The sequence below is a fragment of the Erigeron canadensis genome, chromosome 2, assembly GCF_010389155.1.
Source record: "Erigeron canadensis isolate Cc75 chromosome 2, C_canadensis_v1, whole genome shotgun sequence".
In the NCBI taxonomy this organism is placed as follows: Eukaryota; Viridiplantae; Streptophyta; class Magnoliopsida; order Asterales; family Asteraceae; genus Erigeron; species Erigeron canadensis.
This window is the reverse complement of record NC_057762.1, coordinates 29,273,553-29,345,641: the sequence shown is the minus strand read 5'-3', so window position 1 is coordinate 29,345,641 and position 72,089 is coordinate 29,273,553. Positions and strand designations below refer to the sequence as shown.

At 33.4% G+C, this 72,089-nt stretch overlaps 5 protein-coding genes, 2 long non-coding RNA genes and 1 pseudogene across 10 annotated transcripts; 5 read left to right on the top strand and 3 right to left on the bottom strand.

The window, feature by feature from the left end:
* Nucleotides 1-2,858: 2,858 nt before the first annotated feature.
* Nucleotides 2,859-8,870, top strand: LOC122588045. Its single transcript, XM_043760189.1, is given in 5 exon segments — nt 2,859-2,910; nt 5,128-5,681; nt 5,754-6,177; nt 6,557-7,057; nt 7,353-8,870. Coding segments are annotated over 5 exon segments (2,985 nt in total). The 3' UTR covers nt 8,807-8,870.
* A 15,121-nt stretch (nt 8,871-23,991) lies between these two features.
* LOC122588044 (probable carboxylesterase 120) lies at nt 23,992-24,960 on the top strand. Its single transcript, XM_043760188.1, has one exon. It carries the CDS (start codon nt 23,992-23,994, stop codon nt 24,958-24,960), a length of 969 nt encoding a protein of 322 aa, XP_043616123.1.
* Nucleotides 24,961-29,406: 4,446 nt separating this feature from the next.
* Nucleotides 29,407-30,416, top strand: LOC122590131 (probable carboxylesterase 120). Its single transcript, XM_043762468.1, has one exon. It carries the CDS (start codon nt 29,447-29,449, stop codon nt 30,410-30,412), a length of 966 nt encoding a protein of 321 aa, XP_043618403.1. The 5' UTR covers nt 29,407-29,446; the 3' UTR covers nt 30,413-30,416.
* Nucleotides 30,417-45,949: 15,533 nt separating this feature from the next.
* Nucleotides 45,950-49,144, top strand: LOC122588894 (E3 ubiquitin ligase BIG BROTHER-related-like). Its single transcript, XM_043761115.1, has 8 exons — nt 45,950-46,123; nt 46,974-47,136; nt 47,248-47,479; nt 47,847-47,878; nt 47,960-48,022; nt 48,304-48,431; nt 48,656-48,764; nt 48,909-49,144. Exons 2-8 carry the CDS (start codon nt 47,008-47,010, stop codon nt 48,939-48,941), a joined length of 726 nt encoding a protein of 241 aa, XP_043617050.1. The 5' UTR covers nt 45,950-46,123; nt 46,974-47,007; the 3' UTR covers nt 48,942-49,144.
* Nucleotides 49,145-49,419: 275 nt separating this feature from the next.
* LOC122588043 lies at nt 49,420-52,657 on the bottom strand (annotated as a pseudogene).
* Nucleotides 52,658-58,940: 6,283 nt separating this feature from the next.
* Nucleotides 58,941-61,203, top strand: LOC122586562 (BAG family molecular chaperone regulator 1-like). Its single transcript, XM_043758545.1, has 4 exons — nt 58,941-59,514; nt 59,747-60,003; nt 60,624-60,770; nt 60,859-61,203. The coding sequence occupies exons 1-4, from the start codon at nt 59,277-59,279 to the stop codon at nt 61,099-61,101; spliced, it is 885 nt and encodes a 294-aa protein (XP_043614480.1). The 5' UTR covers nt 58,941-59,276; the 3' UTR covers nt 61,102-61,203.
* Nucleotides 61,204-61,478: 275 nt separating this feature from the next.
* Nucleotides 61,479-64,225, bottom strand: LOC122586563. 4 transcript variants are annotated; one of them, XR_006322037.1, is made up of 4 exons: nt 63,845-64,225; nt 63,125-63,245; nt 62,523-62,570; nt 61,479-62,291 (listed from the first exon to the last, which is right to left on the bottom strand). It is a non-coding gene; the product is annotated as an uncharacterized LOC122586563 (long non-coding RNA). The 4 variants fall into 4 exon arrangements; XR_006322035.1 differs by lacking the exon at nt 63,845-64,225 and having other exon boundaries at nt 61,479-62,186; nt 62,266-62,291; nt 63,125-63,838; XR_006322036.1 differs by lacking the exon at nt 63,845-64,225 and having other exon boundaries at nt 62,519-62,570; nt 63,125-63,838.
* A 6,461-nt stretch (nt 64,226-70,686) lies between these two features.
* LOC122586413 lies at nt 70,687-71,796 on the bottom strand. The gene is made up of 2 exons (XR_006321986.1): nt 71,374-71,796; nt 70,687-70,834 (listed from the first exon to the last, which is right to left on the bottom strand). It is a non-coding gene; the product is annotated as an uncharacterized LOC122586413 (long non-coding RNA).
* Between the last annotated feature and the right edge of the window lie 293 nt (nt 71,797-72,089).

Below are 72,089 nucleotides of genomic sequence, written 5' to 3'. Positions count from 1 at the left end.
ATACACTTACATATAGGAAAGTGATATTCGTACCATTTATTTTGATTGATATACCACAACTGTGTATTACCGGCTTGTACTATCAGCTATACAATATGTACACTGTGGTACATTAATCAAAGATAGTGGTACGAATATCATTTCCCTTACATATATAGTGTGGATAGGTATGTTAGACTATTGGAGAGTGAGACATCCTTACACGGGAGTGTATTACGTCATTATAATTAAAAAAACTAATTTAATTATATTGACGTTTTAGTTTAGTTTATTAAGGATGATTAAGTAAATTTTTTTCTTAACTTTCAATATATGGTGAAATTTTCTATAAGGCAGTAATGATTTTGACAAAAGAAAAAAAAGCAGCATTAATAAAGGAACAAAATAATATAAGTAGCAAAAGAAGAAAGGAAGTATAGAAGGAGGCAAAAGTGGGCACACCTAGGCTATATGTGTGTAAATATACTATACTATACTATGCCCCTATACATAATGGTGTAATGTTATGTAGATATGTATATGCATGTCTTTACATGTAAACATAAACTGATCCCGCCGACCTACTATAATACCTTCCCATAGTCTGTAGGTACATACGACAAGAACTGAGAAGATGCCATTTACTTGTCATTCAGTGTCTCCGTCACATAACGGTACAACTTTTTTTTATCTACATTACTATTGATTTTTGTTTATTTTTGTCTTTTAATAACACTTTAATTAATCCATTTCCACTATAAAATAATTAATCAACCTAACTTATATACTTAAAAATCAACTTAAAACCTTAATAGTTTGACATGTTGATTCCATTAATTATTTTTCTTAATCTTTCCCCTTAATTTTTTCAAATGTCACTATCTTATAATTAGGTTGATTATTAGGCATACAAAATAAGTTAATATATCTTTATCCATTTCCTTTAAGTGATTATATATATATATATATAATATTAATTCTCAAATAAAAAAGTTTGGATCTTTGAATATAAATCAATTTTTAATTAAAATTTTTAGATCAAAACGCTGATATCATATACTTTTTATAACTTTTTTAGATTTAATTTCTTTTAATAAATTTAAATCTCGTCATTAATTTTGGAAAATAATTTCTTACCTCTTATAATTATAAAAAGTAATTAATTAAATGAATCAATTATGAAAATTAATTCTTAAAATTTATATTATATTGTTAAAAACCCCAGCGGCATTCCGAAGTCCTGCAATAACGCTTGGATCCTGAAAGACCAGGGTTCGAGTCTGAGCAGGCGAGGTTTTACCTCCAATTTAACGTCGTACCTTATGTAGCGGTTAAATTGGAGGGTTTTCCCTCCCCTGTGGTACCTGACTTCGTGGATCGGTCGCTAGTGACTGCGTACCCGTATAGATGTAACGTCTAGCCGTCCCGTGACACGAACGTTAAAAAAAATAACTTTTTTGATTTTCTTTTAGTTGTCAAATTATAATTTTCTATTTGTTTTTATCATATAACGTAATTAATATTGGTTCTAGTTATAAGTATTTCTTTTACATCTTTAATATCTGTATATGATGTCTAAAATAATAATAAAATAAAAAAAATAAAAAATGATAACATCATCGATTTTAACATATTTTATTTATATTATTAAACTAATAATATGGTATAAATATAATATGTAGACTAAGGTCGCGTTTGTTTCACATAATTTGATGGAATCTGATGGAATTGGAATTGAATTTCATCCTTAGTACGTTTGATTGTTTAAAGAAGGAGGAATCTCATTCCGTAGGAATGTAAACATTCCATCATTTGATGGAATCTCCATTCCATGGGGATGGAGGAAGGAATTTCATTCCTCCCGTTACTTGAATTCTCAAAAAATCAAAAATATTCCGTCAAATTCCATTCCTTCAGATTCCAATTCCTTCGAAAGATTTCATTCCTCTAAAAACATTATGTGAACCAAAGGCACCCTAAGTATATGGATATTTGATCACTTGAATCTTTGTTTCCTTTTTTTTTATATTTACATCATGGTATTCATTTTTTATACATATATTTTAAATTTAACTCATCTAATTATATGTAATTAAATATAACATTATTGTTTTTCAATATGACAATACCTTTTATTTACAATTTATCAATATAAAATATCATGAAACATTATATTAGTGTTTTATTAATTATATGTTTATTCGTGTATTACACGAGATATAATCTAGTTAAACAATACTATACCATGATGGTGCAAAAATTTACTATTTGGTAAAAATTAGTACTACACATATCTCCCTACGAACTTAATGAACAAACTTTCTTAATAGATTATTCTACATTATATTGTGTTTTTTTTCTTTGAACGACAATATATTAAAATAAAAAGTCACTAGCAAAACGCTAGACGCCCAGAAAGTACAAGATTGAACCAATTAAGATAAAATTACACTGGAAAACTATGAATGAACTAAAAAAGAAGAGAACATAACAGTCAATCCAACCGCAAAAGAATTGTTTCTTTTTGCACCTACTTGAATATCACAAATATGACTGAACAATGATAAAATCCTTAAGAAGTTACATTATATTGTTATGATGATACTAGTATTAAATAGCGTTTTCTTACGTTATTTTAATGTGAGTCTGAACATGGGTGTTTAACCCAATTATTATATTAATAAATAATAAAATAAATACAAGTTAATTCAAGACTTTACAGTTGAAATGCTAAATATATTTTTAAAGTGCCACTTTATTAAAAGAAAAGCTATCAATAACAAACTTAACTAAGTTGCGATTTGATGCACTTGGAACTCATTGTGCACCAAACCGCGTAAGTCATATTAGGTCTTGAGAATCAAGAGGGGTTTAGGTTTATGGTTTGTTGGAGATCCCCCGAAGGTAAGGCAATACCTTTCTACGCCAAAGGTGAGCTTTTAGGGTTGTATTTAATCGGCCAATAATGTGATGATGTCGAATGGAGATTACCCGGCCCTCCTTATATAGTAGAGGGTTTTCTTGGATGAGGAGATTAGGGTTCAATCTTTTCTCCTTAGATTTAGTTACCATAATTATCTGATCTCTTCTTAAGATAAGGATCTTAATTAGAGTTCATGGGATATCTTATCTTTGAGAGAAATTATCTATGCTTTCGAGCTCCTGGCCTCCGTTATCATGCTTCGTATAGGTACACGAAGGGGTATATCATTACGAACGTTGGGAGAATCAGACTCACGAAGGCACGAAGCATATCTAATGTAGTGGTTAAGATTTAAGAGTAATAACTTGAACATTCTTTTATAGAGAGTCTTGATTGATCGGATACTTACTCGTTCAAATTTGGCAAACAAAAGCATCGACATCCCTTCATTATTATGCTCGCTTGTTCTACTCAAATCGAAACCACACACGCACCATTTATTCTCAGCATGCATGTACCACGGCGAACAATATATATATGTTGCTCCATCTCTAAATGGCTTAATGTTTTTACTTTAGTTTTGCCTTTGGATTCGCTATTGCAGTTTATTGATGGTTTAGCTGTAAATTAAAATCTACCAAGAAGATGTGCATTGAAGCGATTGTCTTTTGTTTGATTGGGCTATTTGGAAACTTCAAAATGAAGTAGTTTTCTCTACTACAAAGACTTGCTCTAACTCGCTGTTTGATGTCGTGGTGGCCTAGGCTCATGTTTGAGTGTCACAGATACAAGTAGAAAGTTTTGCATTTCGAAGGATGAATGATTCCAAAATCCCTTCCTCTATTTGTAACTTTCTTTTGTTCGTTCATTGAGACTTGATCAATTTCTCTCGTAATGTTGCATAATAGTTGGGAGTTTTTTTGACCCCTTTTGTCCTCGCAGTTCGAGTTCCCTGAAGGATCTAGGAATTTTTCGTTGTTGCATTTCTTGGATATGTAGTTGTAATTGTACTTTCAAATTTGGTTTTCAAGGATATTTCTTGAAGCTAGCCATTGTTATTAATTAATACTCGTATATTTTTAGCCTTTCAAGAAAAGAAAAACATATGTTAAAATCTATGAAATTAATCATTTTCATTATTTCGTTTTATAAATATATTCATTGAACCAATATAATATAATATAATGCATGTTATATATAGAGAACTCTTTGTGAGCGTGCCCTAATGTAGGCTTAACTCTAGTATATATAAAGAGAAAAAAAGTGGGTGTTTGGAGGACCAAAAAAAACAAGAAAGAGCCTCGAGAGAGTTTATGAGTCGCTGAGAGCAGAACCCATTGATTCGACCAGTCCCCATCATCTCCACTCTGCTCTCCAAACACACACACACACTCATACCAACCAGTGGCCACTCACTAATCACAATTTGTATTTATTCATCTGTTTTTTAACCAAAAAAATCGTATCTATAAACCCAATTTACATATAATAAAAAGTTCCAATAAACATACATACCCTACTACTATCTTTACTGACTGATTCAAAAAGGTGATCAAAAAAAAGAAACAAGATTTGATAGTGTCAATAAATAAATAAGGTGACATGTTAATGTACACAATGCATATAGAGACAAATAAATAAACAATGTGTAATATATGTGTTCATGTTTTTGTCATGCTTGAAGTTATTATATATATATATATGATATAGTTGAGTACATATAAAGTTTTAAAAACTACTCGTATTATTATATAATAAAAACTTGTTCTTATGAGCCAAGTTTCTGAATCCAACAATCATTACTTTTCTCTTTAGCTAATAAAAGTTGTTAACATCGTGTGATATGTTTAAGTGAGAGGTCTTAATCACAGCAGGTTCCACAATCTCACAACTTTTTTTTCCCCTCATATTTTTGCTCTTTTAGCTTTTGCTTTCAATGTTTTTTGCTTTTTATTTCCTCTCTTTCTTCACACACCCTCCAACTTTTCATAACAACCCTAACATAAAAACCATCTCAAATTCCAAAACATAGGTTTAAATTCATAAAGCAAAAACACCCACATATATACATATTCTATTCTATATAGCTTGTTAGGCTTAATTTCTTTGGCAAAGTTTTTTACATAAATTTTCTAACACTTTGACATGTGTCTTTGTTGTTTGTGATGGTTTTGTTACATTTTTGTTAAAATAAAAAAAAAAAAACAAAATGAATGAAAACAAAGGTAGTAGTAGTAGTATTGGTGACAAGTCCAAAAAACAACAACATTCTTCAACTTCACCTAAAGAAAATATAGTTCAAGAAACCCTAGATGATCAAGCTCAAGTGGTGGTCACAAATCCATCATTTCTATCACCGCCGCCGCCGCCGCCGCCACAACCGTCGCAAATTTACATAGCAAGTGAATTAGTGAATCCAAAAAGACCAAGATACACAAGTAGTACTACAACTGGCCAATGGAAACTTTTACCGTCACCTTCACAAAAACAAAGTGTTCTTGCCATTGAAAAAACACCATCACCATCACCATCCACCACCCAACAACCACCGCAACTCCATTCTGTTGCTGCGGCGGCTTCGTCGTCCGACACGGCTTCATCGCCGTCGCAGTCTCCAAGACCGTCTGTCTCCGGTCAGGAGACAAGCAAGTCATCAGGAGAACAACAATATAGTCAACATCAGTTAAGAAAAGGTAAGTATGTTAGTCCTGTTTGGAAACCTAATGAAATGTTGTGGCTAGCTAAAGCTTGGAGAATTCAATACCAAGGTAGTGGTGGGGTACCCGGGTCGGATAACCCGGTTTCTAGAGAACCAAGTAGTAATGTAGTAACTGTTGCTGTGCCATCTCAGCTTCAAGGTAGGGGAAAAACTCGGGCGGAAAAAGACCGAGAAGTGGCCGAGTTTTTGCGACGAAACGGGGTGAACCGAGACGCGAAAACTGCGGGGACAAAATGGGATAATATGTTGGGTGAATTTAGGAAAGTTTATGAATGGGAAAGAGGGGGTGAAAGAGAACAAATTGGGAAAAGTTATTTTAGGCTTTCACCTTATGAAAGGAAGTTACATAGACTTCCTGCTTCTTTTGATGAGGAAGTGTTTGAAGAGTTGGCTCAATTTATGGGTTCTCGAATGAGAACCCCACAAACTAGTATCTGTAGAGGCCTCTTACATTCTAGCGGCAGCGGTGATCATGATTCGCGGCTGGCGATTGTTGACACTAAATCTTTCCCGCCTCCGCCGTTTCGAGATGATGATCTTCCTTTCACATCATCCGGTACGTACCATACTTTTTGATATATCATTTTATGTGTCATATGTTTATTTTGTTACGTTTTATACAAATTTAATTTGCTATTTTGCTTCCTTGACATATCAACAATTCCATTTAAAGATTATGAGTTCTCGTTTAAAACCAAAATCGTTGGCCATTTACATATTTGTGAGGTTTGGCCTTGTTAAGAACAATGTATGCAAGTTATTTAATCTTTCAATTAAAATTATATATGTACATGTTGTATTGATGACAATAACCAAATTACTCTACAATTTTGAATAATATGCATCTCCCTAGAAAAACTAATGCAAAAACATAGAGAATTCTACCTCCTATATGTATTGTATTGAAATTTGTATGTATACTTATTGTTATATAGGTAGGGGTGGTAGACATCTAATAATGAGTAGTGGAGAAGGGTATATTCATGGTGTTAGGGGGAATTTATTGGGGATAGAGAGTTCTCCTATGGAAGTAGGAGGGGGACAATATGATTTAACCTCATCAACAACATTCAAGGAACTAAGAAGAATTGGTAAAGTGAGAATGGTGTGGGAAGAACTTGTGAGTATATGGGCCGAAGACGGCGAACATCATCGTGGTCGAGTTAAGGTTCAAGGAACAAGTTTTCTAAATGCAGATGAACTCACTTTCTTAGATGATTCAATGGTTGCTTGTACATTGGAAGCCTTTGAAGATGCTAATTCTCCACTGAAGGGTTTTTCTGTTGATAGATTCATTCCTGGTCAACAAGTCAAAGTGTTTGGCAGAAGAAAGTCAACTCATTTGGCTCCTCAAAGTTCTGGTAAACAAACCCAAACATTCTATTGAAGAACTTTATTTTTTTTTAGTTTTAACATTTTTGCAACAAATTTTATGTGTTTTGGTCAAAAGTCAAAACTTGAGTTTTCTTTTTTATCCACAGGATTTATTACTGAGAGATCTCAAGCCTCTTTAGATCCATCAATTAGATGTATGTAAGACTACAATAATTTAAAGAATGTTTCATCATTTTTGTTACAGTGATGATTTTTTAATTCTTCAATTTAATGTTCTTTTAACACATCAATTAAGAGCATATGGGAACAACATTGTTATTACAAATATTAATGTATGCATTGAAATCAATTTATATAATTACAATAATTGTACAATTTGTATGTCTTTTATTGCAGCTGTACCACCACTAGAGTTTCAAGATCCGACCGAGTATTACTTGGGTTGTCTCCGTGTTCCGCCACCGTCTCTTCCGAGTTTGATCGACCTTCCGTGGTACTTGCAAGAGCCGCCGCCGGAAGAGCTCCGGTTTCCTCTACGAAAAGATCTGTACCGAGATCTTCCGCAAGGGAAAGAGCATTTCTTCACCACCTCTTCTGAACCATTGGACTGTCGATCCATCACGTTCGAGATTTTAAGCCCAATTGCTCGGTCAAACCCGACGCTAACAGCCACCGTAAGAGAATCTTTCATTGGATTATGGGACGATAGTATCAACAGAGTTATATCGAAGTTTAATAATCTTGATATGATGTTTATTCGGAAACCATCAAGTTCTTTTTCGACGACTAGTGGCGTACAAGATCAATGGCCTAACGTGACTGGGTTCGTTCGGAATTTTTGTTTGTGGAGAGGGGAAGAAACCGATAGATTAAGAGACGATAATAATCTTGATCCGTCTTCGTTGTTGGTACAAAAACTTTTATGGAGTTATTTGGATCTGCCTTACATTTTGGGTTATTATGCAGTTGGCTATATCGTCACCTTTTGTGCGTTAAGTCGGTCACACGATAGGCTCATTAGAACGGATCTCCACACTGTCGACTTATCGACACCAGGGGATCGAATCAGAGCATTGGTTCCGTGTTGGAGGATTGCTGGGTTACTCTCTTTATTGGCTGATCGTTGTACTAATGTTCAACAGATCAATAAGGCTTTTCCGTACAGCGATTTTGAGAAAATCGATATGGGAAATGGCAATATTATTGAGTTAACACCGAATCTTATGACTCGAGTTTTTTCCAGCAAGCGAAAATGGTTAAGCGTGAAAGAAATCTATGATTTTCTCGATCATCGAATTCCTAATTCCGAATACATTTGTCAATCCTCCGAAAGAGATTTAAGTCTTAGTTTTAAACCAAGAGGATGCAAGTTAAAGCTATCGAACTTCTCGCAACTAATCGAAGCCTTAAAACAAGTAACTAAAGCGTTAGTTGCGTTACACGATTTATCGTTTATGCACCGAGACTTAGGTTGGGATAAAGTGATGCGAAGAATCGACAGAGAAAATGAGTGGTTTGTAATAGGCTTTGACGAGGCAGCAAGTGCACCTCAAATATATCCGCCCCAACCAGAACCAGCCGGGGCGGGACAAGGGCTCCCACCAACATCGATGGGAGGCAGAAACGCCCCGGAAATGAAAGGGAGAGGAATGCATGGGGTGAAAGTTGACGTATGGGGTGTGGGCCATATGTTGAAAACATGTGGGTTGGTGGGGTTACCAAAACCGCTGAGAGAGTTACAGAATAGATGTCTAGATCAGAATCCAGAACAGCGACCCACGGCGGCGGACTGTTATCATCATCTGCTTCAGTTACAGTCTTCAATGTCAGCCGCAGCTGGTGATTACTAAAAATATATAAACAAGAAAAAAAGTTGTAGGTAATAATGATTAATTATTATTGTTTTGTTTTGAATTGAAAGGCGTACATTTATTTATATTTTTGAAAAAAAAAAAAGGAAACAAATGATGCACTCATTGAATTTTTTCAATATTTTTGATGAGTTGAAATCGTAGAGCCAGCCAATTAACAGCTCAACTACATTATTATTATGGAGAGCCAAAAACAAGACAACAAAAAGGCCTGCATGGGGGTTGGGTTTGTAGGAGTGCAGTACATAGGCCACAGGATGATTATATAGCTCTTAGGGTTTTTAGGGGTCATTTTGGGTATTTTCATCATGAACTTGTATCAAGTTTATCTTGATTTAAGGAACTACTTTTCACTAATCTTTGTTTAGTTTTTGGATTCTTAAATTTCTTTAAATTTATAGAAAATCTATGATTTTTGGTTACAAGATGGTTAAACAACAGAAATTGTTGCAAGATGTGTTATTTTAGCAGGCTAGCATAAAATTTAAGTTGTGTTTGAAGTCGAATTAAAATTCTAGACATAGTACGTTTCTAAAGTATTCTATCACCATCATATCATACTGGATAATTTGGAAATAGTTTAGGTGGTATTATTATGGGAAAAATGATTCGTATCGCAGATTTTACCTAAGTTTAGGTATTGTCATTTTAAAATAAATTACAAATTAAACCTTTGAATTCGATAAACATACATACCCTCTCCTGAATTTTACATAACATCCTCCCAAATTTTATATAATCTCTTCCTGCTTTACTTAAGATAGATACTGCATGTTTTATCTAACTTTTCCCCTTAAAATTGATATTATCATAATCACACAGTTTATTATAGAATAAAAAAACTTAAACTTATGGCATTTAATTATGTAGGGGTTGGTTATTAAAGTAAAACAAATAAAACAAGACCACTAGATCATGGTAAATTGATGAATAAAAATTCACGAAGCACAAGTATATATATTGATGCACGATAATTTTTATGATGCATTGTGATTTCAGTGAAGAAAAATATATTATTTTATATTAATACTTGTTTTATTACACATAAAACCTAATTTCTAATTATGTATAAAGATGATCTAAGAAGTTGATATTCGAATGAAGGTAATCGGCTAATCGGTATATCATCTGTTTTTTTGGAAAGACAAATTTGATTAAATAAGATTGTGAAAACATTTGTTTTAGTGGTACTAGTACGTTACCCGCACAATGCGGTGGTGGTTATAGAGACGACGTTGTGGTGGTGGACGCGATTGTTGGTGGTAGATGCGATATTGAATGGTGTAGATAATTGATGATGTAAAGGGTTACTGGTGATATTTTAAAAGATAAAGTTCTTATAATGTAATTTAACCATTAAAGGCATTTTTGACAACTTCCCATGTAATTTTTAACAAGAGGTTTATTTCCTTTATGATATAGTATAGAAGTATAGATAAAAAAGATTATCCTTTACAGTATACAAAGAAGAACTCATTGATTATGCGTTATAACTAGGCTATCTTAAGCAAGATTCAAGATTCAAATATGGTCACACAAACATTTTGAGATATACATTCGCCTTGCTGGATTAGCTGATAAGCTACGATTAACTAATTATGCATGAATTGGTAACATGATCAGTAGGTTTAAGCGCTTTGCTTGTAAAGGATAATCATAGATTTACAATACATTTTTAATATATGTGAGTACAATTATAAGTTTTAAACAGAACAGACATATATATTTTGTAACTGTTTTAAATATATACAATTATAAGTTTTAAAAATTTTCCAATATCTCAGATTTTATAAAAGTTAGTTTGAAAATGGAATTCGAACCGGAAATATCTCACAATGAAAATGGACCTCAACCAATCTGGCGAATGACAACATGGGATTAGTCGTTAAACATTCTATATATTTCATCTTCGATTTTTATATTATTATTGAAAACACCCAATTGCAACACGATTTGCCAAGTCGTGTTACGATTTGCATTATGAAAAGGAGTTGTACACCAAAAATATTCGCATCAAAGAACAATCATCCACAAACACGTGAATTTTGGGTTATAAAACTTGGTACCTTGAACTCAGATTGATTCTCTTAACTAGCTTCATTGGATTTTCATTGCTTGAAAGGCCCGTTCTGTTTTTTACTCACTCAGTGCTGAATGTATTAAGTGACTGAATTTATAAATAGTATCTGTATGTATTAGCTTCATTAATTTTTCATTGCTTGAAAGACCCGTTTTTTTTTTCATTCATTCAGTGCTGAATGTATTAAGTGACTGAATTTATAAATAATGTCTATGTATTGAGTAAAACATAGATTATTGACGGTTATTTTTATTTATTAATTGAAACAAAGAACATAAAAATTGACCGAATACATTAAGTTCTTAACTATTAAGCAATTAAATAAAAATAGAACAGAGCCTTAGTTTTGATCGAATTTCACTTACTTCAATACAAAGAACACATTATACTTTTATTGAAAGGCAACAACGAATAAATGGTTAACATCCCTTACGCGGATGTACCCACGCCTGTTCGACTCCTGGCAACGCCCTAAAGCGTTTGCTCACCATGTGTTAGATGACTATAACATTGCTAAAGCCCTTCACCATATTTGCATGTGACATGATTCGAACTTGAACCCCATGAAGAAACCACATTATGGAAAATTTCATGACCACTTAGCTAACACCCCAATGGTTAAGAACATATTATATGTTTGAACTCCCAAATATACTATCAAGAGATATTATTAATTTCATGATCAAATAATCTAACTTGAATTTTAATTAGTTAAATAAATGTTTCTAATTAATGACAATAAACAAAAATTAAGTTATTTAGCTATTAATTTAGTTTTTTCTACTATTACATATAAAAAACTTAATATATTTTTAATATTTATATAAAACAATTTAACATATAATAGTTCACATAAATATATATTTTTATCATCATAAATGTTTGTCATTTATAATGATCACTAACATATACTCCGTATAATACAATTACTTCTAAATGTATGTATTCAGTATTCCTTCTTTATTATCTCTTTTGTTTATAATGATCACTAACATATCACACAAGCCTCTCTTTATTATCTATCTCTTTTTCTCCCTGCCTTTTTTCCAACGTCTCTTTCATCTCTTATAGATCCAAATCTAAATTTAAGATTGAGGCTGAGATATAGATTGAGAGGTTAAAATTAAGAGGTTGAGATCGAGAGTTTCCCTTATTCGGTTTTGGCTCCGTCTGCCGTCGGGTATTTTTGCAAGGGTTATAGCCCTGGGTCGAAGGTCCCTTCCACTTCGGTAGATCTAGAAGCAGCCTTTCTACCTTTGAGTAGAGGTAAGGTCTGTCTACATCTTAACTCCCCCATACCTCGGTTTATGTCGGGATTGGGAATCGTTGCCGTTGCGGTATGTATTCAGTATTCCTTCAACATTTCATAAAATAATTATCTATTCGCATAAATAAGTATATCACTATTTATTATTATTTTTATCTAAAGTAAGTTTCGATTCAGACGTGTTGGAGGTAATTTTAACCAGAGATTTTCTGGACCTCCAACCCGCTCCTCATGAAAAATTCCTTTGAGATGAGAACCACAAGAATTGAACCTGAGACCTTAGGTAAAATCACCATGGGCCCACATAATGGATTTAGAAGATACCCCTGACCGCTGGGGTTTAAACCAGTGGTTAAATATATCACTAGCTAGATTTGTACTTTTAGCTAAATTACCACAATGTATAAGTTTTACACATACAATATAGTATTTACAAAAGGCTATTTTCATTTTATTGTTTATTATTAATTATGTGTTCTTTTATTGGTAGTAGCACAGTACCCGCGCGATGCGGCTGTAGCCATCGTGGCGACGGTGTGGTAGTGGGGGCGATTGTTAGTGGCAAAGACGGTGTTGAGTGGTGTAAGTTATTGATGTAAAAGTAACTGATGTAAAAGGTTAATGGGGATATTTTGAACAATAAATTATTGATAGTGTAATTTAATTATTAACGTTAAGTGAGTAGTGTAGATAAAAACATTTTAAGGGGTGCTATGTATAAATATTACACAAATTTTAACATTTCCATAAATAAGGAGATATTCTTTTTATAGTATAGAAGAAGTATGGATATATTCTTTTTATAGTATATAAGAAGAAGTATAGATATTTAATGTACTTGTTTCGACAAGCATCTTTAAGAGGACGATGTTGCCACTTGTTAATCACTTATTTTTGAAGGGAAGTGATATTCGTACTACAAAAATTAACTTATTTACTACAATGTACAAAATTTATTAACATATTCTACAAGTTAGTAAGGCAAAATTGTGGTAAATATATCAACAGTTGTGGTACGAATATCAATTCCCATTTTTGAAGACTGTTTTTGGATTTGACACTGAACTCGTTATGTCAATCAGACCATGTTGTCATCTCATTGTTTTCTTGTTCGTTCGACAATTCTTACAATGGTAAGACCCACTTTTCTTGCCCTTAGAGCATCTCCAATTGTGTATTTTCAAAAGCTTTTTTGGTAGAAAAAGTGTAAGATGGTGAGGTTTTTGTAAAAAAGCTTTGTTGTCCAATGGTAAAAAACTTTTCAAAAACTTAAAGTTAATTTAAATACATTAATCTAGTACAAAAATAGGTTGAAGATATAACCTATAGGTTGAAGGATATCAAGCTTTTCATTTACTCTTCCATTTAAACAATTATATTCTAATTAACTTCAAGTTTTTTAAAAGCTTTTTATCAGTGGAGAACAAAGTTTTTTTACAAAAACCTCTTACACTATCTTACACATTTTCAACCAAAAAAGCTTTTGAAAATACACCATTGAAGATGCTCTTAATTACTATAACTCTACGAGTACTAGATTGTCACAGTGCTTAATTTGATTTTCCATACGAATCATATATATACGAAAGCAATTAGCTTAAACTATATTTGAAAACCGTGAAAAATACAGTCTACAAATGCAACGAAAATAACAGAATAATTTATAATAACTAAAACAGTAGAGTATTTAAAGAAGGGGGAAAAGTTAGGTAAAGTATGCAGTACCTATCTTAGGTAAAGCACGAGGGAATTATGTAAAATTCAGGGAAGGTTATGTAAAATTCAGGTGTATGTATGTTTATCAAATTCAAAGATTTAATTTATGACTTTTTTTTAAAGTGGTAATACCTAAGGATAGATAAAGTCTGCAGTACAAATCATTATTCCTAAAGAAAATAATTAACGAAAACTATGGTAAAAGTACTTCGATTTTACATGATAACATGAAGGAAGACAGCGCTCAATAAAAGATTTACTAATTTATAAGTGGGCTAAGGTAGAAGGCTAGAAGCCCAAGCTAAACTAGGCTACACGGCTTGCTTAAAGAGTTGAAAATATTAAACTCATTTACTTAGTTTGCCATCTTCTTATTGGACCGCACCCTCCTACAGGCTACAGTTTATTAGATCTATTTTCATGCCAACAAATATTCGAGTTTTTTCTTTATCGATAAATAATTGCATATAAATACCACATAACATGATAAAGGCTTCATAAAAAGTTATCTTTATCTTTACTCTTTTATAAAGAAAATGACCTCTTTTTATTTTAGGTAATTCTATCTTTGAATTACCGGAATTACCCATGACTTTTTATGTTTTGCCCTTAATGAATTATAATTTACACTCTAAACCTTTATTTTAATAATTAACACTTTAAGCCCTTATAAGCTATGGTTAAATGGAAAACCACGACGAAAAAGAATGGGAAGAAAATAGAGACAGATGAGGACGCACCAGTGGAGGAACCATCCCCTGTTTACAGAATCAATAGCTACAAAAGAACGATCGCCAACCTCCGTAAAACTCCATCAGATAAATTTTGTTGCTTCCATAACGGATACGATCATAGCACAGACTATTGTAGAGAACTACTAAGACAGATAGACGACGCCGCAAGAGAAAACAAGCTATCACATCTGGTACAGCGAACCAGGCCGAGCTTCGATGAGCCGGAACCAGACGAACACCGAAGAAGGATACTGTTAAGCAACCTGGTCAAGGAAGGACCAAAACATTACCACTTCGGTGGTCTGGATGGACAAGGCTCGACAGACCCGGTATTGATAAGGGTCAACATAGGCAACATATGCCTGAAAAACACACAAGTGGATACGGGAAGTGGACGTGACATAATCTATGAAAAAAGCTTCCTCCGACTGCCAAAGAAAATGCGAGAAACTATGCTACCACTGAAAGGCGAAGTGATAGGATTCGCTAGTGAACGAACTCGCCCGTTGGGACAATATGGTTGGACATAACCATCGGAGGATTCCCATGGCGGAGGACTGCAAGAATTTTGGCAGTAGTTATAAAAGCAAACTCACCCTACGACATGCTGCTAGGCAGGGAAGGGTTGAGGAAGTTCAAAATGATAGTATCCACAATACACGGATGCGTACAATACAAATCTCGCGGAGGATAGAAACAATGATCTCCCCATTTACCGCAGACACAAAGGGTGAGACCTCCGTACCCCTGTATAAACGCAACCGAAGAATTATCCAAAAGGGCCCCAGGGACGAATGGGGCCTACAGCAGAAGAAGGATCCTTCGAAGAAGAAAGCATAGAAAGCCCTGATGAAACGGAGAGCGAAGAAGACGGCAAGCAAAAGACTTCGGAAGGCATTAAGACCGGTTGGAGCATGATCTCCTATCGGGATAAGCCATATTAAACAAAGCAAATAAGGCAGCACAAAAGTAGCAGCTAGGAAAATACAAATTTCTTTTTGTAAAATCCTCTTGCCATGTATTTATAAGCTCCCAAATAAATAAAAACGATCGTAATATTATTCTAAATGCGCATAAAACTTAAATCTTTGAATTGTTAAGGGGACACCCATAAGACTTTTCAAAACAATCATGAGGAAATACATAAGCATAAGTTACTCATTCCTTATGATTGAAGTACATAAGCATTAGTGTGTGAGACATTCCCCTAAAAAAGGAATGCACTTATAAGGGATATCATTCTTTCGTAAACAAAAGAGGAAAGCAATATAAACGGAGCAAAAAAGGAGTCGTTTATATTAAAAAATCTACATCCCTTGAGGCCTAATACTATATAAATAAAAAATAGAAGCATCGAGATTAGAGGCTATTTGCTGGAAATAGGGATAGGTCATATTCCTTAACACCTCTTTAGCATTATCAATCCTCGCCTCTCTACCTGAGAACCTCTCCCTATTACCTCCGAGCGTGATTATCCCATCACGCTCTAGACGAAGGGCAAAAGAGGCCCGAGCATCAGCCTAATTAGCCTCCACCAACTCATCCAGGCTGCGATCAAACTCAGGACTCGCCATCAGCATTCGGAAGACAAGAGGAATGACACCAGAAATCAGCTGTCGGTTAGCATTCCTGGCATCCTCGAGTTCTGATTCCAACTTGTTGATCATACCAGTAGGGCCTTCGGAAACAAGAGAAGCAATACGTTCATGAGCAGCATCCAGACTCTGAATAGCTTGAGACAACGCCTCCTGCGATTCAGACAGCTCCCTTCGTAGAGATGCATCTGCTGCCGAAGTACTCATAGAGGACTGAACAGCCCTAAGGGAAACCAACTCCGACCTATGCCTCTCCAGATTTTCCTCCAGATAACTCATCCTGGCAGCAGCAGCGGAGCTAACCATGCCAGTAGTGAACAAAGCCTGATCAACAACGCCAGCAAGCCGTTGAATAGGCATAGTATCCAACATAGCCCTCAGATGGCCGGGAACCATCGTATTCAGGCTCTGACGACAAAGCTGAGGATCAGGGAGATCACCGAGAAGAAAGATCCCTAAAACAAAGTTCACGATTAAAAAAAAATCGAGCAAAACAAAATAGAGAAAGGAAGCCAACACATTATGGTAAATACCTGCTCCAGAAGAAACTCCAACGACAATTGTGGTAGCTCCGGTGGAAGTAGGCCTAACCAAGGGAGTCCTAACAACAGTTATGGTGGCTCCAGTTTCATCAACTAGCTCCTTCCCAGACCTCCGTCTAGGGTCAGAAATCCCAGCTACAAAAAGGACAAAGAATGAACAAAAAAAAAAACATAAGAGAGAAGAAAGGGGGGGGGGGGGGGGGGGGGAGGCTACAAACCTTGATCGCCACCAACAGTCAAAGGAACCATAGTTGCATCAGTCTCATCCCTCGTAGGCGATTCCAGGATAATCACAGGGGTCTCACTACCAACAATACCTTCTACAGCAGAATAGCCTTCACCAGTCCTTCGTCTTTTTGGAGATGGCAGCTGCACACCTCCAAACGAAGGTACCTCATCATCAGAAGAAACCAAGGGTCACCTGCCAACCACCATTCCCCGAGGATTCATAATAACGTCTGATATGTCCATTTATATATATATTTCCATATCGTTTCTAAGACATTTTAAGCTTAATTATGTGCAAATTATATGTATATTCGATGCTTTGATGGTATTTTAGTGATTGCAAGCTTAGAACAGGTGAAATGGTTAGAAACGGCTTTTGGATGACTAAAAGATGCATAAGAATGGTTCGTGGACATGTACGAGTGAAGACGAAATGAAAATTACAAGTTTTGACTCAAAACATAGCTGGTGCGTCACACCTGGAAGGTTGGTGCGGAGCATATTTTGATCAAAAACTTGGAAGAATTGAGCAACTAAGGAGGTGCAGCGCACCATTCCTTTGGTGCGTCGCATATTGGGCATATATATTTCTGGAAACAAGGTCAGGTGCGCCGCACCTGATGCTTGGTGCGCCGCACCTGTAGGTCGGTTTGTGAAGACTTTTGCGAAACACTATAAATACAAGACCAAAACCCTCCCAGTGGATATACTTTCATTTCCAGTCGATTTTAGGGTTCTTTGAGGCAATATTCAGCAGCTTTTACGTCCACCAAGATCTAAGGATTGCTCGTGAGTTTCAAGGCATTCACGTCGATTTTCTTAGCTTTTCATTCTCTTTCGCACTTTGGTACAAGATGTTTACTCTTTCTTTTACTATTTGTGACTTAATTTATGATTATGTCTAGCTAAATAACTTCATCATCCACTGAGATGAAGTGACACATTGAATAATAGTTGCATAATCTTTTGAATTCAAGTTGATTGTTAAACATTTTGTCGTAATCTTAATGTTTTGAGTTCTTAAGCTCTTATCTACTGTTTTGTTGATAATGTATGAATGATTTAGAGGTATCTAAGTTTATGAGTACATTGTTCTAGTTAATTGGATACAATTAATAGGTGTTGACTTGTGGTAACAAGACAATAAACAACAATAGATAATAGAATTCAAAGTGTTAACGGTTTGGTAAAATCGATAGACAAGATTGTTTACAATAACAATACAAATTCGTCAATTTAGTAGGTCTTGATAGGGAAGGTGGTCACCGGAACTTAGGGGTCGAAAGATTGGTTAATGGGTTGGATAGGGTAATAAGCTAGGAGCGCTACTAGTGAGTTCTTTATTTAACCTCGTTATAAAATCAACAAGTTGAATTGGTTTTAACATATATGCAACCTAAATAATGTGTGTCATGGAGTCGAAGTGGATGATCTTTTAATTCTATTTGATATACGACAATTCTCTTTTCAATAAATTCTTCAGAATTTCTAACTCTTTCAATCAACTAACTTTTCAACACAAAAATTAAGATGACGTGGTGTCTTTAAAAACCAAACTCTTTTTAGCTACTTAAAACTCGCTAGCTCTTTGTAGTCTCTGTGGAACGAACCTGGACTTACTTTAGTCTATATTGCATACGGACAGGTCCATTGCCCGATTGTGTGTGGTATTTGATTCGGACTATTTCTAGTATTTAAATTTAACTCGATTTTCACACATTAGCGTCCTTAAGAGTCAACTCTACAAACGACATATGAAGAAGCATCAGAAACAACCATTAAGCCATTTGAAGAAGAACAAATAAGAAGGAAAGGAATGATATTACCTTCGCAACACCAGATCAGCACAGTCATATCCAGTGAACCCTCCCATGACAATGCAATCCCGACAAGATATAGGATTACATTGGGATACGCAATCAGTGGAAAAAGGAGAGACACGGACTTCGCAGATCAGTTCATTATCAAGAGAACGCCATGACAAATTATCCTCAAATGCCACCCTTGGAACCAACCTATTCCTATCCAATATACCCCTAAACATCGGATGAATATATTCCCCACTAAAAAATAAAAATCCCGGCCTCCAGTTCAACATATCAGAGCCGCCTATATCAAAAAACAACCTACCAGGCCTCTCCTCAACCATTAACCACCCATCCCGTATACAAAACTTGAAAAAATATCCAAACAAACTTATTCGGGGTTCTAATTCAAATGCCCGACAAACAATGATAAACGACACCATAACAGTGATCGCCAATGGGTGTATAGTGGATACATGCAGTTTATAATAATCAAGTAACCCTAATAACCAAGGGGATAAGGGAAACCTAAGATTACCACCGGAAAAAGGAGCGGTGTACATATCTACGAAGCCAGGTGGCGCATTAAGAATGGATTCTGCCCGACCCGGAACCCTAATCTCAGGATCATTAGGGCGGCAGAAACATTGGCGAAACCAGGTGACATTGCCCTCCGTTATATCTAAATAAGCGGTACTGATAATATGAAAATGATTGCGATCCATAACAACGGTGACAAGTGATTTAGAAAGAAAAAAAAAGAAGACGAAGAGATGATTGATAAAAGAGGGGAGTGTGAAACGAGAAAGGGAATAGTGGAAATTGAGGGTCCTCAGAAGACGTCAAAAGAATAAATAGGGGATAAGACTGATGGTTTGAAAAAATGGCATACAAATAACCCTAACCGTCGATTAAGTCTCCCATTGGGATATGGACGTTTGTATTAATCCATCGAAGGGACAGATACGCGGCAGGGTATAATGACAATGTCCCCCTTCGATATAAAGCTCGAAAGGAACAAAACTATAGCATCGACAGATTCAGGGGTCCTCAACGAAGCTTCGAAGGTATGATCGTAACATTAATTTTCTTTTTGAAGTCTAATGCGATATTTTACAGATAAAATCTCCCATCAGACTTGGGGGCTTGATGATATACCCATACGGAGCTCTCTAGCTCCATACCCGAAGCAGAATACGAAGACACCTTCGTACAAGTAATAAGTATATATGTCCATAACGGAGCTGAACCTCCGTCCAACATAATTACCTCGGAGCTCCAAAGGTAGCGATTACCCAGCTCCGAGAAAATATACAAGAAAGATCGGATTAAGATCTTCCCTATAATTATCCCATTAAACATATATCAAAGCTCCGATTTACTCGGACACGATTAGGTAACAAGATTACCATGAATTTCTTCAAGAAGAAAACAAGATATTCACAAAAGAGGAAGAGATTTACCCTAATTCTCTTACTCTCCTCTCCAAGTCATCTACCCTCTATATAAATAGAGGAAGAAGCCTCACGGCAAAGCATTCATACACATCATACGAATCATACACATTCGATATACAAAACCCTCACAATCCATTTGACCTCCTAGTAGAACCCTAAATAAAACCCCCAAACCCTAAATCGAACACGAACGGCTTAGGATCAACAAATCATAGGCGTAAAGCGGTCTCTCGGACCGTAAGGGAATCGCCGATAAACACCAACAACCTCACTCATACCTCCGGTTGAGCCATAGTGCGATTATTTGATCAAACAGTGGGCATTGATTGGTGACATGTGGTGGGAGATTAAAGTGCATTGCACTATTAATAGTTATGCCCTTTAATATATACTAGAGCTATATCCCGTGTTAACACATGGATTACTTATACAATTTTTGTTCGGATATTCTTGAAATTCGGCATTCTATAATTTAAGTATTTGTCTATATATTAGTAAGAAGTTGTAATTTAATACTTTGTTCGGGTATGTTCTTTTTATCTGGATCGACAACCATTATACTTCTTAAAAAAACTTCAAATATTTAGTTAGTTTTATTTTTTCTATTATGAGATTTTCATAAGGCAAATATATTTATAGCAAATCAAATATATATAGGGGACAATCAAATAAAAATAGTCTTAAAATAAGAATACAATGAGAACACTTAAGAAGTGAAGCTGTTTGACGCGATGGAGGAACCTGAGTCATAAGACAACTTGGGAGTAAGGTGAGAGTGAAAATTAAATCCCATGTATATTAAATCAACTTTAAAAAAAAAACTCATCCATATCATTACTTAATGTACTGTGGTAATATGAGGCCCGAGGGCTTCCGAGGAATGACGAAGAGGCAATATTACTTTACTCTTTATAGTATTAATAAAGCATGGGCGGATCAAAACTCGTGGGGGGGGCCGACTCCCTCCATATTTTTCGCTCCATGGTGCAAGTTTATCTGTATTTCGTTTAAAAAATATTTTTTTTCTTATTATATTTGGTTCCCGTGACTTTTGGCCCATTCCTTGACTTTCTTCAAGATCTGCCACTGAATAAAGGTTAAGCCAGCATGACCACATGCCAATTACGCAACGGTCGGGTTTCATTGCACTTGCAAGAACGTATTAACCGTATTATAAGTCATAAAGCCAACACAAGATGTTTGGCATCAAGTCGCAGGCAGGCATCCCCCCCGCCACCACGCCTGGAGCCGAAACTGTTTCCCACATTGCTTGACCAATGTTACCAGAGTTATGCCCCCATTCAATAACAAGTCTTCGACCCACCTTGATGCTTCCACTTTGATCATAGACTAGCGTTATCAAGTTCGGCTAGGGTTCTCTCCATTATTTTTTTTATCAATAAAGATTCACAAAAAAATACTAATAACTTCAACGTTTTTAAAAAAAACTTATAAATTATATTTCTTTCAAAGAAAAACCTTAACAAAAGAAGTCGTCAACGCATTTATATATCGCTATATGTTATTGATATTGTACAAGTTAAAAAATCATTTAAGAAATTGACACTATGTTTTAAAATCTGATATTTTATTCATATCGGTGTGAAAAAAATTTCTCGGTATTATTGGTATTACCAAAAATACTGTCCGGTATGACTATTTTAATTTATTTTATAAAAATTCTACAAAACTTTTTACAACTTAACAAAAATAGTCAAAACACAATTATAATTCAGTCAAAAATAATACACAATAGGTATTTTATAACGAAATTTAAGTTTAAAGTTCACAAATAACAAAAAATAACATTAAAATGTCATAAAATAGTTTTTTTTTTAAAAAAGAAAATGATAATACTGGAAATACATGAACGGTAATACCGGGAATACCGGATATATCGGCCGGTATTGAATAGTCAAAATGCCAAAAAATATCAGGCTTAAAATACCAGAGTACCTTCCGGTACCGGTAATCCTGTCCGATATTTATCGATATCTAAACCATTGATATTTATAGTTTCATGTAAATGCTAAAATATTTTTTAATAAAAAATTAAAAAACATCTCTCTGTATAACTAAGAGTGGATATGTTTTTTCCCGTGTGACATTTTTAGTTTTTGTCATATTGAATTTTTAATGAGGTGTCATTTTTCCATTTAAATTGTTATATTTGTGTTGTCCATGTATGATATTAATCATCCATAATAATCCTAATCATTAATATTTATTTTTCTATTTTCTATATGAGTATAAAGATGTTTATATACATTATACTAATTTTTTTTTTTATTAATTCAATGATAATTAGCTTTTTTCAAATGAGATTGTTTATTATATTATGTTTATTTTTTTGAAAAATATTTATTATATTATATGTGAAAAATATATATCATAAAAAAGATATTATAATTTATAAATATTTATGTTTATTTAATCATGTTTTAACATATTTGACGAGTATCATATATTTATTAAGTATAATTTTATTGTTTGCATCAGCCCTAATCTAACAGTTTTTTATATCATAAATTATGAATAATAATGTAACTATCAACTATTGTATTTTTATTTATGTTTTCGGTCAATCTTATACAACGTGTGAATTTAATCTAATTTTACAAATAAATTAAGTCAATGATATATATATATTTTTACTTTACCCATTTATTCTTATATTTAAATATCTATAATCTCATATATTTAATGGGGTACCATGCTCGTTCAAAATAACAAGTACAATTCTTATACCTGTATATTAGATCATATATTGATGGAGTCACTTATTGGTAGAATCACTTGCCTAAGAGGTTTCTTAACTGAAATTTACAAGTATTTTGAAAATTAATATATATTGTACGGGTCAATGGGGTTGATGGCTTATTGTTAAGGCTTGGGGGAACCACTTGGGTTCGAGTCTCACTTTCCACATTTGTGGGGTGGATTAATAGGGGTTTTTTGAGAGTCCTGAGTTTCAATCCAGACATGCGTGTAATTTAAGAGTATGAGTAGATTAGAATGTCGTTCTAATATATATATATATATATATATATATATATATATATATTGTACGGGTTAGATTAATCTATACTTATAATTAAAGCAAACCAACCCCCTTTGTCAAATGATGATTTGAAGTGTCGATTTTTTTTTCCTGAATATTCAGTCGGTATACGACAACAAGGAAATCTCAACGTATAATGGTGAAGCCTTGCACGTACCCTATACAACGAGATGTTGACCATGAGTCGTTACAAGTATTCAGAGGGAAAAACCACAGGGTTTTGCCATCTATAAGGATCGAACTCAAGACCATGAGTAAAACCGGGAGTGCCTCTGATCAGTTGGACTGACCTTCATTGGCGGAAGTGTCTACTTTTACCATGTCTTTATGTTGTATCTTTTCATTCCTTTATTGATGTACACCATACCTTTTACATTACATCTATAACCTACACAGTATGCCGTCACCCGTCGCCATGACTCCACAGTCACCGTCGTCACCACCACCAATGCGTTATGCTTGATCCGCTCTAGTATAGTAAATATATAAAAAGAACAAATCAAAGTCCAAAAAAAACATTTATGAAAGCGTTTAAAGCAAGTAAATATTAAATTGAAAGCGTTTAAAATAAGTAAATACAAAATTCAAATCTTGCATCTATATAGTGAAGCTCTAGATCATAAATCAATCATAAACAAATACGAGTAATACACTACTTATCCACACATTCATTTCAACCATGTCCAATAATCAATTAGTGGCCAATGAGGATTCAGCAGTACCTTATGTTATAGTCAATCCTGATGGTACATACACTCGTCCAATCATCTTCCCAACCTGTCCAGCCACACCCAATCAACATTCGGACATCCCTGTGCTCAGCAAAGATGTAACCATCAACGCTATCAACAAAACCGGGGCTCGAATTCATATCCGGAACGATATAATAACGAGCCCCAAATGTCAAGTCAAAAAGCTCCCTGTGTTTTTTTACTATCATGGTGGGGGCTTTGTTGTAGGAAGTTCATGTACAAAATTCGTGCACGACTTTTGTGATCAACTAGCAGCACAATTGTCTGTTGTGGTGGTGTCAGTCGATTTCAGACCGGCACCTGAACACCGTCTTCCAGCTGCTTATGAAGACGGTGTTGAGGTATTGCATTGGGTTAAGTCAACCCAAGATCCATGGTTAACTAAATTTGCTGATTTGTTAAATTGTTACATAATGGGCACCAGTGCAGGTGCAAACCTTGCTTATCACGCAGGATTACGTGCATCCATACAAGTAGATGATCTTGAGCCCTTGAAAATTAAAGGGTTGATTTTACACCATTTGTTTATAGGAGGGATGGAGCGGACGGATTCAGAAATTCGATTGGCTAGCGCCAAGACTTTGAATTTATCAACAAGCGATTTGTTTTGGGATTTTTGTTTGCCTGTTGGTGCAAATCGTGACCATGAGTATAGCAACCTGATTTTGGGTAACGGGCTGGATCGAATCAAGGAAGTGGGTTGGGGGGTGATGATGCCAATTCGATATGGTGATTTGATGAGTGATCGTCAAATTGGGTTTGCAAAGACTATGGAATTGAAGGGTATTAAGACAAAGTGTTTCTATGGAGAAGGGGAACATGGAGTTGAATATTTTGACAAAGCTAAAGCCAAAGAATTGCTAGATGAGATTTCAAGTTTCATGTCTAGCATTTAAGTTGTTGGTACAAAAATCAACTGTTTGATACAAGATACCAAATTAAATGACTTGCAATGATCTCATAAATGAATCAATTAGCTATAGAACTTTTTGATACTTGTTCTTTTTTTTTCTCCTTAATTTGTAAGCTATATATGTTGCTGTAAAATAAATATAAACTTGATCTTCATTGGTGTTAATTATAAGTAATGTAATGACTGATCAATATATTTACATAATTTTTTTTCTTGAACAACATCTGTTGAATAGAAAGTGTCATTTACTATCCAAGAGTAAGAGTTCAAAATTCAATTGCCTTAATCAGGTTTGAATAAAGGTCCGAGGGAAACCCAAAAAAGGTTTCCATAACTACCGAAGTAAAGCAAAGATCATGTCCTTGCCAGGGATCCAACCTCATAACTTCTAAGTAAATCCAAAACTACTCAATCAGTTTGATAGGAATCATTGTCGACTCTTATATTTATCATAAAATGTATCAAGTCTTAATCTTGTTGATTATAATTTGATATATTTTATTTCTAAATTTTGATCATTTTAATATACTGAATGTGACAACTATCAGGCATGCTCATTTACTGTATAATTTCTTGTTTGAGTCCAACCTACTTACTAATTGTGATGAAAATTGTCAACTTTAAAAGGCTCGTGTTTAAAATTCAACTTTAGGCCGGGACCACGATTTTTCTTAGTCCATCAACAACCACCAAAACTATTGTTCACGGCACATAATTACTAAATATCTATATCTATATATATATAAAAGTTAAGTTTTTGAATCAATTTTAAATCTTAAATCTCTTTCTTATTAATGGTAATAATAAATGTTTGAAGTTGATTATGGAGATGGTTTTTTAAATGTTAAACTCTAATTATTATGGACATCCATTTATAATGTTCCTTCACATTCTTCTTCATTTAAACAATTTAATTATAATCTTTATATATCTTTACATTACATAATATAAAAGTTAGGTTATGCAACAATTCTAAATCTTAAATAATCTCTCTACATAATTGTTGATATAGGTCTAATAGCATAGTTTACAATTATATGTAGCATGAGTATTAATTTATTGATTAGTTATGTGGTTTATATATTAGTAGGTTTATGTGCAATTGTGCATTATTGGAAGAGTGGTAATTATGATCATTAGGAAGTTGAAGCATAAGTAATGGATTATATTACGGATTATTAAGAAGTTGAAGCATAATTTCCAATAGTAAATGATTATAATGATGACGATTGAGAAGTTGAATTGGTAGAGCGCTAGGATGTTTTCTAAAAGTTATTTATGAAACGAAGCTGCATGCAATATATGCATATCTAACTACATGACGATATATACATATCTATTTTATTTTATTTTTATTATTCTACACAAACAAAACCCAATTCGCATACAAAACCAAACCAAGATAGACATTATTTATTTGGTTAATGCATATATATATATATAGGTCGGTTTAGTTAATTTTATTTATTCAAACTAAAAATCATACCAGATACATTGGGTGGTTGTAAAATACATATGCATGTGATCAATTGAAAGCCACATTCAATTAAACTAAACAATGATATGAGATGATGAAAATCCCAACGATTATGAAAAGTCAGGTTTGTCATAAATATGTAGATGATTAATGAGAGTTTATTGAGTTGGGGGTTATAGAATTTATTTGGTTCCCAATGAGGGTCTATATATAGAGGAATTCATCCTTCACTTCCCACTTTGCATTCTTATCTCCTAAAAAGTTAGTTTTCATAAGTGGGGAAGAGTAATGTTATTGTTGCAAAACAACCTAAGGAAATGGATTGAATTTTTTTGAATCAACTTCACAAAGAATCTATGGGTCCGATTGTTGTCATGATTTGTAGGCGGTGGGATGTTATAGGCATGAAGAACAAGTACATGAGTACCGACTTTACTCTCATGCAAAGGTGTGTAGGGCGGATTGTTTTCTATATAGATGTTTGTAAAATGTTTATTTTTCTGTTTTTAATGTAATACTTTTGTTTAGGGAAATGTATTTCATTGTTTTGTCAAGGATGCGATTGTTTACCGTTTTAATACTAAACTTTTTAATGCATTTATACTGATATTTAATAAACTAGATGATTATTTTTTAAAAAAAATATGGAAACGAGTGGATATGTTATCCCTATAACTTGGGTAAGAAAAAGATAGATTTGAGTAGTTATGAGTTGGAGGATTTGGATTAGAAGATGAATTTTGTAAGATTAATGACTTGGATCCCATTCCCTCCGCCCTAATAATAACTTTACGACAACATTTGTATTACCTAATTTATAAGTTTGTAACACACCTTCAAACTTGGTCTCCTAATATGCATCTAATTTCATCTTTCACAATAACTCAAAGTTTATATTTCTATGTAAGCCATTCTTATTTCCTCTGGATTATTCACCAACCTTATCTTATTTCCATTTGCTAATACGATCTCTAATGATATGTCGAAACTTAAGTAATTAACCTCATCATATACAACATCAAGTCAATGATTCGTAAATTTTATACACACATCTCAACATCATTCTACCATAAATCATATTCAAACCACCGACAAACAATCAAAATAATAATTTTAAAATACACTTATTACACGAAAACAAAAATATTTCATCTGGTCGTGCAACGCATGGGTCTTAAGACCTCGTAAAATAATAAAAAAAAGAATTCATGGTCATAATAAATTATGTTTTAAATTAGTATGCTATTGTACATTCGTAATTCATTCAAAAGCATCAACACTTAATTACAAATAAATCTCACATTCACAAATCACAATCATACAACGGCCGGGTCGGCTTAATCTATGGGATGCATTTCTTTTCACGTTTTAGCAGCCAGAAGATGTAATTTACCATGCTTATTTCTTGTATAATCAGGTTTCTAATAAATTAATTAACCCCAAATAAACTTTTTGCTAAAGAACGAAAGGCTATTTATTATTAACTGGTTAGTAGTCACACACAAAATTTAACAAATAATAGTATGATGTATAGAAAATGCTTATACATCACCCAAAATTTGATATGAAAGCTACCTAGTACCTACAGTACCGTGAAGGTACCATATTACTCGATAAATTAGACCCAGGTCATAACAAAGGTTTATTACGGACTTGCGGGGTCATGCAAATGTAGGGAGATTCTTTGTTAGATTACATGCTGTTGAACTGGGCTACTAAATTAAAATATGGGCTTTTGGTTAGTTTGAATAATTGATGGGCCAAAGTTAATTAAGTTAGTCTATTAAACTGCATGGGTCCAAATTCTAAAACTATGATGGGTCCAATTACATTTCTTACCATATGTCCATTTGTGGCATATGTTATTATAACAAAGAAAATAATTAATCTACCTAACTTCGATGATATTTATTATTATTATTATTATTATTATTATTATTATTATTATTATTATTATTATTATTATTATTATTATTATTATTATTATTATTATTTTGTGTGAAACTCAGAGCTAGTGTCATGGATATGCTAGAGTCATGCCAGATCCTAACCTTAGGGGCCGGCTAAGATCGCCTAATTATAAATCTTTAATTATCTACTTTGTACCCATTTACATACGTGTGTAATCAATTCACGATATTTCTAAATTACCCAGGACCTCAATCAAAAATTAATTCGATAAAAGAATAATTTATATTTTAATTTACCAGCAAGTTTAAAAAGGATTTCTTTAATGACAGCTTTGAATTTTGGTAAAGAAAAAAACATTAATTGGACCTAAATTTGTGCATTTGTAGTCTACAATTAAACTGATGAGATACAATTTTTTATATAAAAAAGTCACCCCGAATTTAATGATAAAAGTATAACTAATTTAATGTACGGGTTGTCAGTAACAAGATAAAAAAATAAAAAAATAAATAAGTTTTAAAATTCAAGTTTTTATTTCAAAATTTGATCTTGTCTCCAATTCAATATTCATCAGAATTTGACTTTTGTCACTAAACGGTAGGCCTCGTCGAGGCGCAGATTCGATGAAAGCATGACTTGCTCGATGAACCCCGAGCTTAATCAAAGCTCGATAAATTAGGGTCTTTATATCAGCTTGCAATCAACAAGAGTCCTTTTATAAAGCAAAGAACAAAAATATCTCTTGCCAATTATCTTCTTTACATAATTCTACTCTTCATTCGTTTTTTAGCTTCACCCGGCTAGTTCTACACTTCTACCTTTGTGGGCGTAACTTTTTGTATTTTAATTTATAAAAGCATGACATTACTTTTAAAAGGAAATGTAAAACAATTATTACACATCGTTATGATTATTTCATATTTTACAGGTGCGTGGATCATTTATAAAATTAGCACTTCAAAAAAGAATAATATCAAGTATTTTGATCTATAAATAATTCAGCTTAATTTCGATCATTTGCATGCCAAAAATATATATACACACACTTATCAACATATATTTTAATCTCATCAAAATAATCATGTCAAGCAATGACTCAATGTACGTAATAGTCAATCCCGATGGTACATACACTCGGCCAGAAATCTTCCCGGCCTGTCTTCCCACACCTGACCACAACTCGGACACCCCGGTGCTCAGCAAAGATGTAACGATCAACGATGTTAACAAAACCGGGGTTCGAATTCATATCCCCAAAAAAACAATAACAAGCTCTGGATCTCAAGTAGAAAAGCTTCCTCTCATCGTTTACTACCATGGTGGTGGCTTTGTTATCATGAGTCCATCTACAAAAGTCGTGCACGACTTTTGTGATGAACTGGCAGCACGGCTATGTGCTGTGGTGGTGTCAGTCGATTACAGACTGGCACCTGAACACCGTCTTCCTGCAGCATATGAAGACGGTGTAGAGGCTTTACATTGGGTAAAGTCAAGCCAAGATCCATGGCTAACAAAATTTGCTGATTTATCTAATTGTTACTTAATGGGTACTAGTGCTGGTGCAAACCTAGCGGGCCATGCAGGGTTACGTTCATCTAAAGAAATTCATGAGCTCGAGCCCATACGAATAAAAGGGGTAATATTTCACAATGTGTTTGTAGGAGGTGAGGATCGAACTGAATCAGATATCCGGCTTGCTAATGCCGAGCTTTTTACTCTACCAACAAGTGATATGTTTTGGCATTTGTGTCTCCCTGTTGATGCGAGTCGTGACCATGAGTATTCTAACCCGATGATGGGTGGTGGCCCGGATGGTTTGGACCGGGCCAAGGAATTGGGTTGGACAGTGATGATGGTTATTCGTAATGATGATTTAATGTATGATCGTCAAGTAGCGTTTGCGAAGTCTTTGGAGTTGAAAGGTATAGAGACTAAGTATTTCTATGGAGATGGGGAACATGGGATTGAATATTTTGACAAAGATAAAGCCAAAGAGTTGTTTGAGGCCATATCAAGTTTCATATCTTCTATTAATCTCAATACATAAAGATTTATCGTATATTTGACAATAATTGTTACTTTCCCATTTGAAAATCATGCATATTGTTATCTTTAATTTTAAATTGAGATTGTGAGATGTCTGAATTGAAATTTGAAATCTTGTTACTTTTTCCTTCTTGAAAGCAACCATCTCATTATACTTTCATATTCAACTGAATATTATATATCTTCTGAACCATTCTCAACATGGTAATCGCAATCCGAAACTGCTAGCTGTTCGGGCCATTTGGAAAAATTGAAACAAATCTGCTTCAATGATTTGGAAAAATTTAAAATCGAAACTGCTGTTTGGGCCATTTGGGCCTTAGTTCGTTAGATTGATATATCAAACCTGCTTTGTAATTCTGTGATGATTCTTTACAGGAGCATCATACTTTACACTATTTTTGTTTCCTCGTTTAATTATATCACGAATGCACACTTTTATAAATATGCTGTAAATTATTTACCCTCATAAGAATTTTTTTTATTTAACGTACGGTATATGACTTTAACCCGGCCATTATGCACCTATTCAGGTTGTCGATCGATTATGAAGCATGACGCGCGTTGGTAGTCACATCTCATTGACTCCTTCTGTACCTACGTGCTTCCATTGTATTTCTTTTTTCCCTTTCATTTTTTACTTTCGTTAAATGATACATATATTTTGAAAAATAAATAAATAAAAAAAACATTATTTCAAGTTTTTTTAATAATCACATTTTTAATTTGGAGTTGAGTATCTATATCTATACGTCTATATTCCTTTATAAAGTAAATCTACTTTTAATTTTCAACTTTAAACTTAAAATTTCAATATTGATTTTAAGTTCAACAATGAACACATTTTAATGCATGATATACCATACATTATAGCCACATTATATTAATAACTTTCACTACTCATCGGCGCCACCGCCACAACCACCAATCTCCGCCGCCACCGCCGCCGCTCGCTACCACCACCTGTCACCGCCGCCATTACTCACCACCATCGCCGCCACATCCATCATCGCCGCAACGTGCTGATATCTTTCTCTCGTATATTGTGAGTTATGTGCTCTTAAGGAGATTACAAGATCGTTCAATAGCATCAATCATGAGAACACAGACAAAAAGGCACCCTCTAGATAAACTACCAAGAAAAAAGTTATATAAATAATGTAATATTTAAGTATTATTACCTTTTGTAAAGTTATAATCATTAGTAAAGATAAAAAAGAAAAGAACAAAATGATAACAAATTTGTATTATTACATCCAAAAAGAGAATCAAAAGAAATAAAAATATGATGTTGTTTTATATCTGAACTAAAAACTTCGACATCTAAGTTTTAAGGGTTTTATTAAAGGCAATCTTATAATTTTTTATTAAAAATAATTTAAATAGTTTTACACTTATCATAATATTTAAAAGTAGGTTTTGATATGAAATGTATAATTTTTTTTTTCCACGTTAACTACAACTTCCATTTACCATTAAGCATTTCTCGATCTTTAATAATGGAGGTTTAAACACACAAACTTTAGAGGATTTCAAGACTATAAGGAGTGAGACTCCTTTGGGGCTCCCCACATGGGGGCGACTTCCGTCATGTGGCTGGGGCTTTCTCAAAGAGATGCCCCTCTTTTTTCTTGGAGTGAAAGAGAAGCCTCCTTTAATTGTTTTTTTTAGTTAATTATATTTACATTTAAACCAAAAAAAAAAAAAACAAACAAACAAAAAACAACCGATTGAAAGTTGAAACACAATATTTTTGCCAATTGAAAACACAGACACACATATCTATTCTAGATCTCTCTGTCGATTGAAAAACATACACACATCTCTATTCTAGTTCTCTATTCTATCTATCTATTTATCTCAATCTATTGATTGCAAACAAAAAAAGAATTTATTACTGAAGAAAGAAAATGGGGATAAAGATTAGCCGGAAAATAACACACCGAAAAGAAGGTGGAAAGAAATCTCGTCGAAAAACTCTTCGGAAAATCGCCCACTACCCGCCGCCAGATTTTTTTTATCAGGTATTCATGCACACACACATATATATATATATGTGTGTGTGTATACATACATACATGTGTTTTGGATTTATTTGTTGAAAAATCGCCACTGCCGTCGCCGGAATGTATATGGGGAAGGGGAAAGAGCCGTTCAACGGCTCATTTTTTTAGGAAAAACAAATGTTGAAGGGGACATATATCTTCCCCAAGAAATTTCTTTTGGCCTTTGCCGCTCTTCAAGGCAATGTTCCGGGTTGGAAAAGGGCGACGCTGGGCTTAAAGCCGCCTCACTCCAGACAGTCTAATGCTATGAAAAGACATGTGATGTTTCACATCATAGTTTGCTCTATCATTAAATTAAAACTCACTATATATAACTGAATAAAGAAATGTCATGTGGCCTTTGAAGTTTATATCATTTACTTTTGGGAAAAATACATAAAAAGGTAACATATTTATAAAAATTTCTTATTAAAGGTAACCTATTTTGTTTTCGTCTATTTAAAGGACCCTATTTTCAAAAATTTCCTTATAAAGGGTACTTCATTAGTTTTTAACAGACAACGTCCGTTAAGTGTTACGTTACCGATGTCACGTCATCAGATTTGCTGACGTGGCAGTTGACTATAACTAACTTATATGTGTTCATTTTGGATAAGTTAGTCAAAGTCAACTGCCCAGTCAGCAAATCTGATAACGTGGCACTTAACAGGTGTCGTTTGTTGAAAACTAACGAGATACCCTTTATTAGAAATTTTTTGAAAATAAGGTTCTTTAAATAGACAAAAACAAAGTAAGTTGGAAATTTGTGTAAATAGGTTACCTTTGTACGTATTAAACCCTTTACTTTTTATAGCTATTTTCTTATTTCCCAAAAAAGAAATTGAACGGAATAAAAATTTTCATATCTTTTATAATTGTGTAGTGAATTTATATATAGTAAACAACCTAATGAATTTCTTTGACTCGTCAAATGACAGCTTCCGTTCCAATACAATGGATGAAAATGAGAAAATCCATGCTATGTATATTTCGAAATTACATATAGAAATTCGGGAATTTATCAATATATTAGCAATGACACATTCAACAAAGAATATGATATCCTCAAATTTGTAAAACATATTCAATAATATTATAAAAAACATATCATTTTCTATTCATTTTAAAGTACCAAGTTCTCAACCAATAAGAGATAAAAAGGGTGAAGTGTTTTTACATTCGTTTTCTTCATATTCACTAAAAATGATATATTATTGTATAATGTAAATATATATGTTATAGTTATTTATGTTTTTATTATATACGAGTATATAATAACACAGTTTCTTACACATTCTATACTTTTGTTACAAGTTTGAAGTCATCAATCACTTAAAAATTTGACGAAAAAAGAAGTTGCATATGACCTTAATGAGGACATCGCCTTCATCGGGGGCATCACCGTTCCAACGAATTACGATTCTATAATAGAAAGTGATATTACCTTGACAAGAAAACGGAAGCATAATTAAGGCAAATTAACTCGGAAGTAATGAAATCTCATGAGGTTATTGATGTTCAGAATTCGGACGATGAAAAAGTTACGATGAAAAAAATCAAACGATGAGAAGGTTATCGATTTCATTGCTTCCAAGTTTGCCTTTTCATCAATAACCTTTTCATTGTTCGAATTCTGAACATCGATAACCTAATGAGATTTCATTGCTTCCAAGCACGCTTCTGCTTTCTTATCAATGAAACATCGCTTTCTTTTTTTAGGGTGAGGGTACAGTCGGCAAAAAGCATCGGCTCTTTGGCAACATTGTAGCATGTGTATCTGCAACATCAATCCGCCACATTTGGCCGATGCTAGTGAACGTCAGGAGCATCTTTTGTTACCGTTTTTTTTTTTTTTTCCTAGCTAAAGTGACCGTTTGTTTTATTTAAAAAAATTACAAAATTTACTCCTCATCTTATTACCTATATATACCTTTTAATCTTTCGTTTTTTTTTCTCACTTCTACAAAAACTCATATATTCTCTTTATTATTTCTTACTTATCTCTTTCATTTATATTTTTCAAAAAGATTCCTACAAACAAAAAAACATCCAAAAAATACCGAGCACCAAAAAATCAACTACCATTCCGCCCACCAAAAAACGTCAAACAACAATACGATTTTGGCGGTTCATCAATTCAAAACTCCATTGACAACATCTCTCAATTCTTGAACGATGCTTTCCCCGTGCAAGTCAGCACGACCCACTTTTGACTTCCTTATAGATCCGAGCCGAGGATCAGGTTTCTTGATGATGATAATGACCAAGTGCAACCCGACGAGGCATATGACGATGTACGAGACACCTCTAGCGAGGAGGTGGAGGCCGGCGCCACCTCATCCCGGTGGTGGGAAGGCAAAAAAAAATACAAGACAACCCCCGATCGCTTGGACCGGAGAAGATAAAGAATTGTTGGCCCGATCTTATTTTCATATCTCTACGGATCTCACCACCGTCAATCAATAAAGATACGAATCTTTTTGGAATAGGATTCTTGAACACTAGATTAGCCAACAAAAGAATCATCAACGAACGTACCATCAAGTCAACACAAAGTGGAAGAAAATGCAACCGAAATTGAACGAGTTTACCGAAATCTACAATACAATGGTTAACTTTCCTCTTATATATATATATATATATATATATATATATATATTTGTTGTTTTTATGTGTTTATAGAAACATCAATGTGCTAGCGGTGCCAATGAGGCCTATATCTTAAGACAAGCTTTAGAAGAGCGGTCGAAATGACACAAGAATAAGGGATTTCGACATCTTAAAGCTTGGGAAGTTGTGAGCGAACATGACAAGTTCTCATATGTTCCACTGGCGGGTGGTTTTGGTGATACTTCAACCGAGCCTAATACTCCTACGGCCGGCTTTCTCACACCGATAATACTAGCGGGAGTGAGAAAAAGGTTCGAAACGATGAGTCGAGCCACTACACTCGAGTTCCCGATTTGAATGAGAACTCGATGCCATCGTTTCCTCGCAAAACACGTGGTAAGGGAGCGAGTTTGGGCAAAAGCAAAGATGTTTTGCTTGAATCCGTTGAGGAGTATAGGGAGGTGAATTTGGCAAACTAAGAAGAAAAAGCTCAGCAAATGAGGTTGGACGCCCTTGAAGAACTTGAGAAGCTTGCGCGGGATTTGCTAGCATCCCAACTCGAATGGCAATGAAAAAAAAACGATGGATCACGAAATCCATATCTTTTTGCAACCTCACGATCATTTGGTCAATCCCATGGGTAGCATAATTTTGCAACACAAACGCAATATTGCCGACAAATATGGGTGGCCTCATGACGGGTTGCATTAGTATGTTTTTATTTTTTAGTTGTATTGTTTTTTATTTCTAGGTGTAATGTTTTTAACTTCTATTTGTATTGTGTTTTTACATTTATTGAAAGTTTAGGATTTATTTGATAATTGTACTTTGCCAAGAATTGACAAGTTTTGACATTACACCATAACATTTGGCAACAAATTGGCAAGCTATTGACAAAAACACATGACGTATTGTGCTTGATGGAAAAAGAGTCAAAACCATGCAAAAGAGCCAAAATGTAGCTCTGCACCCTTGCCCTTAGAATCCTCGTTCATTGAAAAGATGATGTCCCATGAAGTCCTCCTCATTCAAGTCATGTGTAACTTTTTTTTCATCATTATTTTAAGTGATTGATAACTTTAAACTTTCAGAAAAAGTATAAAATATGTAAAAACTTTGTTATTATATATATATAAGAAAACAAAAAAACAGAAAAAACAAAACATGAATAACAACATATTTACCTTATACAATAACATCAGCTTTAGAGAATATGAAATAAGAAATTTGTACATGAAAACACTTTACCATTTTTATCTTGTTGGTTAAAATCTTAGTAATTTGAAATGAAAAAAAAATGATGTACTTTTTTATAATGGTATAGAATAAATCTTTTACAAATTTAAAAATGTCGTATTCATTATGAATGTTTGACTTTGTTGAATGTCATTGCTAATATGTTGATAAATTCCCGAATTTTAATCTGTAGTAGCATGGATTTCCATCCATTGTATTGGAATGGAAGATATCATTTTAGTCAAAGAAATTCCATTATGAATATTTGACGTTGTTAAAACTATAAATCTTTTACTAATTTTACACTAGAAAAGTCAAAAATTTACCGCCTTGTTGTATCACCAATGTCATTGTTATTCCAATTTATGGCAATATATCAATATCGAAATATATACAGCTTTTCTTTTTGAAAGGTGATATATACTTTAGTAGTTACTAGCATGGTATCCGCGTAATACTGCGGTATTCGTACCAGCGACGATGTAGTGGTGGGAGCGACTGTTGGTGGTGGATGTGGCGTCAAATGGTGTAGATATAGATGTAAAGGTGTTGATAATAGATGTAAAAGTAATTGATTAAAAAGGTTAATGAAGATATTTTAAAAAATAAAAGACTGATAGTGTAATTTAATTATTAATGTTATTTTAGATAATTTTCCCATGTAACATTTAAAGAGAGAGTTTTTTTTTTATTAGATAATATAAAAGTATTGATTAAGTGTATAGGGGAATTAAAATTAAGAAATTGGGATATTTTAGGTGTAAAAAAGTGCTGAATTTCTTAAAATAAAAAATTCAATATGTTTTATAAAAGTTTATAGATATAGATTATAGATATATTTTGACTTTTATTTTAATCAAACTTTGACTTTTAATTTATGTGCTAAGATTGTTTTGCTTATTAACTTGAATAGCTTAGATCAAAAATTAACTTTAATTTTTTTATGGACAATTAATTAACATAGATTAATATTAATCTATAATATAACTAAAATAGGGGGTTGTGGTACATTTGACATCCTTAATCCTCCTCCTTTAGCCTAATTCTTAATTCTCATTAATCTTCTATTTTTTAAATATTTTTTTAATTATTAAATCTATAGGCCGACCTTATTATTAATAAAAAATCTTTATATCTTTAAAAGTCTCTCAAAAATTAGATTACATCTATATACAACCTAGGAATAAACCCTAACATATCCTCAACCAAAAACAAAAACCTACGACCAAAACAAAAAAATAGTCGTATATCAAGAAGTCGACTACCAAGAGGTTTTTTTTTTAATATATATTATGTTTATATTTAATCATTATTATTATTCAACATTAAATTCTTATGTTATTGTTATTATTATCTCTATTAATTTAGTTTGTTGTCTATTATAGGTTCATCATGACTTCTTCTTCAACAACCAAAAACAAGACAAAGTTAGTTCATCTTGAAGATCTTTTGCCAACACATGTTAACTATCATCTACGACTCTGTGTTGTGCATGTATGGACTGTTTCGGAGTGGAACAACCCAAAGAAAATTAAAACGTTCGAGATAATCTTTGTTGATAAATTGGTATGTACTTTTTAAAAGTTATATATTTTTCTTTAGTTTTCGTAATTATAGTCTAAAATTGTAGTTTGTGTTTGTTTTAAGTTTAGATATAACAAACTACAAATTTTTTTATTTAACTAAAGTTGAAAAAAAATGTTTAACTAGATTCAATATTTATATGGAGTTAATTTTCATATGTTTTCCTTCTTTAGTTTTGTAATTATAGTCTAAAATTGTTGTTTGTGGTTGTCTTATTAAGTTTAGATATAACAAACTACAAATTCTTTATTTAACTAAAGTTGAGAAAAAAAAAGGTTAACTAGATTCAATATTTTTATGAAGTTAATTTTCATATGTTTCCTTCTTTAGTTTTCGTGTTGATCGATTAAATTGTCGAATTGGTTATAGGGATTTTGTCGCCTTCACGATGATTATAATGTTTAATATAAACATTGAACATTGGCTTCAGTATGTTCGAATAAAAAGCAAGAAACATCAAAGAAACATCAAAACTAACTATTTATCATATTATTATAATTTTTATATATATTGAGGAGCATTTGTTGTCAAAAACAATTATAAACATATGCAAAGAATGATACGGAGTATTTGAAAAATAATATCAAAAACTAAAACAACAAGCTTTCAAAGAAGCCAAATTTCTCTAAACCTCTTTACACTCCCAAATCAACCACATTAAATTAGATGTTATTAATTAAATAAAGATTAAGAAAAATTGTTACGAAACATGGGGACCTGAAATCTAAAACCCGGATTTTAAACACATCATATTCTCTCCTCAATTTTTTAGCTTTGATTAATATGTTTTTGTTAATCATCCTAACCAATTAGCCTAATAATCCTCCTAATTATGAGATGATGACATGCAAAAAAATCAGGGGGCAAGATTAGGAAAGAAAATTAGTGGATACCACATGTCATTTTCTTAATATATTAGGAGGATTATTAAACTGTTTGGTTATGAGGATTTATCATTTTCCACACACACACACATATATATATATGATATTTGTATCTATATCCATATTGTATTTTTTTTAATTTCGTTTATTATAATATATATATATATATATATATATATATATATATATATATTAAAAACAAAGTATCGAAAAACGTGTAAAGAATAATATATTTTTAATTTTTTTTATTTTCACCACATAACTTTCAATCTTTACATTTTTAGCACTAAACTACAATACTTTTTAGTAAACTTTTTGTTCTATTTATTTTCACAACAAAACTTTCAATCTTTACACTTTTTGTACTAAACTATAATATTTTTTAGTTAATAGTATACTTTTTATTCTTTTTACTTTCACCACAGGAATTTCAATCTTTACACTTTTAGCAGTAAACTATAATACTTTATAGTAAACTTTTTATTCTTTTTATTTTCAACACAAAACTTTTAATCTTTACACTTTTAGCACTATATTATAATATTTTTTAGTAAATTTTGTATTCTTTTTATTTTCACCACAATAATTTAACTCTTTACACTTTTAGCACTAAACTTTCATAGTTTTTAATTTTCTTTTATTTTAAGGTACGGGTAAATGTGTATAGAATAGTATATTTTTTATTTTAATTTTTACTTTCACCACAATAGTTTCACTCTTTACACTTTTAAAACAAAACCTTTATAATTCTTAATAAAAATTTTAATATTTTTATTTTCACCACAATATCTTAACTACTTACACTTTTAACACTAAATTTTTCTACTTTTTGATAATCTTTTATTTTACCTACAACGTTTTAACCTCTTATACTTTAGCAACAAACTTTTTAACACATATATTAAAAAAAAATGTACGGGAAAACTTGTAAAGAATAATAAACTTTCTATTCATTTTATTTTCACCATAATATTTTAACCCCTTATACTTTTAGCACTAATATTTTATACTTTTTGATTTTCTTTTATTTTCACCACAACATTTAAGTCTCTTATACTTTTAGCACTAAACTATTATGCGAACGACTTTCACTTTCACACAAAACTTTTACAGTTTATTTTTTAACTGACAAATGTCAGTTTTCATTAATTTGAATAATACATGTTTTCTTCAAAAAGTTTATGGCACCTTATCTCTTGAATAATATTTTTTATTAAACCGTTAACAAATGTAATGTCACACCCCACCTTAGGCGGAATCGTAGGATATGACGAAAAGATATAGCAATAGCACATGGACTTTATAATAGAGTCATACTAAATTTAAATTCAAATAAATGTAAATTCCACAAGCAGAAAGTCTAGGCAACACGCCTCAAATATAAAAAGAAGTAGCAAATTGCAAATAGAGTTCAATGTTTCAAATGCAATCTAGGAGTCCATGAAGGATCTCTTTACTAGTCTTCCTAAAGTCCATAAGCTCACTCTCCTTAAGCATTTTTATTACCTGAAAATGAATGCTCGAAAATGTCAACATAACGTTGGTGAGTTCGTAGGTTTAAAGGAATACAAATGAGTTTGTTGTACATGATATATGAGGTTTGGACAATAGTATAAATATAAACATGTAGCAGCCTGTATGCAATTCAAATACTGATCAATGCCATCATAGTTATCCAACAACACAATCCCCATCACTCCTGCCAACAACTCAATCACATCACTTGCCAACAACTCAATCACACACTATAATACCAACAACTACCAGCTGGAGTATATAGTTGGTCGATAGATTTTAAATAGTCTTCAATAGATATCAACAGACATCTATTGCATCATAGAATCAACACAAACAAGCTAGCATACATGTAATACCCCGCTAAAGTGGAATATACGGGATGCACAGATAAGCACAATTGCACACAGTACAAGTTCCAACACAACCATTACTATATTTAAAGAACAGAAGTACGATTGTTATTACAGAACATGAATGAGCTTAGAATAGTCAATATCTGGAAGACAGAACAATTGTCTTTTAAGAACAGAACTTGAACTGATGTAGCAAGGAAGATCTCCATAGCTCCTGAACTTGTACGCTTGAACAATCGCCAAAAGTATGAGCTTAGAAAGGAAGACTCCTATGCTAAAGAACTATGAACCTAACCTGAAAAGCATGTAAGTTCAAAGGTCAACTACGAAAGTAGTTGGTGAGATTCACATAATGTACTTTTAGTTTACATATACGTATATATGTATGATAAGAACAAGATCATAAGTTTTGTACGTCGAACCAATGTACTTTGTAATAATAAGGACTAGGTCAAGATCTGCACTTTGAACATAAGTACTTTATGATAGTAAGAACTATGTCAAGAACTGCACTTTGAACACAAGTACTTTATGATAGTAAGAACTAGGTCAAGAACTGCACTTTGAACATAAGTACTTTATGATAGTAAGAACTAGGTCAAGAACTGCACTTTGAACACAAGTACTTTATGATAGTAAGAACTAGGTCAAGAACTGCACTTTGAACACAAGCACTTTATAATAGTATGAATAGAACAAGAACATATAATAAACTTTAGTTATAAGTTTTCACTGCTAAACCGATTGGCCAGAACTGAACCTTAATGTAATAGTATGCTCATATAGCTCAAGTACGTCAAGTAAGATCTATGTCAGAACAATGACATGAACAAGAACAAGTAATATGCATCCTCCTGAACTGTGGAGAATGAGGGTGGGCCTACCCTAAACAGCGCTGTCCATAATTACCTACGGTTCATTCCCTGAACTGTGGGAGATGAATTGATAGCAGTGAACAAGAACTTAACGAGTACATGTACGAACTAGAACATGGTAAAGATCAAGTAGTATAGATGTATTTAAGATCCTGCCCATTCAAGACTTAAATACTCTTTTAATCAGTTTAAGAATCATTTCATAAGTAGTTCAAGATCAAGCTCATAATATAGTACGTAAAATAGTTCACGAACATGCGTACAAGTACGAAAATAGTTTTCATGCTTTTTAGTCCCCGATAAAGAACTTTGAACAAATGTACGAAAGGGGGATTAGTGAACTCACAGTGATCTGGTACAAGCACAAGTAGTATTAGCACAGTGAACAAGCACAAAGATAGATAAGTATATCTATCGCAATCCAAGCACGTCTTGATGGATGCCTAAATACATATCATAGATCATAAATAAGTACGTATATTAGTTCATGTGATTATTCAATCACTGAAATGTCCTTGATGAACTGATGGTTTGGTCCTTTGAAGATCTTTGAACGTTTTGACTCGAAAGAGTTTTAAATGGACTTTAAGTACATGAACTGGACTCGAATTGAACGTCTTTGAACTCACACATAAGTACTTATCGTGTTAATGAGTTGAACATGTCTTTAATGATGGACTGTTAGTCTTTAGAACTCAATTTAATTGATCATAGAACCCGTACTTTGATAATCAAGATAGAACATGTCTTAATTGTACTTTAATTAGGGTTTGCACTTTGTACGTCGTCTTAGATCGAACCATGATCTAGCTTAAGTGTAGATGATCAGCCTTAGATGTGTTTAATCGAGTAATGATGTTGTTATGAATTGATCAGATGATTAAGGATCAAGTGTGGTGTGTTAAAGAACAAGTACGTGTTGTTATAGAAGTGAACAAAGTCGTCTAGGGTTTGGATGTCAAGATCGTTTTGGCTTCTCCTCAAGATCGTCCTAGGTGACTTTCAGGATCGTCCTAGGTGACTTCAAGGCAAGATCGTCCTAGCAGTGGAGCACAAGATCGTCTCATCAAGATCGTTTTAGGTACACAAGAACTCAAGGTCGTTTTGGGGATCAAAATCTGAAGATCGTCTTAAGGTTCAATGTACAAGATCGTTTTGAAGGAACAGACCCCAAGATCGTCCCAATGGACTGGTCAGGATCGTCCTAGAGTCCAAGGAACAAGAACAAGTCTCATGATCGATTCATGATCAAGAGTTTGAGCTAAACCAATCCAAAGGATCGGTTACCCATTAAACGTACCAACAATACTACAACACCACACAAGATCGATTGAACAATGAACTATGAACCAAAGGCTGGCCAGGACGATCTTGGGCTCAAGATCGTCCCACCAGGATCGTTTTAGGTGCCAAACCCGGCTGAAACAAGAACAAGGTCATTTCACAAAGATCTAGATCGAATCCAGGACAAGTTAAAACATAAAACTTGTACATATATGCATATTAACATTTAACCAATAACACTTTTAATGCTTTTCAAGATCAAATAACACATGAACAAGTCATAACCTCAAGAACAAGTTTACTTTCACTTTCACAAAATGGGTTTTGTAAATTAAATCATGTTATGGCCCAAATTTGTTCACATACATGTTATTAAACACATTTAGACACAAACCCATTAATCATTAACACGATTTCATATCAAAATTGGACCAAATCATCAAGAACATAAAGTATAAAAAGTTCACTTTTAATTTGATTAAAAACTCATAATTTGTTGTTGTTACCTGAGATTTGATTCCAGAAACACGTTTTGATTATCACAAGGATGCTAAAAGTACAAGTGATTTTGATTTAACAATCCAAAATCAAAGGATGAATTTTGTGTGTGAAAATGTGGCTGCACTATGTGTTTTAGTGTGAGAAAGTAGAGAGAAGAAGAGAATGAATAGTGTTGTGACTTTTCTCTCTAAGTTTCCATCTTTTTCTATATATACATTTCCACATTTAATGAACCCAATAAATGCAAGGACCATTTGCGAACGTTTTGAACTAGAACTTTAATGAACATGAACGTTTATGAACCGAACTTTATCATTTCATTGCACATAATCATGAACTCGTCATATAAATCAAGGTTTTTAGACCAAATTGACCTTCACATAAGCACATAATGGAGGTCTAAAGTACGTCAAGAACTTAATCAAATTGAACTGTCTGGCCGTTCTAATGGCAAATGTACGTTTTTAAGAACTTAATAAGAACATTTCTAAGACGGTTGTTACAATACACATTTCATAATTACACGTATTTGTCCAAGAAAACAAACAAGTTTTGGCACAACTAGTAAAGAAATGAAAAGTGTTTTGAGCATCATTTTCCCCCAAATAAATAAAATAAAAAGGGGCCACGAAACTCACCTCAACAAGCAAGTAGTTATGCAAAGTCCAACAAGGTCGCTAGAATCTACACAACATATATATGAACAAGTTACAATTATGGATATGGTCAAGAACCATCCATTGTAACCCGTATTTGATGATATATACATATATGGCTACTTTCAAAATATTCCCAACTGATTTGTCATATATTGTTAAGTTACAAGTCACATAACTTAATATAGAGTATTTGTTTTAATGATTTATGATTTAGTTCTACAAGCTCTTATTCGCTGAAATTTTTGGTAAATTTATCTATTTTTTATTAAGATGAGACAAACAATTCAAGTTTTCAAATCTTAACTACTGTAACCTTAGAGTGTTATAAACTTACATGAATTTTTACTTAATTTATTTCGCACGTTAACTATTTTTTAAAAATTCCATAATCACAGACTAGTCAGAAAATTCACTGTTTGCGCGCAGAAAAGTTTTATAAAAGTTAAGGGCCTTCGAAGCTTCAAAAAAAATCCAAATTTTTACTGTACACTCTTAACATCTTAAAAATGTTTCTAGAAAAAAATAATTTTCCAGCTCATAAAATCGACCAAGATATGACTATTTGAATTCGACCTAAATCTGTTCAGAAAACTCAGCTTTGCGCAGTTTTGTTATAAAATTCGTTTGACAACCTTAAACTTCATATTTTGACACGAAACCACTTCCACCACCAGAAAGTAGACTTCCTGAAATTAATTTTAGACACCAAAATCATGACTTAACCATCTTCCATGACCAAGATACGACCTTTCAAAGTTAACAAACCGAATCTGTCCAGATTCTGAAATAACTCAACTTATTGTTATAAAGACTATTACAACTAAATATTTATAGATAAACTTTCAAATCTTTCCAACACCTATTTACATCAGTTATTATGATTTTCATGCGTTCATAATTGGATTTCTTTAGTTACATTAATTATTATGCTACATTAAATACTTAAACTTTTAACATTAATATGATTTATACTTCAAGCTTTTGACTTAACCCTAAAAAAAAACACCTTTCATTCATTATTATAAATTTTGCCATAATATATATATATATATATATATATATATTCATCAACATAGGTTACTTATAAATAAAGATTAATAAATAAAAAGATATGCTTATATATATATATATGTATATATATATATATATATATTATGAAAAGAGAAGACAAGTGATTTACTCCAAGATTGATGATTTCCTTCTTAGATACCTTGAAAAGAATAGAATATAATCTTTAAGAATTTTATTATTAATTTTAATTTAAATCAAGATTCATAAGAATTAAAATTAAGCTTACCAGAAAAATTATAGCTTTGATCTTGAGAGTTTCCCTCTTTTTTTCTCTTTAGGTGACGCAAGAAAAGAGAAGGAGGAGAAAAATAGTTTTATTTTTTTTTGTTTAGGTATTTACTTATATTTATTATAAGGATAAGTATTTTAAAGTTTGAATGTAATTAGGATATATTAATATATAATTTAACAAGAGTTCTAATAGAAATACAACTTCTCTTTTCTTTTTTTTTTTCTTTTAGTCGTCCCCCTCTCCCCCTAAATGTTATACTCCACCATTTTTGATGTATAATTTTATTATTATTTCTATTTTACTACTTGTATTGATCATAAAAATTACTTTGATAATTATTGATTTTATTCATCAAAATTCTACACTTATTATACTATATAGGCACATTGACTAGTCAAGAAATTTGGAATTTAAGTTAGAGGCTATAATAAAGTAACAGTTTTGGTGACGGATGTCATATATAATGTTTCCCGGGGCAACGTCCGGGTGACATATCTCGTTTATATTAAAATTGGTGAGCAGAATGTCAATTAGAACGGATGATCATCAACCCTTCTTGATATTGATCTTGGTAATATCTACAGAGATATAGATAGATTGATGGAGTGGACCATAAGACAGAACACACATAATAATAATGTCTTTATGGCTCTTTTACTTCCCAAAAAAAAAAGAAAAAAAGAAAGAAAAAAACACACATACACATACACATACACATACACATACACACCCACACCCACACCCACACCCACTCTCACTCACACTCACTGCAAGACTCTTGTGTACTCCCTAAAAAACACTCTTCTTTGGCGGTGAACGTAACCAATTCACAATTTCCTCCTTTTGGCTTATTATCAAAGGTAAAAAAAACAAAAATAACTTTTCCTCACATTTTTTCTTGAATTTGTTAAGAATCTTTAACACCCAATAATGTGTACTTCTTGATCTGTTCTTCTGTTTATGTTTTTTTAGACTTATCTACATTTGTGTCATTTTTGTTTGACAGCTGAATCTTATATAATAATAATTAATAAACACAAAATTTTATGTGAAATTATCACAAGCCTTATATGTTGTCCTATAATGGGGAGGTCTCACTGAAAGCATGACATTATTAATGATTACATGAATAGTAGTATATATTATTTGTTTAAATTTTAATATTCAGATTTCCCTCATTAATTATGGACATAACTCAAATGGGGAAGAAAAATTAAAAATATGCATATGAAAACCTGAAATCTATGTTTAATGAAGTTTTTAATTAGATTTTGGCCCATTAGTGATACAATTAACTTGTTTCATGTGTAATTGTGTATATATAACTTTCATTCATAATGGCCTTGGATCCCTTATTATATAATCCATCGTAGTTATTACGGTCAGGATTTGGATGGATTTTAAATAGTTATTCTTAATTTTCTCTGCCATATTTTATATCTATGGAACCACTATACCAAAGTGGCCGTGGCCGTGGCCCAGTGGTTAGACGTCTTGATGTTCTGACAAAAGGTCTTGGGTTCGAACATTTCTAGGTAAACATAGGGATGGCCTAGGTAGGATACATTACATACGAGTCAAAAACTCGCGCTTCTAGTCCTCGAGTAATCTGAAGAAAGAAAATATCCGTTTAACTGTTTATGCTAATATCCACGAGTTTTGTTTTTCATTTTATTGGATATAAAATAGAAATAAATTTTTTGGTTTTAGGAGTCCTTGTGTTGTCTATCTTTGACTAGCATCCATGAGTAGAAGTGTGGGGCTTCATGATCATTATCTGAATTCTGGAGTCCCGGATGAAATTGCTGAGAATTTGGTAGAGTTTTTTCCAAACGATGATGGTCTTAGTTATGAAGAGGTTCTGTTGCAACAGGTAATCTTAAAAAATTGTTCCAAGTTTAACTTGAACGATCTTACCCTTTGATATAATAATACGAGACGGTCGTTAATTAAGAGGTTGTACCTTTGATTGTATAATGTGCAGGCAAGCATGTATCAGTCATTTCAAGAACGTGACAAGAACAAACGTGCCATTACCTATGATGATGATGATATAAATGATTGGGGTCATCTTTTGGAAGATGAAGGTGAAGCGTCTAGGAATGAAGCTGCCATGACACAGGAAGCGATAGATGAAGCTTTGGCTAGATCTTTACAGGAATTAGGGGAGGGTTTTGATGATCTTCTCATATCCGAACATAGTGGCAGCACAAGTGGTTGGTCGCAAAATTATTCTAAATTTTTAATTTATAGTGTAAAATTAATATATGTTATCTTGTTTTGGATTGCAAATTTTCGAAGTGCTTACTTATAAAAATGCATTTAGTTATAAGCGTCAAAAATGGTGCCTAAACGTAAGTGCTTGTTTCAATGTAAATTCAGCAGATAAGCACTCATCTCTTGTCTATCCAAACATTCAGATACTACTTGGTGCTTTTGAAGCATTCAATTAACTATGAGCAGTTAAATAATGCAACCCCAAACACTATCTTCAAGAATGTTTAATAATGAGTTTATGTAACAAAAAAACATGGTTGAGTGCAACTTGCAAACTTGCTAACACTACTTTTACATGTTCTGCAGGTAGTACAGAAAGTTCTATAGAAACTCCGAGGGTATAGCATCCTTACATTTGAAGTTAGCATATAATTTATTCTTTCTGATATAGTTCAACAAACTCTATGTACAATGTCCAGGCACAGGCTGCAAGCTTGATTTCAGTAGAAGATTCCATTGATACTGATGGTATGCAATATGAGGTATATATTAGCTAATAATGATATATTGTGATCCAAGGTCTAACTGAAATGAATAATGATATGAACCGTTATCTAATGGATATTGATATACCAATGACCCACCTGACTAACTGAATCTTGATTTGACCCATCAGCTAAATGAATCTTAATTTGACCAGTTACTCCATTGGCTAACTGATCTTGTTAGAACCATGATTTAATTAATGTAAATAGATGTTTCATGACTCAGATTATTGTTCATACGATTGATCATCTTAAATGGCATCGTTTACAATGTGTAGGAATTGCTACATTTGGTCGAAGCCCTTGGCAGTGAAAGCAGAGGAATATCAGCCTCCCGCATTTCCCAGTTACCAACTTGCAAGTACAGGTCCGGATTATTTTCAAAGAACAAGAAAAAGGAAGAAAGGTAACAGCGTTTCTTTTAACTTATTTTACTCCTTTTAAAGTATATTTTGTATAGCCAATGGACCCTAAAGCCCGAACTTGTAAGTAGTTTAAAGCCGTACATATGAAGGGTACATTGAAAATTTTGAGGAAAACATTATTTTAAAAACTTGCTGATTAATTCTGCATCAAGAAATAGGTGTTGGATTAGTTTTCTGATAAGAATGTCATCATTTGTGCTATTAGCTGTGTCGTATGTCAAATGGATTTCAACTTTGGAGACCGGTTGATCACGTTGCCTTGCTCACACCAATATCATACAAAATGCATCACTGACTGGTTGAAGTTAAGGAAGGTACGAAGAAAAAATATCTGACTTTTGGTTGTGTAAAACTATAGCTATGCCCATTTTAGCTTTTCGACGTTTTGCTGTTATTTTATGCAAATTTTCTTTAGCTCATTCATATTGACCTTTAAAGACTTCAAATTTCAACTTCAGAACTGCCCTATATGTCAGAAGGAGGTGGTTTAAGCCTTCAAGAACTCAAAGGAAGGAAAAAAGCTTCTTGTGGAGATGTTGCGGCAAAAGTTTATTGTTATATAGATATAATATTAAATAATAATAATAGAGATATATGTTATGTTTTGTGGGTTGTTTATCTTCTCAGTTGCTATATTTTTTTTATGGTAGTTATCATTGTAAGGATATCATTTATCGGAAACTTTTTATCTGAATTCGCTTCCATGTCTGTTATTTAACCTGAACCTATATATAGATACACATATGTTTACATGTCCCATCTTAGGTGTTTATAGAAAGGATTTCAAAAGCATTTTGGGGCCATGAGAAAAAGTTATAACTTGAAAATTGTTCTTGATTGTGTATTAGATTGCATATTGTAACACTTGGCATAAAACCCGCAGTAAAAAGGGGGAACTAGACGTAATATTGGAATGTATTGATGGTTCAATTTCAATCCAACTGTTGTACAAAGAAATGTAATCAAAGATCACTCCTTCCAACCATACCCCATGGTGTCCGCAAAATCATCATTAAAAAAAGCATTCCCTGTGAACTCACTAGCTGTGTCTCCAACGTCTTCAGACAAATGAGAAGCACCTTTAAAACTGTTGCTTCTGGTTGGTCCATTTGTATGGGGGAGTTAAGCTTCCATGTCTCATGCTCCCACTACCACCACTCTGCCCAGAAAAGCGGCGGCTTTGGCCCTCCACCACCTCCACTGTTAGTATTATTTATATCTTGAAGGAGTTGCTGAATCATGTGGTTTTGTGCAGCCTGGTTTCCCCCCTGAAGGCGGTGGCTGCTGCTGGAGGAGATGAGGGTTCGGGAAGCCACTACTAACTCTATCATCATGCAAGGCCCAACCTTGTAACAACCCATTCTGGTTGGGATTATTGATGAAAGGGGATTCAGGTGTGGAGTTTGAACTCATGGATTTTTGTCTCATTAACATATTTTGGTAATTCAAAAGTGTAACAGCAGATTGGGCAGAGCCACCAAGTGGAACTCCTCTACCACCAGTTTGATGACTGATGTTCACTGGATTGTTATGTGCCATTTGCATTCCAAGTTTCCAACTAGCTTATTAAGCGTATTTTGGTCAGTCGGGTGGCCTTGAAGACTCAACATCTGTTCCGCTTCCAATTTGGTTGTGCTGCTCCGGCGGGGAAAAGACTTCAGGCCCTCTGTGATGATAGAACAAGATTGTTCAATTCAAGAAGAATGTCCAATTATAAATTATTATCAAGTAATAGACCAATCTCGATCATTGTGATCACTACACAAGTCCATTACCATTGGGCCAACTTTGGTTTCTTTGCAGAAATCCATCAAGTCTTTCATGCTACTAACAACTTCAGATATCTGATAGAAATTGAAGGCAATGAATTCAGTACAACCATATACGGTGAACTATTAGGACCAATTAATAAGTAAATGGGTCACGAACCCTCAATGGAATACCAAGAGCATATACCTGAAAGCACCTCACGTATCGTTTAGAAAATCTCATGTCATTTAAGGATTGAAACTCCAAATTTCAGGCAAGCTGCCGCCGGGCCATTACCACCCTGAGCCACAGATAATATTCAGAAACGACAAATTGATAACGGTGCAGATCAAAAACAGCATGTGGTTTTATCCCGAGAAAAAAAAGAAAAAGAAAACAATTAAAAATTCAACATGTAATAACAGAAGCACCACTAGATACTCACATGTTACTGTTTGTTTGCAAATCTTGCTGGGAAACCTCATCCGATCCACCCTCAGCAATTGTAAATTGGCATTTTTGTGCAACCTGTAACAACTGATTCGCCTACAAACATGTTAAACAAATATGATTATGAATCTAATCATTAACTGCAAACAAGTAAAGATTACATGAAAAATAAACTGAATATAATCATCAAAACTGAATCAATTTAAATGTTCAAATCTCTAGTTAAAGAGGTAATGTTATGAACCTGGGGTGCGATTAGTCGACGAGGAAGAAGCTTCTCATAGCGGCGTGCGCAGAATTCCCAGATTAATATCTGATAGATATACATGCGGATAAGTATAGGTAGAGACATATGTCAACATAAAATTAAAAGCAATATAATTTACATCTGTAATTAACCTTTAAGTCGGGGGTGAACAGAATTCTAAGCTGACCCTGACGAACTAAACGAAGTTGCTCATATATACTTTGTTGAGCTGCTTTCCCATACTCCAACATCATTATTCCAGACGGAAATCTACTCTCCCGAGGCAAATCCAGAAACAAAAGCTCATCAATAACGCCACTGTTGAATTTGATTTCGTTGAGTCCAGGAAGTACTTCAAAAGTTGCCTCTGTATATTGCACAGAAGAAAAAGTACAGGATATACATACAGTAAGTATTTTTGAAATAAAACTCAATATTGTGGAAACCAGGTGAAATCAAGATAGCAAAACGTGAACAGATGAAAATTATTGTCTCTAGAAACAGAGGTCATGGGTTCGATCTTCATGGCCAGCAAGGCTGGAGGTTCTTTTCTACCTTCGGTAGAACCTCGAAGCAGTCTCTCTATCTTTGGTACGGGTAAGGCTGTCTACATCTCAACCTATCTCATACACCGTCGAAGACGGTATTTGGGAGTTGGGACCCATAACCCGTGGAAGACGGTATTGGGAGTGACTTCTACTTTTCTAATCAACATAAGATAAAAATTACATACCAAATCCTCTCCCAGATTTTGACTGACAAATGTCGCACTGCCATGAATCCTACAATAATATCTAGTAAGAAGATTGTTGATTGTGAACATAAAGCTAATTCAATGTATCAATATGTGATTGATCCAATTGATTAACAAATAACAATATCATTTGTCATGAACAAATACCATCCAAGAAAAAGGTACTAAACCAGGATACAAACAATTATAGTTCTAGTGAATTTTGAAGCATTCAAAAGAAGCATAACGTATGCTTACTACAGATGCTTGGGGGAATACCACCCAACGAATGATGCCCAACATTATCATATAAGGACAAGCACCACCTTTTCTTTGCATGAGGAGAATAATATTCCGCTTATGTGATACTATTATCCTATACATGCAGCAAACCCAAATAGTTAAATTTTCTCTTTTTTCTTTTACCTGTTTTAAGAGAAGAGACGTTGAAACTACAATAAAAATGACACTAAAATCTCAATTAGTCATACTCACAGCTGGTCCCTGTCTCTGATGATACAAGTACTGCATAAGTCTTCGTCAACATACGTCACCATCACACAGACGTTTCTCTACAGACAAAGGTTGCACTCCCTGCTGTGGAAGCTGCCTCAACTGTGCAGGTGGGAGAGACTGCAGCAGCAGCTGGTGTTGTTGCTGCTGCATGCCTTAATCTCTGTTGCTGTATCAAAGCTTGCAATTGAGTATTCGGGTTTGGGTTCTGCAATGGTATCGAATTTTGTCTTTGCAACATCTTCTGAACAATCTGTTGTTGCATCATATCCTCTTGTTTAACATCCAATCGGGGTTTCCTTTGCAAGTGAGACATGTAATCATTATTCGACCGGTGCATCTATAACCGTACAACCTGAAGTACTTAAACGCATATAATTAAGAATCCATATTGAAACTTCCACTTCTTTGAAAATGTGGCCCACCTCCTGAAAGTCCTGAATTAGCATCATTGCACTAGCACCAATTCTTGGGTCGACACACTGTCTATAAACAGGACCCACATTCCGATCCATATTCCCAAACAATCCAACATTCCAAAATTATATGAAACAGCCAAATTATATGTATTAATGTATTATGTATACATATATATAATTGTGTGTGTATACAGATATATTTGTATGTATGCATCCACTAAATTAACAACCTTTTAGTGATAAAAACTATTAAAAAAAAAAAGTAACAGAAATGCAATAACACTAATATCACATTCATATAAATACAAGTATAAAACGAATTACTGTATATATTACTAAAAAATAACATAAAAATAATTACTATTATTAGAATACAACTAGTGCCGAAATGAAAATTAAGAATTCAATTGAATAGTCTAGCCTTTTGGGGGAACTTGTTGAAAACCAAAAATTGTTGAATGTTTTGATCAGGGGGTTTATAACTTTATATACTTTTTTTTTTTTTTTTGGAAAGGCAAATTTCATAGGGGGTTTATATACCTAGCGGGAATTGGAGTGCCCGGGAACCAGTAAGAAAGCTAACGTGACTGGCTTTAAACGGTTAAGGGAGGACACGTGTGGTAACATAATTGGTTAATTGAAGTTTTAGTTAGATCCGACGGCTCTGAATTGCGTGATTGATACGTGTCAGAATCAAATCCAATGGGTTTAAAGTTGAGGGGCTTTTAGAAAGGAAGGGGTTGTTTCTTACCGATGGGTGTAAACGAGCAAAGCCAAGCTTGATAGTTGATATCGGCGGTGCTTGAGTTCGACTCGTTCAAATTTTGTGAGGTCGAGCTCATGTTGAAACGTAAGCCCAGCTATTCAAGATTGGTTTGTTGTGTCAATATAAACTAAATAGTTTATAATTTTAGTCGACTTTGAGTTCAGTAACTTATCAACCCATGAGCTTAATCGAGTTGTTAAGCATTCGAAGTGGGTCAACAACTAAGCTCGAATTCGACTTAAACTCATTTAGGCTTGCCTCAAAACGAACATTTTAAAAATCGAATTCAAATAGTTCATGAGTACTTTGTGGGATGTCAAACCCCACAAACTTGTGCAAGTCTTGGGCATGCCAAACCCTGATTTGTCAGAACTTCAGTATGATGGGTGTGTGCAGTTTGTGGGATCGGTTTCCTTTCGAGGTCGGCGTGAAGCACAAAATTGGTGTTATATATAATTTTTTTAATGTATCTTCGTATATTTTGTTTAAAACCTAAAGGGTATTGAATTTCGAGAATTAATTTTTTTATATAAAACTAGATGGGTGCTTGCACGATCCGTGACAACAATACACAATGTTCGATGTATCGTGACGACGTAAATTCAAACAAAAAGTTATATAAAAAAAATTATAGCATATTACATTATTACCTATTAAGTTTTTTTTTTAAATTAAAATAAGAAACTTTAAAACCTGAACACTAATTACGGTGAATATGGATTAGAAAATATTATAGATTTGATTTTTTTTTAACGGCGGGTGGGAAAGTCGTTCCATTGAGCTAAACAGTGACATCTAAACGGGCAGTATGCTCAAAGTTTGAGGCGCCTTACACCGCTGGTACCCCCAAAGGGGGCCCATTTTACACTAATGAGGTAAATGCCCGAGGTCAATGGGGAATACAAGATTCGATCCCATAACCTCTAAGCCAACATCCTCTCTCGCCAAGATACCCAGAAAGTACCCCGGCTAGCCACTGCGCCAGAAGCTAGGTGGTTTAATGATTATATATTAGCTTGACCTCTGTAATTGTCCTTTAACGTGGATGATTTCATTCGGCACAAATAATAAACATCGTTAATCTATTACAACTTACTGCAAAGTCAGCATAGAGCTATATATATGTATATCTATGTCTATATATACAGTATTATAATTAAGGATATTTACGTAAATAAACAAAAAAAAAAGTCCGTATTTTATGAATTAGACACACTTTTTAAAACTTACCAATTTTAACATTATATCGGTGAGTTTTTTGGTATTAACCACACGGATTATGTCAACCAATTTATACTCATCACATGTCTTTTTGTTTCTCTTCACACAATACCCCCATATTCTTTCTCTTCTCTATTTCTCGATCTCCAAATTATAGAGCATGAGAATAGTATGAAAGATAATAAATATTTAGAAAATGAATAAATTACAAAATTTTAACTAATAATTAAACTTAACAAATATAACATCATAGAAAAAAAAAACTCATTCTCACTCATTATTTATAACTTATAGATGTAACTAAACAAGATAAGTCTTTGTCATTCATCTCCCCCCCCCCCTCTTTTCATACAATTGTACCAAACGCCCCACAAAATTAAACAAGGGATCCCATTTAACAAATCATGGAATTCCAACCGATTATTCTAAAAAAATATTAAATATATTTAATTAATTAGTTTATATCCATTGTATGATCATGTATGTATATATATATCATCTATATTCTATTATAAAAGAAACTATCTTCCTCTTTTCTTAACTCTCTGCCTTTAAAATAACCAAAATACCCTTAGGGCGCGTTTGGTTCACAGAATGTTTTGGGAAGGAATGGAATCTTTCAAAGGAATTGGAATTTAAAGGAATGAAATTTGACGGAATGTTTTTGATTTTTTAAAATTCAAGTGATGGAAGGAATGAAATTCCTTCCTCCATCCCCAAGGAATAGAGATTCCATCAAATGATGGAATGTTTACATTCCTATGGAATGAGATTCCCTCTTCTTTGTGCAACCAAACGCACTAAGGAATGAAATTCAATTCCAATTCCATCAAATTCCATCAGATTCTGTGAACCAAACGCGACCTTAATTTTCAACACATTCTAACTCACACACTAAATCTACTCAATATATCCCTAAAATATTTTCCACCCATACTTATCCAAACCATCTATCTCCTTTATTCATTAATTTAAATATTTACACATAATATTTCTATAATACTCTTAATAAATTATTTACAAAAGATTCACCCTTAACCATAAAATAAAATAAATACAATGTCATTTACATCAATTACTTTTAGATTAATAACCAAATCGTTACTACCACCGTCACCGTCACCACCCGTTGTCACCATCGCCACCACATTACGCGGATACTCATCTCGTAGTTAAATAGATAGTCACACACATATACCAAATCATTTTGGCACCTCAAATGAAATTAGTTTAAGCTACCACTAATATGTGGCATCTTAATTATCCATTTACCCTTCTTCTTTCTTTTTTTTCTTTTTTTTTTAATTATCCATTGATTTCATTCCCTATATTTTTATTTTTATACTTCATCAGGAAGACAGATATAAGATTCACAATCCCTTTTACGTTCCTTGTACTTCATGTCACAAAAAAATTGAAACAAATACAAAATTGTAGCAGTTTGGTAACCTAAGTGATGGTATAATAGAAATATGATTTACCAAAATATATTAATCATCATCATAATAAAAGATACTATTGAGTGATGGAAAACGAGAGATTGGTGAGTGGGGTTTATCAAGTCACCAAACTACCACAGGAACAACACACCCACCCTTACATCAATTGACACGTTCGCGGTTCGCCCCCCAAAACACTTATGTAACCTTCATCTCTACGAGTCTCTGATTTTAACTATGGAAAATAATTGGATTGATATTACTTTCTATGAAATTCGCTTAACAGTTAACACATCTCGAGTTACGTTGTTGTATTTCAAAACAATCTGAATCGAGCTATGGGTGAGAATGTAATGCCAATGTCTTGATAAATTGGCAAGTTGTTACAAGTTTAGAACCAATAGAAAAGTGACATGTGGATTAGCCAAATTTTAGCTAAAATAGAGAGAGATGCAGACCAACGAACACCCGTTGTCAAGATTTAAATCTTGTTTTTCTTTCTTTAGAGTCCAAAAGTTTTTACCATATTGATTAATCTCATGTTGACATATATAATCAAATATTAATAATGTCATATTTTTCTTGTTCTCTTCTAGCATCATCGATAATTATCATAAAAAAACGTAAAATATATTTAGAAAACGCTTAAATATATAAAAAGGTTACGAAATATATTTATCCCGTTTCATTGCACAAATATTTTGCAACTATATACAAATTTATCTACCTACTAATAAAAAAAAAACACATTGTTTGAAGTTATACTTAACCTTACAACTACTGTTTCTACGGTTCAGTTCGTTATCCCTACATTATATAAATCTCACTTCAAAATTTGTTAGTTATTGCCTATGTGGTATGCTTAAAAATACAAGAAAGCCCAAAAATCATTACAATATTGCTCCTTGGAAGGTCTACGGATTAGTTACTTTTATAAGAAGTTCAAATTTTCGAAAACGGATTAGTTATGCTTTCAAGAAGTTCAAATTTTTGAAAATTTGAATATGTAACCGTTCGTGTATTGTTTGTGGTGGTTACTTCCTTGCATGTCTATATCTATATAAGGCCACTTCCATTCAGTTTTAAGGCATTTCAAAACGTAAACACATAACAAATCAATTTTAGCATGGCTTCACTAAACCATGTTTCAATTAGAAATTTGCGTCCAAATAATAAGCCATGTACGATAACGGTTAGAATTTGCGGCTATGGAAGCAACCTCTATATGGAGATGTTAATAACATAGGTAGTATTGAGATGATCCTGATGGACGAACATGTAAGTATTCATTGTTTGTGAATTTTTCTTTTTTGATTAGATTACTTTTTAACATAACTTTCTTTCGAATTTATAACTAGCTTTTTAACATTCTAATGTATAAACATTTTCATTTTGACAGTTTGATAAAGTGGTTGTTGTTGCAACAATCGGTTTTATTCCAACCGACCAGTTATGGTATTCAATGGAATGTGTGAACTGTTCTCAAGAAGTTAAGTTGACCGATCTCTACATGGATACAGTACATTATTGATGCTTTAAGGGACAACAAAATGTGGATTTGTTGTTCATGTAACAAGGAAGGAATTCTCATCAATCCTAGGTATATATTTATATTTCATATTAAAACTCTATAACCATTAAGTTGTGTGGTAAAATTGTATCTCTGCTTTTTTTTTGTAGGTTTAATGTGCAAGTTAGGATTGTAGATGCCACTAGTGCTATTGGAGTTAAAATGAATGATCAACAAATTTCAAATCTTATACAAAGAACAGCTTATCAAATTTGTGATGAAAATTATGAGGTATATTTGGTTTATTTTAGTGCTAAATAAGACTTTTCTATGCATTTTAAGTCATTAATTTTTTTTAAAATGGTCATTAGTTGTAATAGGAGTACATTTACTTCGCTACATGCATGTTTGAACTGATGTTAAAGAAATTATTTAAGGTTATAACGCATCTATGTGGGTCTATATATCAAAGTGGGGGAAAATTCATAATACCTATCATATCCAGGTAACCAACATAATCCTTCTTATATGCGCCTTCTATGGGCAATCAATTTTATAATTTCTCTTCGGTGTGCAATGTACGCGTTTTAAGCCCTCGTGTTTCATTAATAAATCCCAAGGTATATATAGTATTCTTCTTTTTTAAATTAATTAACTCATAAGAATATTTTTATTATGTCTAACTCAGTTATATTTATTCATTGATACAATCTTAAAATAAAGTTTAAGAAAAATTATTTAGGGTTGTCCGTGCATCACGGGTCTAAGCACTAGTATACTTATATAACATTGAGTTGAGTAAGATTTGGTTCGGCGTGAAAACAAACATATATATTTACTTATGATAATAGCAATAATTGATTTGCAATTATACACAACTTGATAAAATAACATTAAAAAAGATCCGTATCTATAAATTTGATAAACTGTCATCAAAATATCAATTTTATCGTATTGGACGTTTTAATAGCATTTTTATTATTCATTATTGGTTAGCTTTACTCCAGGAACAGTTTTAAGATTCACATGCAATTATTATACATAAATAATTGTACTCACTAAACCAATCAATTTCAATACTTTTTTAATTTAAAATTAAAATAAAAAATTAAAATTATTCTTCCCCTTTTACCCTTTATAGCATAGTATTCGGAGACATCTCATGTGGAATCCTGTAATTTTTTTAACAACAAAAAATAAATAAAATACTAACAAAAATACATTTAACCAAAACCAAAAAACACACATAAATATATGTGTCTGTTCTGTATACGGTATTCTCCCAAACTATGTGTTCTGTTCGCTGTCCATTCATTTAAAAATAATTTTCGTCTTTCTGTCTTCTCATAAAACCTTCAAAAGCCTCATCTGTAATCATTCCATTCATTTTTCACTTTGGTGTTTCCGATCTTTATTCATTTTTCCAAATAAACTTGTTTCTTTTTTTTTTTTACAAGTTTTTGATCATTTCCATACATTCTACATTCATTCATTTTGTCACACAAACTTAATATTTTTGGCAAGTTTTTGAACATTTTTCATACATTCCATATTCATTCTGTCACATAAGCTTCAAATTTTTAGCAAGTTTTTGTACATTTTCTTGGTTTCCAATTTTGAGTTGTGATTGAATCTCTAGATCACCACTTATCAAATTTGCCAAAAATTCACATTTTGTAACTTCGGCATGATTTTAAGAGTTGACCAGAATATATAGTAGTTTTTGAATCTGAATTAATATACATATATATTAATTGGATTAGATAGAGTATAATAAAGATGATGCGAGTAAGGACTAGAGCAACAGAGATGACTTCAACGGACGGGAACTCCGGCGCCGGTGCCGGTGCCGGTGCCGGAGGAGTGGATATATGGGAAGTCCGGCCTGGTGGAATGCTGGTCCAAAAACGTGACCCGGATGCCGAAACTCACCGTATTCCTCCACCAACTATACGAGTTCGGGTCAAACATGGGTCAATTTACCATGAAATCAATATCAACTCACAAGCTACATTTGGTAAGTAATTATATATATATATATTAACGAGTAATGATATATATGACTAAAATGTACTACAGTAGTATATTTGTTCATGCAATTTTGTCTACTCTTATGTTTGTTTAGGAATTTTATTATGTGTCTTAATTAATTATCTGCTTGTTAGATATATCTTTTATATTTATATATTTCGTAGGCATGGAATTATTAAAATTTGTAATTTTGTTGTGATTCGGGGTTTTTGGTATAGGCGAGTTGAAAAAGATGTTAACCGGGCCAACAGGATTACACCATGAAGACCAAAAGCTGATGTACAAGGATAAGGCGAGGGATTCGAAATCGTATCTTGATGTTGCGGGTGTCAAAGATAGATCAAAAATGGTGGTTATGGAAGATCCAATTAGCCAAGAGAAAAGATTAGTGGAAATGAGAAAGAATGCAAAGATGGAGAAAGCTGCTAAATCGATTTCTGATGTTAGTTTTGAGGTTGATCGCCTTGCTGGTCAGGTACACTACGACTAGTATTATTTTGTGTTACTTGGCATCATCGATATACTTATATTTGCTGGGTCTTGTTATGGGTTGTAGTTAAGCCGTTAAGATGCATAAAATAGTTGTGCATTTACCATAGAATTCATGGTGCGCTTTTGATATAGAATGGTACAATTTTCATATGCATGTTAACCACATCCCTTAGAGGTAGCATTTTCATTATTAGTTACGTCACGGCCAGTTCTTTTTTTACTTAATAGACTTAATAATTAATAACTGAATGCATTCAGTCAAATTTCATGTTCTTTTTTGAGTTAATAAAGAAAATTAACCGTCAATTACCTATTTTTTACTTAATACATACATACATTATTTATACATTCAGCACTTGATGACTAAAAAAAATAACGGGTTGTATACATGCATTTTGTTACCAATCTTAGCGATATAATTTAATTTCTGATCGCTATTAATAGCTACGTCTAAGATTCGTAACAGAATGCACGTATGTTATTGTTATTACCTCATATCTATTGAACTGGTTAATAGATTGTTATATAAGCGGTAAAACTGGTTAAGTGATGAAGTCTAGTTTTTACTGAAATCAAGATTTTTAATGAAATTGGATTCGGTAGGTGTCTGCGATCGAATCTGTTATTTCTAAAGGAGGGAAAGTAGCAGAGAAGACTCTGCTGACTGTGACCGAGTTATTGATGAATCAGCTACTTAAGCTAGATGGAATTACAGTCGATGGTGATGTAAAATTACAGAGGAAAGCACAGGTAATTTTTGAACAAATTCATGACCTAAAATTTTAATTAGCTTTGGGTTCTTGGTTAAAGTTTCTTGGGTTCATTTAATTTTTATTAGGTGAAAAGGATTCAGGAGTATGTTGAAATTCTAGATGCTTTAAAGATTAAAAACTCGACAATGAGCAGCAATGTAGGCACGGCGCCTCAATCCAAGCGGACAGTGATGGCAGATAAACGTCAACCACCATCATCAGGTGCCATGACAACAACAGAATGGGAGATTTTCGAATCTATGGCTGCACCACCACCAGCAACCACAAGCAAAACAATGCATCCCATGTTCAATTGGGATTTGATTTGAAAAAAGTTTTAAACAACTTCATATGTATTTTAGTACATGATAAGTGTGTGTTGGATAATTTTCAGGTTTGTTTTGGTCTTTCTTTTCCATTCTTTTCTCCTATACCTAGGTTTCTTGATGAATACACGATAACTGTCCAAACTTTACGTGATTGTTAAGTTTATACTTTGATTATTTGCGACTCAAATGGAGTTTTGTTAGTGTAGAGTGCGGCCCTTTCTTGTCCTGCGTTGGATATCAGACTCATCTGTCATTAAATAAATCAAATATGGAAATTCTTCTTGCTGCTAGATGTTAGTTCGCGTTAAGTCAAAAACATGTTTTTATGCTAAATAGGAAAGCATTGTATAAATAAACTATCTTCAAGCATAATTGTCTACTTAAAAGTGAGGGATTATATCAAATATAACATTGAATATATAGACAGACAAATGTACGTATTTGGCTGAGCATCGGGTCAGATCTGGACCAGACGATAAGATAGCAACATCATTACATATAAATGTATCACTTTGGTTGTGGCTTGTGAAATGTACAAAGTTTCTTATACATGTTGATTCCAAGTTAATTATTGCATTTTTTTTTCAAATATGTTATGAGTCGACAATAACTTGTGTTCCCAAGTGTTTAAGTGTTTAACATGACCTTAAGGCTACCATACGAGCAGACAAACACTTGGTCCAAAAAGTAAGCCCAATACACACCTGCTTCTGAATAAGACCATGGAAAGAATTCTGCGATTATACCACGTTTTCGTTAAGTCTTGGACAGTCTCACAGGATTGGACTACAAACTGGGCTCGAAGCCGAAACATATATTTCTTTCCCAAGATCTCCCACAAAGGTGTAGATTGGCAGGGCACCCGTGACTCCGCATCTTTTTTTTGGCAGTAACTATTGTCCAGCTCATAAGGAATAGTTCCAGGCAAAGCAGGCCGGGCTTTAACCCAAAACCTCCTTAGCTCCCAAAAGTAGCCCATGTGTTTTGTGGATGTGAATACCACTTTAACATCTGTCTATGCTTTTTGGTCGACTTGTTCGAGTTGTTTTTCTCAACAACGGTGCTTACGATGCACGTGCACACACCTATAATTAGGAAACCAAACTCACCAAAAACATTTAAGTAGTAAAAGCACAATTGTCAATATTCAAGTATGGCTTTTACCTCACTCTGTATAATTTGTATAAAACCTTCAAAAACATTCAAGTAAAAGCACAATTGTCAATATTCGATAGGAAGTAACAGATACTATAAATTAACAGCCGGATTTTTGCAAGCTTTGGCACAATATTTCGGTAGAAAGTATTATTCTCTTAAAAAAAAAAAATTTGCTGCATAGGATTTGTATCATGGGACGTCTTTAATTTAAAGGAGAACAAATACGAAAATTTAGTAGGGGAAGATGAAAAATACTGACATACATATATATGCTGTGTGTCCCAAACGTTGAATGAATTAAACACGCCAGCCTATACCAAAAAAAAGAAGTAAATAATGATATATATGTTTATCTACTACATTATTCACCCCTATTTTAAGAAAGAGTTAGAAAATAATTAGATGAAAAATTACTAGATTGTCCTTAATAAACAATTCTCAAGGAAAGGGTTATTAGATATTACCAAAATTACCCTTAATGAACTAAAATTTACACTTTAAACTCTTATCTTATAAATTATCACTATCACCATTGTATTAACTTACACGGTTAGACCACTCGACACCAATTTTCGATGTCATCGATCACCACCTGTCACCGACACCACTAAACTACCGTCGCCGTCACCGCCGCCGCATTGCGCGGGTACAATGCTAGTATGAATATGAATATTTACGAACCCTTCGTTAGTCACACTCACAGCCAAAATGTTTAAGTACGGAGGTTCGAACCTGGTAACTTTTATGAGAAAATAATGATATATATGTTTATATGATAGATTTGGACCTAATAATGTTTACAAGAATAGAAAATCAGGAAGCCCCTAAATATGATGGATTTTGTGCTTTTGAGATTGATCAATACCTTGTGTATACACTTCTGTTCCTGGGCCTGGAGAAGGACGGCACTTCTTAAATATTTGAAGAATCTATCGTTAACTTGGGCATTCACTTTGGGCCTCTGATATGTAGGAACTTATAACGAGCTGGGCCAAAATAATTCAATTAGGAAAACTTACCCATATGAATATGGTAATTTATTACATAAAAGTTAACACAAAATGAATGATGATAGGTTTAAAGCTTTTGGATTGGATTGTATATGTTTTAGGGTGACCTTATTGAGTCCACAATAACATGCCCAGCCCATTTCAATACAGAAAGTGATTATGAAGAGTAGTAACTATGAAGATTTTGTAAATCTTTGTGCATTAGTCAATTCGCAAGTTTTGTTACTTACAAGTGTGTAACAACTAACACTTATAACTGAATTATCAAAATTATAAACGATATATACATAAATATTACTATACCTATATTAAATATTAATACTAAAAGCATACGATATTATACCAATGTGAGAGTTAAAAATATAAAAAAACAGATATCTTCATATATATATATATATATATATATATATTTTTTAAAAAAGTTGTGTAGATGTAGGTTTATTATTAAAAACCTAACTATATCATTCAGTTAAAACATGTAAAACTCAAACATTTTGTACACGCACGCTTTCTAGCTCTAAAACTTTGATTTTCCAAGTTTAAATATAAATGCAACTTGTCACCTTATTTCTCACCATGTGCATTTTCCATGTTTACACATATTTAAACGTGACAATTCAAAAATGGGACAAAAAAGGTTTTAAAAATTATTAACTTTTCGAGCCTGGGCTAAACACGACTCATCTCTAGCTTACAACTATACATCATATGCAAGAAGAGATAATTCAGCTCGTTGGTCTTCGAGTCTTCGCATTCTTTCACATGATATGCACCAACATATATATTATCGATATATAAAAAATGGCTGCATATAGTAAAGATGTTTTCCTTAGCTAAATCTCTACAAGTGTTGGTTTTTTGAGATTAACTATAGGGGAGAGAGGTGGTGAAGCGAAAAATGTTATATGTGGCATGGGGTTTATTTTGTGATGTACATATATATAAATTAATTAAATAAATAAAGAGATCGAGGCCAAAATAAATGTATGTGAAAAATAGAGCCTTTTTCTCTAATACGTCATTGTGTGCGTATGTCAAAGAGGGGAAAGATATATGCGGTGTATATTTATATGCGAGGGGCAAAAAGAGCGTCAAATGTAGCCATATGAAAATGATAGAAAAATAATGCAAAAAGTATAATTAATATAACGTAATTTTATGTGGTTGTGTTTTCCTTTGCTAGATATTTTGTTAGTGGTTGTTGTCTTGTTGATGTTAACACTTGGTTACATTAAATCAAATATAAAAGGGAAATAATATAAAACTAGTATAGTAGTATGTGGGTGTCTTGCAATGGGGTTTTGGATAAAGATATTTGTTTACTTTGCTATTTTGCCATGGCACGTGGACTATGTTTTCCTAGCCAAGATATTTTGTTAGTTTGGTTATTAATGTTATTTTGCAGGTAGTCAGGAGTATGTGGTTGTCGTTGTATGACCATCTTTTTAAATGAAGTTTTGAAAGTTTCGAAGAGAATATAGTAATTAATTTTTTTTTTATAAAAGTTTGGTTTGGATATATTGAGTTTCAAGTTTGAAGGGGAAAAGTTTAGCTCTATTAATTGCCATGTATTCGGGCGGATTAGTGGGGGTTATTTTCTCTCATCGGGTATTTGAAATAGACATTTTTACTTTGAAGGAGCTCTATAACGTGGACCCAGTTAAGACAATGTATGCTAGACCTCCCGCTGTCGAATCGGGACACGAATTTTCCAGCAAAATGCGAAATTCACCTTTAAAAAAATAATTTATTACTCAGTGTTATTATTCTACATCGTTAATTTTACAGCATCGTTAATTATTCTACATCGTTAATTTTACAGCATCACACATATGGTCCCTATCATTGTTATTCTCAGCATCGTTAATTTTTAGCAATCTAATTTATAAATCAGTCTACACATCAAACATGTCGTTCATAAGACATACAGGATACTTAGGATATATTTTGGCATTATCATTTCAAAATAAATTTTACAACGCTTATAAAAAAATCATGTTTTCTTTTTTTTTTCTTAAAATTATGTTTTTTCTCTATATAAATACATATAATCACCTTTAACTTTGTAAATGATAGGGACCATATGTGTGATGCACATATATGCATATTGGTTTTAGGTAAAATAAAACAAGTATTAAAGTAAAACAAATAAAATAATAGGTTTTTTTCACTAAAACTTACCGTGCACTATGAAAATCATTGTGTATCTCTTCGTACATCATATTTTCTTAAAAAGTAAAAAAAAAAAATGCAACCTTGAATCATAAATCCAAATTAAATGAGAGCACGATGTTTGAGAAGGTGCCTCACACCATCATGGTGGTTAGGCGGACCGGAGTGAGGCTTTTTCACACCCGACACTTGGCCCCAAACATTACCCCAAGGTAAGGATGAACAAAACCAACATGTGACGAACCATATACCTTGATGGCTTGAATTAACTTTCTCTCCCTTTCAAAAGTATGTCCCTATGCATTTTGATATTATCTTTAACCGGAAAAAACTGTCATGGGAGTCTTACACCATGCTCCAGGTGATATTGGCAACATAACATCCAATGAACAAAATGCATAACAGATTCCTCAAAATCTCTAGGGTTAAGTACGCCGCAATGTAACTAACTAATACCGAAATATTATAGTGTGCACGAATTTAAGGGGCACGGGTGTAGTTGGCAAGTTTTATCGGCAAAATGGATCGGCAAGCATCGGCTATTTGACAAGGTTATAGCATGTGCATCTGCTAGTATCGACAAGTTACATCGGCAAGTTGGATCAGCTAGTTTTGGCCGATGCTAGTGAACGTTGGGAGCTTTTTTTTTTTTCCTTTTTTTTGTTTTTAGCAAAAAATGAACGTTGGGAGCGGTTGTGAAGTTTTCTTTTTTCCTTATTCTTTTTCCAACTTCTATATATACATACACAAACATTAATCAAACAACCAAAAAACAAACTTACTATCAAACAACAAACATACTAATCTCATATTATCAAATTTCATAAGCCAAAATGTCTGAAGACAAACAACTACCCGAAGCAATAATCCATGAATTCGGAAGTTTCGATTTCTCCTCGTCGTTGTCATCTTCTGGCGGCTTCGAGTTTTTGGCTTATGTTGCTCTTGCAGCCTTAGAAGAAGACACTGCATCTTCTTCTTCTGCTAACACACGAAGATTTATTTGGAGATATTAGCACACGACTAATGAGAGATTGGTGTCCATGTACTTTGTAGATGAGCCGATGTTTGAGGAAGATGTTTTTCGTACGAGATATCGTATGTCGAGGCGGTTGTTTCTGAAATCGTGGAAGATATCACTACATCATTTTTCATGGTTTCGAGATTCAGTGAATGCGGCGGGTATTAGAGGGTTTCACGTCAATTCAAAAGTGCATGTGCGCGCTACGACAACCTCGCTGATAACTATGATGAGGGGTTGTCGTTCTCTACTAGAACTGCACGTGAGTGTCTAGACAACTTTTGCATCGCTATAAAGCATCTTTATGGTGATGAGTATTTGCGTTCTACGACTAACCATGATGTTGCGCGTTTATATGAGGCGCATGAAGCTAGAAATCATTTTCCGAGCATGATCGGTAACATCGACTGTACCCACTGGACTTAGAGAAATTGCCCACACAGTTTGAGTGGGCAATACCACAGGGGTGATCAAGAACGCCCGACTATGATTTATGGTTTTGACATGCGTATTTCGGTGTTGCGGGGTCAAAGAATGACATCAATGTGTTGAAGCAATCGCCATTGTTTATTCCTGAAGTGAATGGAAAGTCTCATGAGTACAGGTTTATTGTAAACGGTCGCCGTTAGAGTAGAGGATACTATCTATGGGATGGTATTTACCCACCTTGGTCTTGTTTTGTTAAATCGTACACATACCCGGTCGCTCATAAAGCAAAGGTAATGATGAAACTCCAAGAATCCGCGAGAAAAGACGTTGAGCGAGCATTCGGGCTTCTGAAGAACAAGTGGGTTATCATCGAACGACCGACACGGATGAGGAACAAAGAAAAGATCGTTAACGCGATGTTTGCGTGTGTTATATTACATAATATGATCCTCAAGGACGACGACAACGCAATATCACTGGTGTACATCAAGGATCCTCCAAACGATCTTCGTGTTACCGACCCTAAATTTCTCTATCACTAACGTAACGAAGAGACGCATTACATGTTACGTCGTGATATTACCGAGCACGTGGGAAATATAGACATAGATATCGATGTTTAGTAATCTTTTTCTTTATTTATAACTATTTGTGTGTTTTATGTTTTAAATAAATGTAATGTTTTATTTTATTGTGTTGTGTTTTTTAAATTTAATAAAAGTTTAGAGTTTATTTGGTAAATATAAATTTGGCAAGAATTGACACTATAGCATGTAATTTGGCAAGAATTGGCTAGTTATTGTTAAGAATTTGCATGTATACGTGTCGCGTCATTATTGGTTGAAAACTAGCCAAAACTTGCCAATTTTCCAAGCATTGACTCTACACCCTTGCCCATAAGTCGACCTTTATTGTATGCAAGAAATCTGAAAAGCTGCTTATAATAACATGTAACCGGGATCCTAGCTTATGTGGCACCGGTTACCTTCCAATTTTCTTCCCTCTGTCCTTTCCTTTCCCAGAATCCCAGTCAATTAATCCAGTCACCACCACCATCATCATTCTCACTTTATAAATACCATCAACTCCTGAATGAATAATGTAAACAAAAACAAAATCAATACACTATTTTATATTCACTAACAACCCAATGAAAGTAATGTAGTGGTTCATAGGATTGATCAATAACAAGATCCCAAAACACACACACACACACTGCCGAAAATGGCAACGACAATGGTTTGGTCGTCGACGTAGAGTTGGTGGCGGGGGGTAAACGAGAGTGACATTGACAGATTGAAGCTGTGTTGCCTACCTTGTACAACCCAATGCCATCGTATTTTCCGACCACCATGATTTTCCGGCCATCGTATATTCCGACGGTGGAGTGTAAAAACAGAAAAAGGAATTAATTGGTGTCAACCATGGTTTTTCCGATCATCGTATTTTCCGTCGGTAGAGTGTAAAAACATAAAAAAGGAATTGTTTGATGGCCGCCGTGGTTTTTCCGATAATCGTTTTTACAGCCACCTAAGATTGACATCGTTCTTCATAAAAAAGGAATCCACACATATTCCGTAAGGATGAGTAAGCGGCGCCACTTGCACTTTATCACAAGCGCCATCGTCGACCACACCACCGACGTCATTCGTTGATCGATCTACAGAAGGTTCAAGCAATCATCTTGGATGGATTGTTTTTGTGGATCTACAGCGGCGGACGTGACAGAGATAGCATGTGTGTGCATCGGTTATTGTGGTGGTGCACTTGATCATCATCATCATCAATCTCTCTCTTGCGCGCGCGCTCTCTCTCTCTCTCTCTATATATATATATATATATAACTCTTCTTTTATAGTATTACTTTTATTTTTAATTTAAAATCCATGTCATCAAAGCCTAAAATTGCCACATAAGCAGTCAAATTAATAAATGTGAATTTGTAACCTGCTACCATTTTAGCAGATCATCGATGACATCTTCAGGATTTTTTTACTAGTTTCTTGCATACAATAAATATCGACTTAAATTCGTGCATATTATAACTTTTCAGTATTAGTTAGTTACATTTTGACGCACTTAACCCAAATCTCTATATAGAGTACAATCTGACTATTACCCAATACTTCTTTTTGCTAAACCATCCATGGTAGCTAGCAATTCTGTCCATTTCCATTAGAGAAAAATATTGACTTTTGCGGGACCTAGTTATTTCATATCATTGCATAACCCAATCTCATTTCTAGCCTGCTGTAATGTAAGGGGTTGTATGTGTAGCCTTAAAGTTCCATTCTCTTTCATTAGTGATGCAATTTGATATACTTTTGACGACTTTTTAATTTTCGTTTTCTTATTTATACTAACACATAACCTACCCATGTGTAAGTTGAACGAAAATTGTGATTCGGAACGGGCTTTGCCCTTAAGGATATTTACAAAGGGTAGCTGGTGGGGGTGATAGGTCATAGTGTGATAGGTCACAGAGGGTGATAACTCATAGGGGTGATCGGTGATGGGTGATCTACCTAATGAGCTCCGTCCTTAGCCGCTATGGCCCCGCCATGGACTGACGGGCTCCGCCCTTGGCCACCATGGATTGACAGGATCCACCTTTAACCTTCATTGTTGTGTACATATGATTATTTACTAATTTAAACGTGAAAACAGAGATCCTACACATGTGTAGGTACACAAGTACAAGGGAAAAAAACGAAAATTAAAAAGTTATCAAAAGTATATCGAATTGCATCTCTAATGAGAGGGGACGAAATTTTAGGATTACCCATACTTTTTTTCATCTAATGATTTATGGTTTGTGAATAACGCATTTTGAATGATTTAAATAAATTTTCTTATTCTCTAATGAGAGTACGGAATTTTATAACTACCAATACTTTTTTTTCATCTAACGATTTACGGTTTGTGAATAACGTATTTTGAATGATTTGGATGAATTTTCTTATTTAGTTGAAGAGAGAGAAAGTTTGAGAAAATATGTGGTCGAGAATTATTTTAGTGTTCTTTTTTATTTGTGACTTCATAAATAATTATTCCTCAGCGATGATTTATTCATATATATCTTAGTTTGAAAAATTATATACCAATTAAGCCGATTCTTTCGGATTATTCTTCATAAAATTTTTGGGCCTTCCTATCATTCTTAGTTTAAATCTTTATAATCTATTTGATATTTTAATAATTTTTTGTGTTATTATTGTTTGACTGACCGGGACCAATGACCCGAAACATAGGGATAAAAATAAATTTTTTGATCTTTTCTACTAAAAACTACAAAGCCATTGGAAAGAAATTACCCGATATAATTAGTTATAGATTTTGTATTGATTTGGGATATAATAATACGTTCCGGATAGTGATATCTTTATAACACTTTTTATCCATATGATTTGCGTGTTATGAGTTTAATTTATGAACATCTAAGACAAAAAGCAGATGTTTTATACATTGATAACGATTTATTGATTAACCAATAGTCCAATATTCATATCAAACACAGTAAATGCACTTATAATACACACACGTATGATAATAAATCATTTTGTTTGAGGTAGTGACAGCACTGTTCATGAGTGATTCGAGAAAAGACGTCTATTATAGCCTTATAGGAGTAAGTTGTTGAAGAGGTTTACATACAGTAACATTTTAGTGGTGGTGGTTGATATTCTAGAGGTGGTTCCTTCTTGTAAAAAAAAAAAAAAAAAAAAAAAAAAAGAAAGCCTAATTGGGAATCGATTAAACATGTTAAGAAGAGGCTTCTCTTCACCATTCCAATAATAAAAATTGAATAACCTTATCAATATACAAAACAAAAATTACACAATATTAAGAAAAAGAATGAACAACATTAGTTTAAATGGACTGAATGCTCATGAGAAGGGCGGCCACACTGTAAGAATATGTTCACTTGGGCTTCATTTTGGGCCTGGTACAAATAGAATTTATTACCAGGTAGGCCAGCGATTAAAAAACTGAGATCGAAAATTTAGTGATCGATTTCAATTCTAGCACCTTGGCCAATTCGATCAAAAATAATGAAGTGTAAGTTATGTTTTCAAGCATTAATCAAACTTAATAAAATTAAAGAAATAGTTAGCTAGCTATAGTTACTGTCTGACTTGTCAATATATAAAGCATGTATAACTAAAATTTCACATTTGTAAGTATATAAATATTGGTATTGAAACTCATAGAGTAATACGTATGCAAAAGCTAGCTAATAAAGTAGAGGCCAAAAAAGTGTACATGAAATAGTTGAGGAATTGAGAGTTAAAGAGATGCAAATTTAAGATGTGTAAACTCAATTTTTCATGTTTTTAGGTTCAAAAAAAAAAATTAAAATTTAACTTGTCACATCAATTTTATTCACATGTTTATTATTTGACACACATTTAAATGTGAAATTTTAAAATGGGGCTAAATGGCTTTAACAATTTTATTTTCGAGCTTAAGCTAAGCACTAACCTCGATCGACTTTCTTGTAGCAATACATGTACCTACATATATATTTGTTGTAACCGATTTCCCCACGTAAAGGTAAAACGTGGACTCCGTAATTCTACACAATTTTAATATTCTGAACATATCAAAAAAATTGTGTACAATCACCTTCATTTTACCCATGAATAGGCCGGTGTCTTCGATACGTTGCTTTCTTTCACATGATATGCAGCAATATGTCGTAAAATAGTTTCCATAATTATATATATTAACGAACACATAAATGAAAGAGTGTTACAAGAGAGTTACGTTGAAATTTGTGGATTTTTGTGACGAACTAAATAAGTAAAGAGAGGCACCCACAAAATGAAAGAGTGTGAAAATAGTTACTTTTTTCGTTATCACGTCATTGTATGCATATGTGAGAGAGTCGAAAGAGGGATAGTAGGAAGGATTTATGTGGCGTGAGAATATGTATGAGAAATGATGAAAGTGTGTTATTTGTGTTTGTTGGATCGATGTGACACATTCTTATAGTTTTTTTATTTTATAAAAATTTATTTTAAATAGTGAGAAAAAAATAGTGTTATATGGTGTCATTAAATAAGAGAGTGACAGAAATATAAATAAAAGAAAAATTAAAATGAAGGAGAAGGTAATATGTGGTGGTGATTTCCTTGCCACAAAACGTTAGGACCAATGGAGTAAGCTTTCTATTTATAGTTAAGATATTTTGTAGG

What these genes read in the sequence shown, in the direction of transcription:
- LOC122586562 (XM_043758545.1), top strand. Translation starts at nt 59,277, where the DNA reads ATGATGCGAGTAAGGACTAGAGCAACAGAGATGACTTCAACGGACGGG. An exon ending in CAACTCACAAGCTACATTTG is followed by an intron (nt 59,515 to 59,746) that starts GTAAGTAATTAT and finishes TTTTTGGTATAG; the next exon opens with GCGAGTTGAAAAAGATGTTA. An exon ending in AATTACAGAGGAAAGCACAG is followed by an intron (nt 60,771 to 60,858) that starts GTAATTTTTGAA and finishes AATTTTTATTAG; the next exon opens with GTGAAAAGGATTCAGGAGTA.
- LOC122590131 (XM_043762468.1), top strand. Translation starts at nt 29,447, where the DNA reads ATGTCAAGCAATGACTCAATGTACGTAATAGTCAATCCCGATGGTACA.
- LOC122588894 (XM_043761115.1), top strand. Translation starts at nt 47,008, where the DNA reads ATGAGTAGAAGTGTGGGGCTTCATGATCATTATCTGAATTCTGGAGTC. An exon ending in AAGAGGTTCTGTTGCAACAG is followed by an intron (nt 47,137 to 47,247) that starts GTAATCTTAAAA and finishes TATAATGTGCAG; the next exon opens with GCAAGCATGTATCAGTCATT. An exon ending in AACAAGAAAAAGGAAGAAAG is followed by an intron (nt 48,432 to 48,655) that starts GTAACAGCGTTT and finishes TTGTGCTATTAG; the next exon opens with CTGTGTCGTATGTCAAATGG.
- LOC122588044 (XM_043760188.1), top strand. Translation starts at nt 23,992, where the DNA reads ATGTCCAATAATCAATTAGTGGCCAATGAGGATTCAGCAGTACCTTAT.